This window comes from Brassica napus, chromosome C7 (assembly GCF_020379485.1).
Source record: "Brassica napus cultivar Da-Ae chromosome C7, Da-Ae, whole genome shotgun sequence".
Lineage (NCBI taxonomy): Eukaryota > Viridiplantae > Streptophyta > Magnoliopsida > Brassicales > Brassicaceae > Brassica > Brassica napus.
The window spans coordinates 49,017,505-49,077,939 of record NC_063450.1 but is presented as its reverse complement, the minus strand read 5'-3'; the positions used below and the strand labels follow the sequence as shown (position 1 = coordinate 49,077,939).

The following is a 60,435-nucleotide window of genomic DNA, read 5'->3' as shown; positions in this document are numbered from 1 at the left end:
AGAGATGGTTTGTTGAAGCATGTAGCTGAAGATGTCCTGAAACTCGCGAAGGTATGTTCATAATCATAAGCAACTCTCTTAGAAAACTTCAAGCCAGATACCTATCCGATCTAGTGCCTGGCTATAAAAAAAATTATTGTGTGCTTCTTACCTCAGGATGGTTTAGAGCGTAGAGGTTACAAGGAAGCAGGTTTCTTGAACGCTGTCGCTGAAGTGGTCAGAACAGGAGTCACACCTGCGGAGAATCTCTTGGAAATGTACAATGGAGAGTGGGGACAAAGCGTAGATCCTGTGTTCCAGGAACTGCTGTACTAAGGACTGGACTTCAAGGTGTGAGTTTATGCTATCTGAAGAACTCAAGTCTCAGGAATAAGTGTGTTTTATTTTTGTTGTAATCGGATTTGAAAACTGATTTTGTTTTTTAAGATTCGAAGCATCGAAAAAGTCGGAAGAAAATTATCTGGTATAATTCACAACTTCCAACACAATGATATGTGTTCTTTGGACTTAACTCGATGTCTCTTAATCTTAACATGAACGAGCAATGATCAATTGCTATAAATTTTTGAAGTTATATAATAGACTGACTTTCAGGGAAAACAAGTTTGGAGTACGAAACACAAAATACACACGATATATGCAGTGGTTCGTATTATATTAAAGTTATGTCCATTTTGAGACTGCAGAATTCAATCGAATTTGAGGTTCTTGAGGGATATTTTTTTTATATACTGTATGTGGGGTTTGATTGGTGATGGTGTACGAGAAAATATTATAATGCTATAGGAAAGGAGTAATACACGTGTCAGCTCGGAAGAAGGTCGTTAGAGTTGAATAAAGAGGGACACGTGCCAGAAGATTACGAGGCAGTTGGAGAAGTTTGTTACGCGGATGGAAACAGAGCGTTAAAAGGAAGCGGAAGACTAATTGTAGATTCATTCAGAAAAGTGTATTGTGATTTTCTCTTGAAACTATCTCTGAGTGTGTTCATCTTGTTGAGCTTTTGAGCTGTTTCTTCATTGTAAGCTCTTGGCCGATGAGAGTGATTCTTTGTATCTTATATTGAATTACTATTGAGATTACGTTTTATTGTATCAAAGGTATCAGACGTCATTCTATCCTCGGAATCTATGGCGGAAACGAGATCTCAGGCGTTGCTGAAGGAGGTCGTAGTTGAAGAAACGTTCGGCGGAAGGATTCAGGCATTAGAAGGAGCAATAACGGAGCAGCGAATGTTTGTTGAGACGAAGATCGCTGATATCTTCGAGGCGATTCGATTGATGCAAGTAAATACGAATTAGCAAAACGCATCGACGAGCGGCGATCGGAACAATGGTGATAGTCATCAGCGAGTTACTCAGACGACAGAGATCAACTACAACGACTATAATCGTCATCAGCGTCAACCAATTCATCCAGTTTATGCTGGTATGACGCGTTTGGCGAGAGTCGACTTTCCGTGATTTTCGGGGGAAAACGTGAAAGAATGATTGTTCAAAGTGGAGGAGTTCTTTGCGATCGATAACACACCGGTGGAGATACGAGTACGATTAGCATCGATTCACTTTGATCAGATGGCCGCCGCATGGCATCAATCGATTGTGCAATCAAAGGAGGATGCTTACGTAATTGAAGATTGGGAGCAGTATAAGGTGCTCTTGAAGGAAAGGTTCGAGGAATTTTTGGATGATCCGATAGCTGAGTTAAAAAAGCTGCAAGAAACTGAAGGAATTAGTCACTATCATGCCAAATTTGAGCTCATACGCAATAGAGTGAAGCTTTCGGAGAAATATTTGGTAAGTGCGTATCTTGCAGGATTGAACACTGATACTCAAATGCATGTGAGAATGTTTCAACCAAAATCTGTTCGGGAGTGCTTGATGTTGGGAAGATTATATGAGACAGCTCACCCTAGGAAGACTTCACAACAAAGTTGGTTTGGGGGAAAGACTAATAGCAACAATCAGAGAGGTTTATTGACTTATCAGAAACCATCGGAGATTAAGAAGCCTAATATGCTGGTGGATGAGAAACCAAAAGAAACGGTCCAACAACTGAAACCCTTTCTTTCGCAAGAGGAGATGAGTGCGAGAAGAGCAAAAGGATTGTGCTATCATTGTGATGAAAAGTACACTCCGGGGCACTATCTTAAACACAAGAAGACTCAATTGTATATGATGGAAGCTGAGGAGAAAGATGAGTTTTATGAAGCGACAGAAGAACAGTTAACAGAGGGAAATGAAGGAGATATAGCACAAATTTCGGTGAGTGCTGTTGCAGGTATAACTGAGAACTATAGAACAATGAAAGTAAGGGGTTTACATGGAAAGAAGACCCTCTACATTCTCATTGATTCTGGTTCCACACATAACTTCATGGATCCAATCATGGCTGAGAAGTTGGGATGTTCTGTTTTACCGCCAAGGATGACTAGAGTGGCAGTAGCAGATGGAGGAAAGCTTCAGGTCAGAGGAAGAATTGAGCAGTTTGAGTGGCGTTTTCAAAACACAACTTTCAAGCAAGATATGATGTTGATTCCATTGGGAAACTGTGACATGGTGTTAGGAGTGCAGTGGCTTGCTACATTGGGGCCCATTACTTGGGACTTCTTACAGTCGGAAATGCAATTCAAGGTTGAAAAGAAACGGGTGGTTCTACATGGTATTAAGGAAGGAAACATCAAAGAAGTAAAAACAACTAAGATGGATAAGTTGTGTGATGATCAAGCTCAGATTTCACTGATCTATATTCAACAGGCAGATATGAGGGACGAAGTGGAATTGTATGCAGTAGAGGGTGATGATCAGGAGAAATGTCCTGAACTATAGAAGATAATAGGGGATTATGAGGATATCTTTGCGGAGCCTACTAAGTTGCCTCCTCGCAGAGGTCAGCATGATCATAAGATTCCGTTGATGGAAGGATCTAACCCTGTTAATCAACGACCGTATAGATATGCTGTATACCAGAAGAACGAAATTGACAAAATGGTGCAGAGCTTACTGGATGCAGGAACTATACAGACGAGTTCAAGTTCTTACGCTTCCCCGGTTGTCTTGGTTAAGAAGAAAGATGGGACTTGGCGTCTTTGTGTAGACTATAGAAACCTCAATGGAATGACAATCAAAGACCGGTTTCCGATTCCTCTAATTGAAGATCTGATGGATGAGCTGGGAGGATCGAAGATATACTCCAATATAGACTTGCGAGCTGGTTATCATCAGGTGAGGATGGATCCTAATGATATTCACAAAACGGCTTTCAAAACTCACAGTGGTCACTATGAGTATATAGTGATGCCATTTGGATTAACCAATGCACCAGCAACATTTCAACAACTGATGAATTCAGTATTCAAGAAGTTTCTCATAAAGTTTGTTCTAGTCTTCTTTGATGACATACTTATCTACAGTAATTCTGTGGAAGAACACATTCAACATTTGGCTGCCGTGTTTGAGGTAATGAGGCAGAACAATCTGTATGCAAAAAGAAGCAAATGTGAATTTGCCACAGAAAGAGTGGAGTATTTGGGTCACTTTATTGAAGCAAAAGGGGTTTCTACTGATCCGAATAAAGTGAAAGCAGTAAAGGAATGGCCTAAACCACTTAATCTGAAGCAATAAAGGGGATTCCTTGGTTTGGCTGGTTACTATAGGCGATTTGTGATGCATTTTGGTGGTATAGCTCGACCCTTGACGGCTCTCACTAAGAAAGATTCTTTTATATGGTCTGAGGAAGCACAAGAAGCCTTTGGAGAACTTAAGAGAGCTTTGTGTGAAGCTCCAGTGTTGGCTTTACCCAATTTTGAGAAACAGTTTGTAGTGGAGACAGATGCGTGTGGGAATGGCATAGGGGCTGTGTTGATGCAGGATGGTCATCCTTTAGCTTATATCAGTCGCCACCTCAAAGGAAAGCAGTTACACCTCTCAATATATGAAAAAGAATTGTTGGCTGTGGTGTTTGCAGTGCAGAAGTGGAGACACTATTTACTCAACGCCCATTTCATAATCAGAACAGATCAAAGAAGCTTGAAGTACCTGTTGGAGCAGAGGTTAAATACTCCAATTCAGCAACAATGGTTGCCAAAGCTTATGGAGTTTGATTATGAAATCCAGTACAGGCAAGGCAAAGATAATTTGGCGGCAGATGCTTTATCTCGAGTTGAGGGTTCAGAAGTGTTGAGTATGGCCTTATCAGTAACAGATTGTGAGTTGTTGCAGAACATTCAAGAGGGTTATGATAAGGATCCGATAACTAAAAAGATAATTGAAGAGTTGGAAGTGAAGCCTGATTCTCACAAACATTTCTCATGGACACAGAAGACTCTACGGAGGAAGAGTAAACTAGTGGTACCAGCAGTAAGTGAGTTACGAAACAAGATCTTGGAATGGCTTCATGGTTCAGGAAGCAGTGGCCATTCAGGAAGAGATGCAACACACCAACGGGTTAAAAGCTTGTTTTACTGGAAAGGAATGAGTAAAGAGATACAAGCCTACATACGAAGATGTAATGTGTGTCAGCAATGTAAGCATGAGACAGTTGCTCCGCCGGGTTTGATTCAACCTCTACCAATACCGACTACAGTTTGGACTGATATTTCCATGGATTTTATCGATGAACTTCCTAACTCTTTTGGTAAATCAGTTATATTTGTAGTGGTGGATCGTCTCAGTAAAGCGGCTCATTTTATGGCGTTGAAACATCCTTACACTGCTGCATCAGTGGCTCAAGTCTTCTTGGATAATGTGTTTCGTTTACACGACTTCCCTCAGACTATAGTCAGTGACCGTGATTCTGTGTTTCTCAGTGACTTTTGGAATGAATTGTTTACTCTTCATGGCGTTTCTTTGAATTACTCTACAGCCTATCATCCTCAAAGCGATGGCCAGACAGAGGTAGTCAACAAGTGCCTCGAAACATACCTCAGATGCATGACAAGTGAGCGTCCTCAACTGTGGAGTAAGTGGTTACCACTAGCAGAGTATTGGTACAATACTACCTTTCATTCAGCAACAAGGATCACCCCCTTTGAAGCAGTTTATGGTCATGCTCCTCCGTTACATCTTCCTTACTTACCTGGGGAATCAAAGGTCGCTGTGGTAGCCAAATCTATGCAAGACAGAGAGGATATGATCTTGATGTTACAGTTTCATCTCTTGAGGCTCAGCACAGAATGCATCAAAATGCTGACTTGCATCGCACGGAACGTTCGTTTGACATTGGTGATTATGTGTATGTCAAGTTGCAACCGTACCGTCAACAATCTACAGTCATGAGATCAAACAACAAGCTCTCCCCAAAGTTCTTTGGTCCTTACAAGATCATTGATCGTTGTGGAGAAGTAGCCTATAAGCTAGAGTTACCGGCTTCATCTCTAATTCATCCAGTGTTCCATGTTTCTCAGCTAAAGGTGTTAGTGGGAAATGTGAATACTTCTACTCAGTTACCAGCGTTTCCTTCGGATGTTTTGGTCAAGCAACCGGAGAAGATACTTGCACGGAAGATGGTTAAAAGACAAGGGAAAGCTGCAACTCAGGTATTGGTGAAATGACTGAATCAGGGCGAGGAGGAAGCTACTTGGGAGTTCTTTTATGAGTTGCAGAAGAAGTACCCAAACTTTGAACCTTGTGGTCAAGGTTCTTCGAACAGGGAGGATTTGCTATAGGAAAGGAGTAATACACTTGTCAGCTCGGAAGAAGGTCGTTAGAGTTGAATAAAGAGGGACACGTGCCAGAAGATTACGAGGCAGTTGGAGAAGTTTGTTACACGGATGGAAACAGAGCGTTAAAAAGAAGCGGAAGACTAATTGTAGATTCATTCAAAAAAGTGTATTGTGATTTTCTCTTGAAACTATCTCTGAGTGTGTTCATCTTGTTGAGCTTTTGAGCTGTTTCTTCATTGTAAGCTCTTGGCCGATGAGAGTGATTCTTTGTATCTTATATTGAATTACTATTGAGATTACGTTTTATTGTATCATATAATGATAATTATGATGAGTAAGATAGTGATTAACCTTGATTGCTTTAAACTTTTAATAGCAGTGGTGTTAATATCATAAGTTCGTGCTCTATGTCCAAATCTTAAACATGTTTTAATGTCTCAGTTTCTTTGACGATTCCACGGTTATAGATTAAACAAGGCTACAAAATATGCATAAGAAAATCCTCCAAATTACTGGAAACACCAATTATATTTTCGTCAAACACTGAAGAGACACGAGATAATTATTTGACATATATCTAGTTTTAGCAAGGATTTGAAGAAGTCTGAAATTATGGAAAACAATATATATTTTATTCATGGTCAAAGTAACTCTTCTTACCGATAGTAAAAACCAAAAACATGTGAGTAAAATATTTAAGAGGAAAACAAATTAATCTGGTAGATGGTTACGATACGACGAGTTTTAGGTGGGAATATGCAATTCAGAAATTCAACTCAATTTGAAAGAATTGAAGTGTCCATAAAAAAACTATATTGTTCAATTATGTATTTCATCAATTCTTTTAAATTATTGGATTATGTGTTTGAAATTATTCAACTAAAGTACTTTAAATTTTAGTTTACTCAATACACTAATCTTTATATAGTATTAAAATGATTATGGTTTTATTATTTTTATCTGTGAATTTTTTGTTCCTTCTTAGTGCATTTTATATAAAGATTCAAAATAAAATTTAAAAGGATTGGTTTATATTTAATTGTATTCTTTAAAATCTAAAATGAAAGAATTAAACAAAAGCATTAAAATCTTTAAATACTTCAAATCTATTATTTATGTCGTCAATTGAATTCTTCCAAAATTAATTAAATGTTTAAATCCAATACCACCTCATATGTATCTATCTACCAAACTTTAAGTGCATGATGATTATTATGCCAAGATATTAGAATATGTAAGTAAATATTTGGTTTTTGAATTTCTGAAAATTTTGGCCAACGTTATTCCATTGGTTATTGGGTTATTTCCTAACAAATTCGTTATAATTGACGACCGAGTTTGTGAACAATGCTTTAATTTGATGTTTCAGCAACTTAAGATCCTCCTCAGTTTCCGTTCGTGATATACACTTGACCTTAAGTTTCGAGTATCTTCGCGGTCTGCAAGTAACGATTCTTGATTCTTCAAATTCTTGGGGAGAAAAGAAACAAAAGTAGAATAAGAAGACACTCCCCAATAATAGAGTGGTTCACAAAACAATCTTGATGATCATCAATTACCATATCACTCTTAAGAGTTTTGTGTCCGCAAGTTCCATGCCACCAAGTAACGGTTTTTCAGACTCCATATATAGACAACATTGCCATCCACTGGATGCATTGCCAAGGTGCATAATAACCTATATCAGACTATGAGATAAATGTAAGGTGGATTTCCCACAAAAAAGTTGCCAAAGTTCTTCATTGTTTTTCAACCTCCATACCTTCAAAACACCGCATATCTCTTGCCCTAATGTTCTGATGTACATAACAAACCTTCGGATGTAGAAAAGGCTCTTTTGTACTTTTGATCCTAATGATCTTGGAGAGGTATAACCAACAACTCATCAGAAAGCTCAAAATCTATTTGGGGTAAGGGATGTGACAAGGGCAACGTCGCTGCTTGGAAGTCCAAATCCCTGTCTCAGACGAATGGATATAAAAGTTCTAACAAGTCGGAGATTTTGGTGGTGATTGGTTAATGATGTAGAAGCTGCACACAACATTACTATACCTACATCACTGATTTGACAGCATTCAGACTCTGTTAACTTTTTTGTTTCTACATCACTGCTTTAAATTTACGGATGTACAACAGCTCTAGAGAGCAATATATCTACAGTCTAGGTTTATGGGCTTTCAAAGTATATTTACATTAGCTTTATTCCAATATTAATTTGTAAACATTAAAACCCTAGTTCTTCGTATCATTCATCTGTTTTTTTTTTCTTTTCTGCTTTTAAGTTTGATTTGGCAATTACTATCTTATTGTTATTCTTATGGTTATATATGTATTTGTGTATTATGTCAAATTTATTTTTATTAAAATTTTAAATTAGTCTATTTTATGGAAAATTTTAAATTATCATTTTATTAATTAATTAGAATTAGAAATTATATAAATCTTATGATGTATTTATTAATAAAAAATTTATACATGTATATAATATAATATACAGCTAAGTTATACCAATCATACTTTAAAAAATAAAATCTACAGTTACAGCAAAAAAATCTACAGCAATAATCCTACAATAAAAAAAGTAAAGCTACAGCTTCTACGAATCAACCCCTCTATGCCAATCCTTACTTTAAGGGTCCGATTGGTAATGACTGTAGCTTTAAAATCTTTGTTGTTGAAAAAAATCTGTAGACTTTTTGCTGTGGCTTTAGATTTTAGTCCTGTAGAATTTTATGGAAAGTACTAAAAAATTCCTTTAGATATTTGGCTCTGCAGAGCACTTGTACAGCTGTAGGTTATTTCAAGAGCTGTGGTTTCAAAAAAAAATTTAAAGCTTGATTGCTCTGAATTTGGTACTGTAGAAATAAATAGGACTGTGGACTGCACATACAGCAACTACCAATCACCCCCTGAAACTCAAAACGACTCTGTCCTCAGTCCAAGCCCGTCACCAGACCAAACCTAGAGGAATTTTCATAAGGACAAGAAGGGATTTCAACCCACTGTTGTAATAATAGATTTTACCAACAAAGGAGCCATAACCCGTTCCTCCCATCAAAACCAATCCGTTGGAAGAGGCCGAACTAGCGAACGCACCAATATTCCGTCAGGAATCATCTTGCTTCTCTCTATGGATTAGGGTTTCAGGGTTAACTTCTGGAGTCAGAGATTGAAGAAGACGCGATTAATGTTCGTTGGTTTGATATAAATAAATTTGTTTTTTTAAAGTATATTAACTAGATTTTGACTCGCGCTTTAAAGTTTATTTATTTATTTTTTTTCAATTGACAAATATTTAGTAAATGTCATATTTCATATATTTGTGCTTTATTTTATAAAAGACTTAAACTTTTTATCTTTCTTTATCGTGTTTCATTTTAAATGACTATTTATGTTTAAAAAATTAAACTTTATTTCTTTAATGAATTAAGTTGGTATAACTCTGATAAATTAATTTTATTATGTGGTTAATATTTTTGATAAAAAAATTAATATTTTTGATAAAAAAATTAATATTTCTAATAAAAAAATTAATATTTTTAATAAAAAAAATTATATACTTTTAATAAAGATTTATACTTTTTAATGAAAAAAATCAATTTTTTTAATGAATGCTTAAATTATATTAAGAAAAGAAAAAAATAATTTAGAATGGTTGAAAAAAAATTATTTGAACTTGGACTCAATGGTCCAAAGGAAAAAAAAATGTGAAAATTGGAACTGATTTCTTAATCGGCCCAAATGGCTCAAGAGAGATTTGATGTGGACAGTGAGCTGGATCCGAAAGAAATGACCCAATATAGATATGTTATTAATATTACTTGATTGCCTTTAATGAAACATACAATGTTAGTAAAGAAATAACAGGTTAAGGTAAAAAGGACAGTAAGATCCTGTTTTAATAGTATAGATTTTCCGATACGATCACCCACTGACAACTTTTATGCCCTATGTATGAATCCTTAAAGCCATAATGCCAATAATTCCATTAAAATATAGAGTATTTGCATTATATATATGACTTGAACACATACCCGAGCATCATTATTTTATGACCAAAAGACGTTTTGGTTCTCGTGTGTGTTCTCTCGATCGAATATCAAGGTACTGACAGTAAACCTGACCAACCAAGTCCCTTCAACGCCGGGAAGCAACTACTCGACAACGAATATACTCCCTACCCATGAATATACCCTCTTTCCTCGCTCGGCTTTCCTCAAGCTTTTTACTTACGTTAAACTTTAATAAAAAAATCAATACTAAAAAGTTAAAACAAATACTAAATGAATATATTTTATATTGAGCATCCCGATTGAAAATATCTCAATAAACATTTAATATATCTATCTATAGCTATTAATATATTTTGAATCCAAACCAATTTTAATTTTTAGAATCATAAAAAACACATTTTTAACAAATAATAACGAAATATACCAATACATTTTTAACAAATAATAAAAACAGCACATTTTTATAGTAATATATTTATATTTTAAAAATTAAAAATAGTTTGTTATGAATAGAAAAAAAAACTAGATAATATACAACATAGATATATTACATCATTTATTATGAATATATATATATATATTAGCTTGAAATGACTATGTAATGTCATTTATCATATTTTATAATTTATATACATGTGAATAATTATAGGAATACAAAAATATATTTACTATAAAAAAATCAAATATATTTAATAAAATTAGTGTAAAAATTATATTTTAAAAACTAATTAGTCTCATCATTTTGAAAATTCTAATTATTTATTCGAATTAGATAGTGTATTGGTCTTCAAATATAATAAAATAGTCATGATTTACGCAAATATGTAGTTTATTAATATTAAAGAATTAGTATTACGTTTTCATGCTACTATTCAATTTAAAAAAATAGTAATGAAATGGCTATTTTTTTTCAAATCGTTTGAATTAGCAAGTTTATTGATGAAAAACACTAAAATATTGAAAACTATGGTCGGTCCGTCCTACGGGCGGGATCAATATTCGAAATTAATTGAAATAGTTTGAGTAAATAACTATAATTATTTTTATTAATTAAAAAATAGTTGTTAAACTTTGTACTTGTTTTTCTTGTTTTTTTGAAGTCTTGCTATTTTGATAATTAGTTAGGTTTTCTTTTTTCCTTTTTCCTTGGGGTGACATTACATCCGTTTTTGCTGAGATTTTATGTTGTACTGTAAGTTATTATTACATAATAACCTATGGGGTGCATTTCATATTTATTGTAATTGATTGTTTTTATATAAGTGAGAATTTATTAATATTGTGTACGTTCTGGTTGAGATGTGAGAATAAATTGATGGACAATAGTTTTAGGGGTTGTTAACTTTTTTTTTTTATGTATTCGTTATGTCTTTTACTTAAAAAAATGTTTAGAAATTATAAGCTGCTAAACTCCCATTGAAATTTGTGATTGAAGTTTAATTAATTATAACAAAATAGTAATGATTACAGAAACATAATAAATATAGAAAAATATAATGAACGTAAATTTGGATTCAGTATGATTGTTCAGACTCTGTTGGCGTTCGGGTTAGATTTTTTGGATTTCGGTTCTCTTTTATAACACCTCATAGGTCTCATTCTAGTAAATTTTCAAGTACGGGTCGGGTTCGGATATAACACATCGGGTTCGGGTCAGTTTTGTATCACATCATAGAACCCATAAAGTAATCATATATCATTCGGATTCGGGTTATATCGGATCGGTTCGGATATACCCGAAATAAAATCTAAAATTTAAAAGTAAAACATAAGAAATATATATTTATTTATATATAATTAAGTATTTAAGGTAGTTATTTAAATTTTAAATACTTTTGTTAGATAACATATCAAAATAAATATGAAATTGAATATTTGAAGTATATATTCATGTTTCATATAATTATATTGTATATTATTTTGGACATTCGGATCGGTTTCTTCGGATATTTTTTTGGATTTTTCGGTTTTTTCGTTTTTTCGGGTTACCCGTTCGGGTTTGATTAATAACACTTCGGGTTCGGATATGTTCTGTACCACCTTAAAAGATCCAATCGGATATTTTTTACATTTCGGACCGGATATGGATCGGGTTTTTCGGTTCGGATTCGGTTCGGATTTCGGGTTACGGATATTATGCCCATGCCTAGTTCAGAGCATAATGATTTGATATATCTGAAATTCACAAACTAAAAAATAAAATTGAATGCTTTAAATTATTTGAGACAAACTCTTAATTACGGTGCTTAGGTTTAGAGGATATTTTTATAAGTTAATGAATGAAAGCTTTCACGATCCATAATGCCTTTCTGAATCAAAGAAATCACATAACATGTTTAATTTTAATATATTTTTCAATGACTTTTCTCTAATTAGTCGACAGTGGAAACCAATTAGAACTGGATTTCATACACTTGACCTAACATAACGGTTGCAGATCTTAGTACTAATCAGGGATCAATCAATCAGTCTTAATTTAGTGAAGTTGTATATGGGGTTGTTTTGAACAAATAACAGAGAACTTTTTTCAATATCAAGTTAGATGAACAATGTAACCTTTTCAACAGAGAATCAAATTATTTGTGTCCAACACTACAAACATATTATTAAGGTGATCCACAAAGAAAGATAGCAACCGAGAAGAAGCCTCGAGTTCATCTTGTCCCACTGTTTTGAGCATCTGCAATCAGACAAAAACTTTTTACTGTAAGAGATCTGATACAAACTACATTCTAGTACAGACGCAGAGGCGATGATTGATTGCATGTAACAAAACAAAACATTCTTGCGAACAAAACATTCTTGCATGTATTATTCACAGTGACCTCTCACCTTTCAAACCAAAAGGAAAACAATACGTGTTTTCGTAAATAATAAATAAATAACTTTATATTCTTTTCTTAAATCTAACAAAACTAATTAAGCTTTTCTAAATACATTGACCAAAAACAAAACTATACTTCTGAAATACAGGTGTATTACACCCGTCCAGATAGTAGAGACGCTACTCACCGAAGGGCTCCAGCACCATGCAAATTATTGCATCGCCCATACGCAAAAGCAGAGGTAGTGCGCTGCAACTTTTTACTGCATTTAGAGCATGCAGCATAACACCAACCCTTATCTGTGTCAAGGCAAACAACCCTCCCAATGCGTAGGAAGTCAATTTCCTGCATTATGGAAATAAGGTTCACATGCAACGTCACATCCTAAAATCCATCATTTTTATTTTTTTTAAACAACACTGCCAGACACGTTACCTGCGATGCAGCATTGACGACAGCAGCGTTGAGCTCAGCCATTGTCATTGTCTCAACCTTCGCATTTGATCTTAGCGGTGCACTACAAGAAAATATGAATTTACCGACTGCATGTTGCGACTGATCGTGCAGTTGTAAAATATTGCGACCGGATTGCGACTGTTTTGAGACTGATGTGTGACTAAAATACGTTAGTCGTAAATCAGTCGCTAATGTGCGACTAAACAAATCAGTCGCAAATCAGTCGTTAATTAGCGACTGTTTCGCGACCATTTAATGTTGTCGGTAACTGTCGTCGCAAAACAGTCGTAAAATAAGGACTGATTTGCGACTACATACTCCATATAGGGTATATAATACGTAGTCGCAAAACAGTCGTTAATTTTGCGATTGTTTTACGACTATAGATGTCGATCACAGTAGGTAGTCGCAAAACAGTCGCAAAAGTAGCGACTGTTTTGCGACTCCATACCTATACCCTAAACTCTTATCATAACATCTATACCCTAAACCCCAAATTTAAACCTGCATATAACATTATAAAATCTAATCTTTTCAATCATATCATTTAAATTAAATTTAAACTTTAAATACTTTTTAAATGATATAATCAAAATATAAACCTCGTATATGGTATATACATTAAATTTAAAATTAAACTCCAAATACTATAAATTAATCTTAGGCTTATTTTTTTGTTGTTGATAATTTACCTTATACTCAAATCTAAACCCAAACAACTCTATCTTAAAATTTGAACACCAAATCTTAAACATATATTTTACAAATGTTAAATTTGATATCTAATACTTTAAATTTAGAAAATTTCTAAACAAACTGTATATAAATGGAGAAGAAAATTTTATTAGTTTCAACTATACTATTCCAAACTTTAAATTTAACCCTCAAAACCCTGTATCATAACTTTTAATCAAAACTCCAAACATAAAATCACAAACTTAAAAAAAAATAACCGGTAAATTATTGGGTGGCGTGACAATCACTTTTCAGTCACCAATTAACGACTGAATACATCAGTCGCAAAATCAATCGAAAAACAGTCGGAAATGTTATCCTAAACCTAAATCTGATACCCTAAACCCTAAACATGCTTGATAGCCTATATTTTGAATATAAACTTTTAAACTTAAAACTTTTTACACTATAACTTTAAATGAACCTCAAACTTAAACTCAAATCTAAACTTTTTAATTTTAATCTATAACTTTTAAGATACAAACTTCAAACCCAAAATCATAAACCATATTTCCACAACTCAAAACATTGAACCCTAAACATTTTGAAAAATCATAAAATCTATACATAAAGTTTAAAACTCTAATCTTTTTATATTATAACCCCGAATCTTCAAACTAAAACCGAAATTTTATAATTTTAATCTTATTCTATAACTTTCAAACCTTAAATCCTCATTCAAACTCATTGGTAATCCTAAGACTTCAGAGATATAATATTATATAAAATTATAAATCCAATCTTTACTTTAAAATATAATATTATATAAAATTATAAATCCAATTTTAACTCTAAACCCTAATTTCATATTACAAACTCTATAAAATTTGTAGTTTAAATTAAAAATTTATAAACTTTTCAAATCTTAAACCTAACCGTCAAACCCTATATATTTTATCTTTAATCTAAATTCTAAACACTAAATCACAAAATTCATAACTTTTCAACTAAAATAATTATTATATACACGCAAAAAAATTAAGTTAACTAAGATCTAACCCAATAAAAACCTATTTTCTATTCAAAACCATTTACATATGACTTTAAATAAAATAATCTTTGAACACTACTTACAAGATCTAGCTAATAACTTTATTAACCTTATATCATTCATTGAAAATGTATATAAGTAAGTTAACTGTTTTATAAAATTAAACTAGAAGAATAAAAACCAAAGTATTTAAATTATACAAATCACAAATCACAATTTTACAGCTAAAAACAAATATTAAATGAAAAAAGGAAAAAGGAAAATTTATCATTGGCTAATCCTTGAAAACAAGGATAACAACTTCTAACCATTGATTGATGTTAATCCAATGGCCAAAACTGTTCTTTTTTTGGTTCTTCTCCTCTCTTGTCATTGGCTGATTTTCTAACACAAAGATTGATATTCTTAGCCATTGATTGATGTTAATCTAATGGCTAGAAATCATTCATTGAAAACATTCATTTGTTTTCTCCTCTCTTCCTTCTACGACAGATCTATCATCTCCATCTTCTCTTTTGTTTCCAAGTCTTCTTCTTCTTCACTCTCCTCTGTCCAATTCTCTCATCCCACTGCCTCCCTCCAGACGAAAATGGGTGCTTTCAAGGTAAAACTCCTCTTAATCCTTTCTCTGTCAAATGTCTCAATTGTTGCTGTATTAAGTTTGGTCTTAGTCAAATCTGACCTTAGCTTTTATCTTTCCTTCACAGTTTTTTTTTGAATCCGTACCAGGTTGTTAAAATAGCTATCCCAACAGAGAGGGATGTGCAGCCCAAAAGTCACCGGATAATGCTCTGGGCTACGAAAAAAGTTTCACCGGATTAGAAGAGCTGGTGCCTCCACAGACTCTTGAGTAGTTCGAGAAGATACGGAGAGAAGACATAACCGGAAATGGATTTCCATCTCTGCAAAGGAGGGAGGGGAAGAAGACGCAACGACGGCGAGATGGCGGAAGAAGATTGGAGGAGAGGAAGATCTGGTGGAGATGACAACAGCGAGCACGTCCAAGATGAGGAAGAAGACGCGACGGCGGCTGAGGAAGAAGACGCGACGGCGGCTGAGGAAGAAGACGCGACGGTGGCTGAGGAAGAAGACGCGGCGGAGCAGCGGCAGTGACAAGGCGGAAGACAGATGAGCTATGAGTTTTTGTGTTAAACGGTTAACCACTAACCATTCCCGGTTTGGGACAAAAAATAATAATAATAATAACATTTTTAATAAGTTAATAATAATATTATTTTAATTTTTTTTTTCTTTTTTTTATACGCAGTCGTAAAATTAGTCAGTATAAAACAGTCCCTAAGTAGTAGCAAAACCAGTCACTAATTAGTAGTTATTCGTCGCTACAATAGTCGTATATCGGTCGCTAAATTTAACGACTAAATAGCGACTACGGTACGACCAAATATATCAGTCGTAAATCAGTAGTTAATTACCGACTGATTTACGACTAATATATTTAGCGACTAGCACTATTACGACAACACAAATTAGTCGCTAATTAGTCGTAAACATGGATTTAGCGACTGATTTCCTACTAATTTTGCAGTAGGAAAACACATGTTTTCTTGTAGTGGTGGGGCGGCTGATGGTAGACCAGTGCCCCTGGCGACCAACCTACGCACCATAGAATGGTTAGGCAGCCTAATAGTGTCAATGCACATATACACATTTAATAAACGAATAACATACTGGTAGAATCGGACTTCCCCTGCATACGTCTTCTTATCAAAATACACATGCGACGTTGCATTGAGGAACAAACGGCCTGCATAATGCACGAAATTTATAAAAATTTGAATGTTATGTCATTAAATACTACCATATGATCTGGAACATTTCGGTACCTCCAACCAACTTTGGGTTTATGCTAGTAGCAGCAATGACCTTCGGATCAACACACATGGCTTCAAGCTCTTTGTGAAAAGAAACAACCTGGGAGTCAAATAACCTTAATAATGATTAAAAAATAAAAACCGGGCACTACATACGTATGTATATATAGACAATCAAGATTAATGACAATTACCTATCCAGTTTTATAGTCACCATTCTTTTCTTCCGGAGGATCACTAACTGTACTTTGCACACCAATGATTTCTCCTGTGATGTCTACGGAAAGTTTGAGAGTGGTATCAGTATGTTATATAGATAACCATATCATAATCTTTAATAAATGAAGCCCAACTAATTAAGAAGATTGTTTCGATTAGCTCAGAATACCTGGTAGATGAGTGTTTGTGTTAGCTAAATCAAACATTACGGAACCGGAAACCTTATTCAGGCGAGAGATCGGCTCGGTTAGATCTTCAAAAGAGGTCGACTCGAGCAACCCTTATGGTCGATTTACAGAAGTTCACCCGAATATAAATATTAGAGCAAATTAACAGAAAATCAAAATCAATGATGATTATCAAGATGAGTTTCACAGGAAACCACTATCAATGCTAATAATAAATAAGGTTCACCGGAAAATAATAAGTCAGGATCTGGAAAGAATACTTACATTAACGTCCACCATCAGCATATCAAGCCACATGAGCGCTTGACATTCCTGGCTTTCCAGAATCGCAGCAGAACACTTGACTTCAGACCGGAAAAAAACTCGAGTTAGCCATTAAGCAGTGAATCTTTTCACTTTGGTATAATATAAGAGAGTCGAGTAGAAGAGTGAGGAAGAGATTGTGATTTCCAAAAGAAAAAAACTGACCTATTCATACCCGACCTCACAGATCCAGCCAATGCAAACAACGCATTGAAGAACTCGTAGTGGGAGTCTCAATCGATGGGATTAATCAGAGATCCGTTTCATGGACGTTGAGGAAGTTCCACAGTCATCGTCGCCGAATAAGGGAGAGAAGGGATGAATCGATTTTTTGACAAAAAATATTAGGGTTAACGTAGACTATAGTTGATTGGGCCGTACACATAAAGGAGAAACAGCCCAAACGACAAAAGAAGAAGGGCTGCGTTCTGTCTGTGGATACAAGGGTCGTCTCCGCAGCGAACGATTTAATGACATGTCATCCGACGTGTCCTCACCTGGAAAGAAATAACTATACTTTATATATAAAAGATATTTATTGATGCATTTTTTATTACAACAAGAAATCACATAAACCAATAACAAATACAAACAAACAAAATCATAAAACCATATAAGAATCTAAGAAATACTAATATTTTTGTTGAAAATTCTAAAATGAGTGTTATAAATAGAAGTGTTTTTACAACATTAAAATAATGGTGGTGTAGAACTTACCACATGTTTTTTAATGTTGATTAGTGTACTAGTTGATCTTATTTAATCAGAATCTGACCCACAAATCTATTCAGTTCAAATATTTAAAATTGCTTAAGCGTTTGCGTTTTGGTTATAATGAGATATCAGATTGCCAAAGAGTGAATAGATTGACTTTCTCAAGCAACATTACTTACCAACGTGTTTTTTCTTAGCTCCATTTACGTTCTATAATTTCTTCTACTTATTTTTTTTCCACGCCTGTTGTACTATTTCTCATCGTTTGATTTCCCTCTTGAAGGAACATCATCTTCCTGAACTAAAAACATTAGCAGTTAAAAGGAAAATGAAAAAGGTCAACTTGCTTTTTTTCCCCTTTCGTCTTATTCAAAAAGTGATAAATCACGTTGCCATACTACTTAAAACGAAACGAATATATTCGTTTTGATTCACGTGGCCTCGGAGAAACCATCATGAAACTTGGCAACACTGACTGGTCATGTAAACATAGTTGTGATAAAATGATAATTAAATCTGGTTAGTAGTTTAGTACCACATGTGTGTAAGGTAATTACACCACTACCACTAAATGTGTGCGTTATTTAACTTAATCATACATCCAATGAGAAATAATCTGTTATATATATTTTTATAACGTAAGTACACAACTACTACTAGCTGTGTGCGTTATTTAACTACTTAATCATAATTCCAATGAGAAATCATCTGTTATATATATATGCAACTAGCTCCCCTTCTAACAACTACCTTTACTTCTAGTAACCCAACCTTTCTTGCTCTAGCTCCCCTTCTTTGTCAAAGGTTAATTTTCTTTCGTCTTTTTAGCTGCTCTTCATTTATGTTTCAAAGTAGTTCAATTTAGGGATCCGTTGCTAATTTCTTACATAGAAAAAAAAACACTTAGCCAATATGACACATGGATTTGTTTACTTAGCTACAGTTGAAAGATTTATCTCCACTTTATCTCAGTATCTTGCAAACTCTTTGAGAAAATATAGTCATTAAATGTTTTCCTCAAAAATGGTAACTTCTTGTAGTGATTTTATTCACTAACGTATGGGTTAATAAACTTAAAATAGTTGCTGCAGGAACTATATTCCATGGCGCTAGTATTCTCTTCTTGTGGGCTAGGTGCTGTAATGAACCTCAGTGCTTTGAAAACCAATGTGAGCTCCTCACGCAAGAAATTTCTTACTTGTAAAAGAAGCAAGATAGTTGCAAGCAACCAAGGGACAAATACAACCGCAAGCTATTCTGCTCTCGCGACCGAGCCACTGACTAAAGAAGATCTCATTGCCTATTTTTCTTCTGGATGCAAAACAAAGGAAATGTGGAGGTACCACAACGGTTATCCTCTTCTATTTTACTCTTTATCGGTAATTAGTTGTCCCAGCTCACATTTTGTATTGTTTATGTGTCTCTTGGGTTGGGTGGTTAGAATAGGTACAGAACACGAGAAAATCGGTTTCGATGTCAAGACTTTGCGCCCTATTAAGTATGAACAAATAACTGCACTGCTTAATGGTATTTCTGAGAGATTTGATTGGGATAAGGTGATGGAGACTGGGACAATCATTGGTCTGAAACAGGTGATGTACTCTTTTTTTTTTCAACAATTAACATAATGTCATATCAGTTTGTTGAGAAAATTTTAGTATATCTCAGGGAATGCAAAACATATCATTAGAACGAGGATGCCAACTAGAGCTAAGTGGAGCACCTCTAGAGACTTTGCACCAAACTTATGATGAGCTCAATTCACACCTTTACCAGGTGAAAACTGTTGCTGAGGATTTGGGAATTGGTTTCCTAGGAATTGGTTATGAACCGAAATCTAATCTTGAGGATGCAACCATTGTGCGCAAGGTTCCTAATTCCTCCACAAACATATTAGTTCTGATGCAGTGAACGTGTCTTACTCTATCTCATTGTGTAACGGGTCAAAGTATATTCTATGTGCAGAGAAGGTATGACATTATACAAGGCTATTTAGACAGAAGTGGCTCAGGACCTGACTTGGGTCTCAGAACGTGTACTGTTCAGGTCAATCTAGACTATAGTTCAGAAACCGATATGATCAGGAAATTTCGCGCTAGTCTAGCTTTGCAACCTGTAAGAAACTTCAGGTCTAAAATTTTGTTTCTTTGGACTCAAAAACAATTTTTTGTCTCACTCTTTTGTTATATCCTTATCAAACAGATTGCGACAGCTCTATTCGCAAACTCACCTTTTAGTAATGGAAAACCAAATGGGTTTCTAAGTATTAGAAGGTTGGTTTATACATTACTCTTTGATGTAGGCGCTCATTATTCTTTTTTAGTATTAGTTCTTTTAATCTTTTGATATGTTTTGACAGCCATTTATGGATAGATACCGATAAGAACCGAACAGGAATGATACCTTTTGTGTTCCATGACTCATTCGGGTGAGTATCAGAATGTTTTAACTAATTCTTTGATCTTAGTTCAGAACAGTATGGTTAATCTTCAGCTTCTTGTTATAGGTTTGAGCGGTATGTCGAATATGCACTTGATATTCCAATGTGCTTCTTACACAGAAACAAAAGCTATCTCAATTGTAGAGGAATGACATTTCGGGTCATCTTCTTTTCAGAATGAATTTTAAACCTTTACATTTTTATTTTGAGCCGGCTTATAATCCAAACAAATTTCTTGAATTTGTAGGATTTCTTGTCTGGGAAAACTTCTCATCTATCTCATGAACAGCCCACCATTAACGACTGGGAAAACCATATAGGAACAATATGGCCAGAGGTTGATTACTCTGTTTCAAGAACACCGTATCATATTGAACTCCCCGGTTTCTTGATTTAGTTTAGAGTAATTTTTAATATGATTATGTTCTGTAACTACGCTATTAGGTTCGGTTAAAGAGATACTTGGAGATGAGAGGAGCTGATGGAGGTTCCAGGGAGATATTGTGTGCCCTACCAGCTTTTTGGGTAATTACAAACCATCTCTTGAAAATAACCAAATACTTAATTTGCGGATTTATCTGATTTTGTAATTAAATCTCAGGTGGGTTTGCTATACGATGACGAGTCTCTCCAAACTGTTCTTGATATGATAGCTGATTGGACTACTGAAGAAAGAGAGATGCTTAGGACACAAGTAAACTAAAAAGAGAGATAAATAAAATCTTGTACTGTGCAATCTAATGAAATATTACCCTTTCAACCAATTCTTATTTGGTTTCAACAGGTCCCAGTCACTGGCCTTAAGACAATGTTTAGAGATGGTCCCTTAAAACATGTCGCAGAAGATGTCTTAAAGCAGGCAAAGGTGAAGTGTGTAATGTGTAATGTGTTTACTATATCATTATCCTTGTAATTACATATATTTATATAGAGATTATTTGATATTTCTCAGGATGGTTTGGAGCGTAGAAACTACAAAGAAACCGGTTTCTTGGATGTTGTCACCGAGGTAGCTATAACAGGTACTGTTTTATTTTTGTTATCAGCGGAAAGTATTCGTAGGATCAGTGTATATGAAGGTCCTATTTTTTTGGCAAAACCAGGTGTGACGCCTGCAGAGAAGCTCTTGAAGTTGTACAATGGAGATTGGGGACAAAGCGTAGATCCTCTGTTTCATGAAATGCAATACTAAGAAGACAAAATATCTTGGACATGAGATATAGAGATAAAACTCCTCTTATTTCTAATAACTTTATAAGCTGTCGTTTGGTGTGTGGAGAAAATGGTGACTCTCGGTCTCGGAATAAGAATTTTGTAGGTAACTTGTAAAAGAGTTTGATTAAGTGGCACAGTTCATGTGTGTTGAATCATCCTTGTCTAGATGCAGTATTTCTATTAAATCTACAAATATTTAAATTTTATTATTACTAGATAAGGAACCATATCGCACGGAAACTCATTTTCTAAAATTAAATATGTCATATTTTATAAAATATTTTTTAGATAAAAATGATTACAATTGCTTTTGATGAAATATATGTATTGCATTAGTATCTTATATACAACTTTATTTATTTATTAATAATACTAAAATTTATATTTAATTTACATGTTTTGTTGTAATGAAATTATAAATATATTTTATTATCCGTTTAGCTAAGTTATTTAAAATCTCAAAACAACTGAATATTTGAAACTAATAAAAAGAAAACACATTCCAATCTAATCATTTACTAAATTATTAATAAAATATGTTTTATTACCCATTTAGCTAAGTTATTACTTAAACGAGTTATATTTCTTTTTTTAATGCTGATTTATTATGATATTACAATTATGAGAAATATTATATAGACGATCTGACAACCGACAATACTACCTGTCTTATAAGGATCTACGTCTAACTGCATCACCTGAGCCGTCCTACGAAGATCACGCCTGACCGAGTTTACTTGCACCATGTTGAAGATCCCTTGTAAGTCTTTCTTCCATAGCCTGCATAATTGTTTAATAAATCGCTGTCTCCGGGAATTGAAACCTGGATCTACTGGTGTAGAAGAATTAATAAACTCTTAGTCAAACCATTGAACTAACGGGGCTTCCACAATTCCAGTTATATTTCTATCATAACAATTATTGCATGAATTTTTTACTCCCTAAAACACTTTATGACTTTAGATTTACAATACAAGAACTTGAGAGGCACATTAGTGTTGTTTGTCCATCATACCCTTCTTTCAACTCAAAAATTATTTTGTCTCTTGTCTCTCTAAGCCTGGATGCATCTGTCGTTATCAATAAATAAATTGGATATACAAATTACTGAATCAAGAATGCTATCCCTAATTGGCATCAACCTAAACAAACCTTCTTCTTTCCTCTCTTCATCATGTCTTCATCATTCTCAAGCTTCTCTCCAAAACATTTCTTTTCTATTTTATTGAGATTTGAAAAGTAAATAATTCTGACAAATACAAATCTTTTTGTAATGAAGATTTAAAGAAGGAAATATTGAAAAACTGAGAGATTAATGGTGGAGGATTGGCGAAATGGATTTCGAGAGGCGACGAATTTGAAACCTATGTTCGTGACGATCTACGCGACGTAATCATCGGCGCTCTCATCTCCTCTTTTTATGTATTATCTGTCATTTACTCTTCCACGAATGGCTCCACCTCATGGTTCTCTTCTCCTCGTTTTTCCAGTAACCTCTCTTTCTCTTTCTCCGTCTATACATTTTCTCTATTAAAAAAGTTAGGATCTTTTTGTTGTTATGAGTTTGATTTCAAAATTCTTTTAATCAATTCTCGTTTTTGTTTTGTTAGATTTTTAGTGTTGTTGTGGATTTCAAAATCCAGATCTGCAAAGTCTTATTTCAAAATCCAGCTCTGCAAAAGATGTGTACGGGTAGCGTGTGGATGGGGTTGCGTGGATAGGTGGTGTGTGGATAGCTGGAGCATGGATGGGTTACGTATGGATGGTTGAATAGATCTCTGGTGACTAGTGGATGACTTCTAGTGATGTCTTGCTTGGTGAAGTGGTTGCAGGTGAGCCGTCCACAACCAATGTCTTGTTGTTGATTTGATACTCGTATTCCACCTTTATTGATTCAGTTAAGAGGTGATGTAAAATATGTTTATTTTTTGTTGTGCTTCTTGTTTCATTGGTTCTTATTGTACAAATATAATGAATGATCGTCTCAAATTGTTGCTTTATTATTGTACTTTGTTTTAGCTAATCCACAAAAAATAGTTTTATCAGTCTATTGATAGTGGATCTATGATATCCACGATTAATCCATCCACAATTTGTATATCTACAATTCATTGATTCAAACAATATCACTCATACTATTTAATCAATATTATTTATACAAAATATAGATATAAAAGATATGTACGTTAAAATTGTTTGTCCATAACTTGCTCTCTCCACAAACAAAAACATTTATATATCTATGTCCACAAATATTTATATATCATTCATCCATGTCCACAAACATCTCTTCTATCTCATTAAAGGGTAAAATTGTCAAAAAATCGGATAGTTCTCACCAGAAAGTGTGTCAAATGTGAGAAGTGTCTCTCATTGTAAAAGAAAGACAAAAAGTGTCTTTTACTGTAACCAACTCTTATTGCATACAAGTGCATCTCTATCTTTTCAAGTTTCTTCTTACAATTGTCACATAATATTTAGTTCCAACCATTTCTTGAACAAATTTCAGTTACTTTTGCATGACATTTTATCAACTTCGACAATATTAGAATTACCAGTTTGTACTTTTTTTAAACAGTTACTAGTTATATCTCGATAATTAAAACAATTACTATTTCATATATTTATTTACTTGTTTTTAAGAAAGAATATAAAAAAATGGATTGTATGCATGTTGACTCATATTGATATGACCCTTCTCATTTATAGTATTGCCTTAAATTTTTGGAACTAATACAAATAAAATTAACTGAATTGATAAACCATAGATTTACCTTTTTTTTAAATCATCAATGGTTTTTATTATATTTTAAGCATTTTGAAGTTGAGGTGGTATTGAGATATAAATACTTTGGAATGTTATCAGTTTCTCAATAAAAAAATTCTAAGCTTAGATTAAGATACAAGAATGACAAAAATAGTTCTTCATATTTATTGTATTCTTCAAAGATCTTTGATAATTTTTTAACAATTTTTCTAGTTGTGATTATTGTGATTTTCTAAATAAATAGCACTTATTTCAAATTGGTGCAACATGAAATGTTTTAACCAATGCAATTATCAAATTGGTGCAACATAAAATGTTTAAACCAATGCAATTATTAGGTTAATTTTGAAAATTTCTTTTAAATTGATGCAATCGTAGGATGAATAAACACATTGTTAGGAAGAAAATACACATTCTTAGACATGCAATTCTTCCAATAAGAAGACACGTTGAAGGATGATAGGATTTGTGCATATATAAAACACAACTAAACATTATGCCACCGCTTTAATACCAAACAATTTTTATAAAAGATATACACATACTTAGACGAGAAACCAGTCCTGAAAAACCTACACAACTAGATTTTGTCCAAATTCAAAAAATAAATAAGCATTTGCGAAATAAATGATAGGCGCATCCATAGTGAATGTGAATAAAGATGTCAATTGGGGATAAAGTTCAAACTGGATCTTGAAAACGGTGTATTTGGATCTCAAAAAGATAGTTTTGAAAATAATCGAATCTTTCTAGTTGAACATATTTGGGCTTAAATTCTTTGGGTTTAGTATAATAAACTCATAATAACATCTTTAAAAAATTATTTATATTTAAAATATTTAAATGGCTCTTTATATATTTTCATTTAAATCTAATAATGTTTTACTCCTATTTTCTATTTATAATTTTGAAGTGTTTGCAGAGGCATGCCTGAACCCATGGAAATGAAACGACTTATTTCTACACCCAAACTATCATATAGCAGCAGTTCCACACGATCTTTCACCCTCATCTCAGTTGCTCATATTTTAATTTTACCAACCTATTTCTCCCCAATTCAAAAGTTCGAAACCCGAACCCACATATCTTCGGTTATTCATCGATTTAGTGGTTTGTAAGAGGTTAACTGAACCGAAAGACATAAAATAACCCGACCAGAGATACGATATGTTAACCCGGTTCGAATTCAGTTTTTAAAAACTCCCAATTATATGAACCTAACAAACGACAAACCCCATAAGCTCTCTCCTTCATCTGGTGAAAATCAAAGATGAGCAAGAATGCCGAAGTCTGAAGCTTGTCTATTCATCTCCTTCTTCGTCATTGTATGTCTCCTGATACACATTCTGTCGAATTGGAGGCTCATCTACAAATTCACCAACATCTTTCTCAATGTTGAAGTCATTACGCTCACATCGATCTTCAACATCAGAGTCATAACCAGTATCTCTTCGGCACACAACCACAAAATATTTACATCATTCAACGTTTCCTGTGACATTCTACAACAAAAGGAACCAAGATAACCAGATTATAAACTTTGGAATTAAACACAGAGTAAGCAAAAGTGATTCAAACTGTCCATAAAGAATCTCCCACTGTCGACGAAATCAGTTTGAAGATTCAGTCTTCAGTTGCCTCTGTCTGTCGTGAGTCGAGAGAAAAACAAAGAAATGGGGTTTTTTTTTCCTTAATTAAAATCGGTTAGCATGTTGGGTTAGTTAAATGATGGTTTACCATCACAAATCTGGTCATAAAGGGATTATCTTAGGTTTAATTAGGTTTTCTATTGGTTAGACTTAAACTCAAAAACCAGTAAACCAATTTTAATCGGCTTGGTGTAGCTTTTAGTTCACACATAAAATTACATGTAGATTCGGGTTTCGAACTTTCAAATTGGAGGGAAATAGGTCCGTAAAGTTACAATATGGGCATTGAGACGAAAGTGAAAGATCGTGTGGAACAGTGGCTATATGATAGTTTGGGTGTGGAAATATGTCATTTTCCCTTCTTTTTTTTGCCGGTGAAATTGACTTACCGCAGTAAAAAGAGCTTACACCTACATACATTATTATACTCTTACATATTGGACAATTGACCAAGCTAATTTTCTTCTTTATTTTTGGTGAACAATAAAGTTGAATTTGCTTCAATTGTTCACTCTATAATAGAGTTACTCTATAATATAGTAAAATATAGAGTAATGTTAATTTTTACTAAAAAATAATATTACTCTATTCTATCATTTACAATTGAAGATACTCTTATACTTCTGATTAAACTACCACGTGGAACTCTTACTTCGTTACTTTATATACAAAAATTGTATGAAGTCAGTTCCATCACATATGGTTAAAATAACATGGCACGCATTTGTCATTACGATTTTTATATCATAGATATATACTAAAGTTTGATCTTAAGAGTTTAAGTTATTTTATTTTAACTTTTATAGTAGCATGTTTTAAGAGTTTATTGTATGTCCTAAAAAAAATCTTTTTGTTAAACAGTGTGTTTTCCCCGATTTTTATTCATAAGAAGGTGTTCGAAACAAAATCCCGAAAATAAAAGTATCTTTGTAAGAAAAAGAGATAAACATGAATTTCATAATTTAGGTTAATGATTCCAAATACTTTATTAGCTGTTTGAAAATAAAAGATTTTAATTACTTGGTCATAAATCTATATATATTTTAAAAAACTAGATCCCACTAAATTATAAGATTTCGTAATTAGATAATTAAGGGGAATATATAAGAATAGATGACGATCCTATCAGAGACTATATATATAGGATGGGCTTATCATATTTTGCATAATTAATCAATTTCAATGGGATATCCACCTAAACGATCTCTGGAATGGATCGACATACGATTGATATTTGTTTTTTCGATGATGATCTTCTTCCTTATACTTATTTTTCTCTCCCTTTGTGTTTTCCTCTTCTTACTCCAACATGCAAAGACCTACAACAAAAACGACGACGACTTATTAGCGACATATCATCGAAGATCAGAGATAGAATCTCCAACGAGCTAGAAGGAGAGCAGTTTTTTTTCACTTGTAAACTTGTTGGTGTTTAAATTAAACGGTGTTTGCTTCTTTTCTTTTTTTTTTCTACTCAAAACGTTGCCCTATAGCCTCTTGTCTCGGGCTTTGCGTATGTAGTTTATTCAGTTTCTTATTTTTCTCTTGATTTAACGAGCATGTTGTGCACATGGCTTACAAATTCTAAATCATTTTTTCGCCTCAAATTATATTAAATTTTGAACCAAAAAATATTTTTAAAATATATCCCCGCACTTTTAAAATTTACCTAAAAGTTTATTGGCAAGAAATGTGACGTGGTGACGTGGCTTCACGAGAAGCTTTTATTTAGTAAAACGCTTAGGTGTCACGCATAGAACGTTTCTCACCAAAACTGTGAATTTAATGCGTTCACACTAACATTCTTCTAAAAAAACTTCATATCATCTATATTTTTCTCGACAAACATTTTTACGTGATAAACCTCCAGCTTCAAGTTCGATTACTTGATTTATCAATCCTCTCAATATAATCATAGCATCAATAAAGATTCATTATTCCTCTATATGTTTCTGTTAAAAATAGTAACATATCTGATCTATCGCCATTAAGTCGATAGATCCATAGAGACGACAAAGCGATGAAACTTTAGTACATGCCAAGTGTTAATGAAAGAACTTTTATCTCCATACATGTTTTCATGCATTTAGTAGAGCACTCACGTTCTTGAGAACCGCCTCTCATTGCTGAAAGAGGACGTTGAAAATCTATTTCTAGATAAATATGCCGTACTCGATTTTGTTACTGCTCGATAAGGTGATCTCTGTTTCGAAGAGACTGAATCACTGTAAATCGTCTCGGCTTAGTGTATTAGTCTTCTCGAGCAAGCAATATAAGCGTGTGAGTGTCACCACCTTCGCGATATGAGAGATCTGCATTAGACGACCTTGAAGATGAGAAGAAACTTTTAGGAACGAACCACCAGCAAGTCTCACGTGCTGGTCGCATCTAGAACAACCTTTACAATTTAGAGGGTCAAATAACTTTTAATTTCTTTTATTATGCAACTATGTTTTCTGAATCTAAAGGAGACATAGTTTTTTTATTTCACACAGTTATTGTTTTGCTTATAATATGTTATTGATCCACATTTTTTCGATTTTATTTGTTAAACCTCTAAGTCCATAACTACTACAACGTGATAAGCGAAATATAAAAAAAATTATTTTCTAAAACTTCTTCTTAAAGTTGCAAAAATCATATATTGAATTTTAATATTAATTAGTGAACTAATTATAAAAAGTATTTGGTTTCGTCCTGAGAACAATCGTACTTTTAGTTCTATCTAACTATCGCTTAAACTATACCTTATGTTAAACATAGTCATAATATATAATTTTAATATTAATATAGAAATCTTATTTCACGCAAAGCGCGGTTTACTATCTAGTATCCTTACTAAATTAAAAGGAACACAAAACGACGATGAAGTTTCTCTATGATTTTGAGTTCCAACTATTAAAGTTGGTCATTCAATGGTAAGTAGTTTGTAAAAAGAAGATCGCAACTATTAACTTTTTATTCAATCAAAAAAAAATTATTAACTTTTGAACATCAATCACACGAACACTTTTGAACATTAATCACACGAACACTTACGGGGTAAACTTGTAACGCATGATAAATAAATATAATTAATAAATTCCATTGAAAGTGTTTATATCACTCGTAGAATAAAACAGAAGCAGAAAACAAAATATTGAGAAGTTCATTCCACTTATAAAGACGATGACAAGAATAGTATTGTAAATGCTTTTTCTACAAAAAAAAAACTAATAACAAATTGAACTAGTCCCATGATTAAAGAACAAACCATTAAGTCTTCAAACCCGATTGAGGATATCAGATCCCTGGACCCTGGTCCACGTCGTGGTCGCTGGTCCCCTCATCAGTTCTCAGATTAGTATATGAGGGTTTATCAAGAGATAGCCACTGACGAACATGAAAAAATACTATAAGGCTCAAAAAGATAAGCCAAAGGAATATGCCTCCGACTGCCGCATACATTAACATTAACGTTTCTTCCAAGGAGAGTTCACCATCATCATCCATGGTAGAGCAATCGGCAATGTGTTCAACTGAAACAAGTTTTTGTGCTAAACAAAGTTTTCAGTTTTTCCCTTAATAACGGAAACATACATATATATGGTACTAACTCCTAATCAGATTTGACTTGAGGGATATGACTTTGATTAATTGTTGATAAGTATTAATTAATCGAATATTACTTTCTGAAGATAATGATCTAGAAAAGATTACGCAACAAACGTAACCACAAGATCTTTGTTGTATAAACAAAACCAACACACACAAATCTTTGTTGTACATATGATACGTCTTCAAATAAAAGGCTAATTAATGAAGTAAATCCTGTAAGAAATAATTTTAAGAAAAAATAAATAATTAAGAGCAATAAAAACGATAAATACTGAAGTTTTTAACCATTAATCCATATAAAATATTACCACCACAACAAAATTTATAAAATACTAGTATTCGATGACATTCCCTAAATATTAGACATGAATACCAGTTAATTTGTTATCTATGGTAAAAGGTTAATAAATCCTATATATATAAACTTGTTATTCCTAACTCCTAATCAGATTTGAGTGATATGACTTTGATAAATATTAATTAATCGAATATTACTTTCTGAAGATAATGATAGAAAAGATTACACAACAAGATCTTTTTGTCGTATATCAACAAAACTAATGCACACCAATCTTTGTTGTACATATGATACGTCTTTAAATAAAAGGCTAACTAATTAAGTAAATCCCATAAGAAATAATTTTAAGAAAAAAGAAAGAAAGTAACAGCACTAAAACGATAAATACTGAAGTGGTTAACCATGAATCCATATATTACCACAACAAAATTTATTAGATACTAGTATTCGATGGCATCTCTATAGTATTATTTGAGAAGTTAGTTTTCTATGTGTCGCTCTCACATTAACTCTCACGATAGTCGATTACACTGATATCCTTAATGAATTAATTTACATTTAAAATATTATTATTTTTATTTATTTTAGTTTCCTTTTAAAAAAAATCCGAAAGATTTACACATACAATAAAAAAGTAAATTTTTTATAAAGTTAAAAAAGAATTGAAAAAAGAAAATATATGTATATATAATATGATTTCATAAAAAAAGAAAGTTCATAAAATAGTAATATTACATTTAAAAAATATTTTTAAATAACATAAAATACAATTTTGAAGTAATAAAATACTTTCTTTATATCTATATTTTCTTAGATGAAAATTATAAATTTCTACATAATGTGATTTCATTAAAAACAATTTACACAGATAATCTTGATATTAGAAAAAGAAATATTATTTCTTTTAAAACTAAAACATAATTTTAAACAATACAAAAAAATTCAAAGTAATAAAAATATTTCATATATCTATATATTTTATTAGATGATTACATAAAATAATTAAGTAACATAAACTGATATATGTTTAATTGTCTAAAAATAATTTATAATTAGTAATACTCAAATGTTTTATTTATTTTTCATATATTTAGTTTACTATAATGTCTTTCAAATACATCAAAAAAATATCAATAAATTATTTTTTACTTATATAATATTATTTTTAAATACAATCACATTTTTTTTACTGCTTATTTTTAAGAGATATTAAAAAAACTAAAAATAATTTTCAAAATAAACATCGTTTGATCAAATAGTTACAAAATAGTTTAATGAGGTAGATATATAATATTTTATCATTATTAAAGTTATTTTTTCTTATTATTAAATTTTCTTTTAAATTTTATGTTTTTATGTTAGTAACTTAATAGAACCATAATCAAAATACCAAAGCAAATCTGAATTCTCATTTTTAAGATTATTTAAAATAAATTTTAGTCTTCATTCAATAAATCAAAGGTATAAAGTTATTTAGAATTTATAAAATATTTTAATTATTGTAAATATTGATATGTACTCATGAGATTTCAAAAATGTATTAGTTACTTACGCATGTAACTTCCTATTGATCATCGTTTTATATTTTAATATATTTTTTTACAAACATCAACATATAATTTGATAAATATTATGAAAATACATGCACATTTGACTTAATTATAATAAAAAATAATTATACTTCATTTTGAATTTGAAAGAATATATGTAACTCAATATACTCACAACATGAGTGATTCGACTAATCCAACTTATATCTAAAATCATATATTTAACTACGATAAGAATATATAATTTTATAAGAATAGTAATTTATTTTATAAATATAAATCATAGGACAACTCAAAGCATATTAAAAATGAAAATAGAATATTAACCACCTTTTACAATTTAGATCTTTTGTAAAATTTATATATATGCATGAGACTTCAGAATATTGTCGTTTCGTTATATTAATTTATGTAATTTGGAATCAGACACTTTAATTTATTTATTTTATTTCATTCTAAGCACAATATATCTTAAGTTATACATAATCTTCATAAAATGTATTCACATATCTAAGATAACAACTACCTAAATGTAAATAAGAAATTAACCAAAATTTTAATATATAGAACAAAAACATTACAGTTGAATTCGTAGATCCAATCCAATTTACCTAAATGATAACTAAATCAATTGAAAAACAACAAAATCGATTAGATATAACATATATAAAATCATATGTATAATTAAAGTAACATAATATTATTAATATAAATGATGCATATAAATTATAAATTAATTTAAAATTAAAAGTAAGTGACAATCAATTATTATAATATATTTACTTTAAAAATATTTATACTCGTGCATGAGCACGGGAAAATCACCTAGTTCCTTATTAGTAGACATGAATACAGGTAGGTCGATGTCAAAAAAGAAAGAAAGAATACTGGTAGGTCTATGTAACATCCAGTTAATTTGTTATATATGGTAAAGGGGTTAAAAGAATTGTTTTGATTATTTTTGTCATTAAATTGCATTTATATTTTTGGTTCGAAAAAAACTCTAAAGTTAAACGTTGTTGAATTTGAACTGGAGTAGTGAAAATATAGATTGGTTTGTAATATTGTGCAAGTAAAGTCACAAAAGAAAACTCATGTGGTTGTTTTAAATAATAAAACAATTCTTTCAAGTTTTTCAAAAATTAAGGCACTAAGAGCATAATTATTGGGGGTTCTTAGAGTGAGATTTTTATCGGAATATAAGAATCCGTCTCTTAACTTTTAACTACAAAAGCTAAGAACCGACTCTTAAAACTCTTATTTAAAAACTGGTTCTTAGCTTTTTTAGTTAAAAGTTAAGAGACAATTTCTTAACTTCTGCTAAAAACCTCACTCTAAAAACCCCGGGTTAATCATGGTCTAATAAATGTTGACATCTACGTGCCGAGTAAAAAGGTGTGGGAGACCCATTAGCCATTGGGCGCTGGTAGTTGGAGCGTTACAGTTTCAATATTCATATTTTGTGTGAATGTTTTTAAAAAGGTTGTGTGAAAGTTTGAAGAAGATTATTCACTTTGAATCAAACATCATCCCATCTAAACCTCAAATACGAACTAGTTCCTCTCTCTAACGATGGCATCGAAATAATTATATCTGGATTGACTGAAAACATCGGTATGTTAGGCGGTTTGTCTTGATCGACCAAAATTGATTCGAGATCTCGGTACGTCTTCTACCATCAATATAACTATCATACGGCTTGTACCTACATGGCTACGTCTTTATATCGTTTCGCCTAATTCATGATTATAAACTAACGATAGAGTGTGTTCAAAAAAAAAACTAACGAGAGAGTCAATCTAAAGATAATAACAATGGTTTCTATAATAAGTCAATGATAAGAACGCTTATATGTATAGAATGCCATGTAATAATAACAATCTGAAAGATTATAATTGGATACAAATTCCATAAGAATCATGAGATCAGTAATTGAATACAAATTCCATATGAATCATTGTAATAAAACAAGTTTCGAAAAAAGAGAGCAAGGTTTAAAGCCCCTAAAGAAAAACTACTAATCTTTTATGAGATCAGTGACTGTCTCTAGATATCAGTCGTCGTCTGAAATCTCCTGGATGGTCTCCCCGGCCGGCAAACTCCCGAGTTCGATGTCACGTAAGCGTCTGTCTTCCCTATTAACATCATTATTAGTCACCCACTCCAAAAATACCAGCCACATGACAAAATAGAATCCGACAAAGTATATGATGAAGATGATACACTTGCTCCCAAGATCTATTATATGATCACGCCTTACGTCCAACGTTGCATTAGAAAAAAACGGAGGAGGTGCCGCAGATTCCATTCTTAATACTAAGCTGAGCGATGAATATATATATATATATATATATATATATATATATATATATATTGGGATAACTAAAACAATTGTGATACGCCTTCTAATAGTATATTATTTCTGCGAGCTCTAATTCAACCTACATTAATTACGAATTCTATGAAAGAAAATATGGAACTTTTATCGACTCTAGATTTTATTTTATTTTATTTAGTTAATGGAATTTTTTTATGGTAAGGTTATTTTGTTAATGGATATGCTCTTAAATATCATCAAAAATATATGCTCTTAAATATCATCAAAAATATATGCTCTACAGATAACTTCGCCAAGTTCCAGTAGCCAACCAATACACAAAATATAATCTATAACATAAACAATAGTTCTTTTATAAGTATATAAACAAGAGTTTAAGAAAATAGGAATTCTTACATAGAGTTTTCAACTTATTATAAGCGTAAATATATATAAATATTAATATTTACTTATATTTTAAACAGAGTAAAACAATTCGATATGTTTTTCATCATTATCCAATAAAACAAAGTATAATAACTTTATTTTATTACCTTTAAGAATGCTCTAAACGATTTATGTGATTGGTAAAATCGAGGAGGGGGTTTGACTTTACTATTTGTTACTAATTATTTAGATACAGTAAAATAAATCTCCTGATCTATATATACGTCGTTGGTATCTCTATAAAAACTTTCACTAACTGCATTCTCAGGATTTAGCAAAACAACAAGGTTTATAGTCTTCTGGAATCCTTTCGCTAACACCATGGATACATCACGCTATGAGGAAACTGTAGTAGTGTTGCTTTGGATAATGGTGGTGATGTCCGTCATTGTTTTTCTTTTCGGTTCTTGTATTTGTGTTAAATGTTCCTTGCGGGCATGTAAAGAGAACGATGAAGAAATTGTGCATCTGAATATCAAAGCATGAATCTAAACCCAAGAGCATGAAAGATGGACAACGATCAAGGCAAAGCATAACCTTTGCAAATCAAGATATTTTTAGTGATTAGGAATTAGGGAAAAGCTTTAAGACTTTTACTCTTAATAGGGTTTATCGTTCGAAGTTCTTTTTATTTTCTGGTTATACGTGGGTTTTAAATATTTGCTTGATTTTTATTACGTTCTTTATGTTTTCTTATGGAATTTGCTTCATCAGTCTCTCTTTTCTCTCTGTTAAAATACATGAAATTTACATCAATAATCTTGTGGTTATCTATTTACCTTTCCTGGCAATTACTGTTAAACAATATTTCTTATTATCATAAATATTAATTCGAAAGGGAATATGGATAAAATTTTAAAGTTGGTACGATTAGTTACTATCATATCCCTGATAATATTTTAAACAGAATAATAAAGAATAAAGATAGGAAAAATACATAATTTTCAAACGTATGGATTATTTTCTAATACTTAAGATATTGATTGGAGAATAAGGAGAGAATACAAAAGAAAATATCATTTTATAAACGAAATATAATTCGATTCAAGGTAAAAGAATGGAATAAAGTGATGAAACTTTTTCTCTGTGAATGGTACGAAGAGAGAAAACAGAGAAAAGTTTTTGAGAAGAAATTTTAAGTGATTTAAATAATTTAAATATTCTTGTCGATTAGTTATAACTTATAACATCGGTGTAATATTTAGCCACTCAGTTTCGAAAAACAAATATATTTAGCCACTCCCCCATACATTACGTAAGACTAAACCAGAATGGTTTTGAACCAACATGCTCAAATCTCATCTTCCACCTATACTAAACACGTGGAGGATGCGAGAGACAATAAGCATTCTCACTCCACGTGAATAGGTTTATTCCCAGACAAGTGAAACAAAAATTCTCACATAAGAGCATTGATTGTTGCCAAAAGAAAGTTAACACTTCAAAGTTCAAAGTATTGATTTGCAACTAAAAACAAGATAACAATTTTTTCAGAACGGTTTTAACAAACAAAACATGAAAGATAAGAAAGGCCAATGAGGAGGAGCTTCACTTGGTTCCACCGGATAACTTCGAGTCTCAACCACACTCCATTCATTAACTACTGCATAATTTTACCCCAAATAATAAACAAATTGATTACATAGCTTTTACAAATATAAATTCGGATTTCCGTTATATAATTCAGGTTTCTTACCGAACTCTCTTGATTTCACTTCTTTCCTATCATGTCAATGACTAAGGGAAGACCTGCTGCAAGGAATATGCCAATCACTCCAAGTCCAACAATCGATGCAGCTGTTCCAAATTTGATTCCATATGAAGCTTTCCATCCTCCCACTGATGTTACCTGCACAGCTAGTGTTGCAGCAGAAGTAACAGCACATCTTGTTCCCCAATCCTTTATGAATCCACCCACTAGCAGTGGAACCACAGCTCCAGCCAACACCCATGGAACTTGACTGAATGACTTATTTAGTTCTGGCAGGCCTTTTGCATCAGGATCCTGCAAGTTAATCAAAAAAAAAAACATAGAATTTATCAATAAATTCTACTTATAACAAATTTTGCTGAAACTATACTTAACATAGATATCTTAGTCACGATGTTGTTAAACACGCTGCCGACAACAGTGCCACACAAGGTCATAAATCCAAGTGGAAACATGATCTTGGTTTCTTTGTTGGCAAAAGTCACCATCAGCGCTGTGGTGGAGATCAGATTGGCCGTAAGGACTCCAAGCTCGTCTCCACTTATATATCCTTTAGGAGCAACAGCTGTAGTCATCCAAGTGGGGAGCAGACCTTGAAATCTCTCCAGTGGAGATCCAGTGAGCAGGTTATCCTGAAAGCACAATTGTTTATCACAAAACTCCATAACAAGCTAATTTGAAAGAGGGTTTAATTACCTTGTTGTAAAGCTGCTGGTATACAATACAGCAAGCTGTTCCACATTGGTGTTGTTTTCTTGGAGAAGTTTCTCAAACTGTTCATGAAGCTTGCTTTCCTCCTTCTTCCAGCTTTCCTCCTTCTGGTTTTGCTCATTGAGCTGCTTCTCCAACTTTTCTTCAAGAAGTTTTAGTTCCCTCTTCCAGCTTTCCTCCTTCAGCTCCATGCTCATCTTGTGGCCATGCAGTTGCTCCTCAAACTGTTCTTTAAGGTCTCTTCTCTCCACCACCCAGCTTTCCTCCTGCAGCTCCATACTCTTCCTTAGGTCACTGAGTTGCTTCACAAAGTTGATTCTTTCCATCTTCCAGCTTTCTTCCTTCAGCTCCAAACACTTTTTTTGGTCACTGAGTTTCACCTCGTGGTCACTCATCACAACGACCATCACCTGTTCTCGCTGAGTCAGCTTCTCTCTCAGATTCTTAGTTTCCTCCTCGAGATGATTGACCATCTTCTCAAGCTCTTCAAAGTCTGGTATGAAAGAAAAATGATCCAATAAGCCATTTGTCTATTAACAGTCGTAAATAAAATGAGAACAGAAACCAAGTGTTCTTCAACCATCCGCCTCTAACAATATTTTATCACTAATCTCTTAAAACCAACAGGTAAAAGCTCAAAATCCCACCAATATTCAAAATAAACATTTCTCTAAAGCTCTCTAAACATCAATCTCATGAAACCAACAAGTAAAAGCTCAAACTCTCACCAATATTCAAAATAAACATTTCTCTAAAGCTCTCTAAACATCAATCAATCTCATAAAACCAACATTTAAAGCTGTAAAGCCATCAGACATTCAAAATAAACATTTTTCTAAAGCTCTATGAAAATCAATCTCATAAAAGCTCTAAACCCCCACCAATATTCAAGATAAACATTTCTCTAAAGCTCTATAAACATCAATCTCATAAACCCAACTTGTAAGAGCTCAAAACCCCACCAATATTCAAAATAAACATTTCCCTAAAGTTCTATAAACATCAATCGTAAAACCAACATTTTAAAGCAGTAAAAACAACAAACATTCAGATTAAAATTTCATTCAGATACCAACATCAATATGCTTCAACGTTTTGGAACTTTCTACTACATAAACAAAAACGAAAAAGAAGGAAAGATCTAACCTCCTTGAGATCCCTCAGAGTAGAGCTCATCTGTTTTCATCATGCTTGCTTCCATCTCTTACAACAACGACAAAGAAGGAAGATCTCAGAGACTTTCTACTACACATTCAAAAACGTCAAAAGAAGGAAAGATCTTACCTCCTTGAGATCCCTCAGAGCCGAGCTGCTTCTGTGCATCAGTTCTCTTCCTGCTTGCTTCCATCTCTTCAGCTCTGTAGCTACTAAGAAAATGTATTTCCTTTATTTGCGAAAATGTGAAGAGAAATCTCTTTAACCCAGAGAGAGAGATAGAGAGAGAGAAGCAACGTATGCGACTAACCTCTGGTTTCTCTCGTCATCACCTGGTCTCCGTACACTATAACTGTACGCGTTGTATGTCGCCACGTGCCCCTAGACGTTAGCGGAACTTCTTAAGTAAGAATAAGGACAAAGCTGAGAATACTAAACAAATATATATGATTTTCGAGAAGTTGATTTTACAGTGCGTTAGAGAGAGAAAAGGCATCATCGTTTACGTGTGGAAGTAAATTATTACAGTGTAGAAGAAATTAAATGATTTTCGTGGAATCTTTACTGGTTATTTTACAATGCATTAGAGAAAAGACATCATCAATGCAATATCCCTCAGCATCATGCATGAAGATAGTTCGTGTATCTGATAGACGTTTGGATATTAATTCAATCCATCCCGTTGGGTCCCACCTTGCGATTTATGTCCATTTTATATTTTTATTATGATTGTATTTATACACAGTACACCTATGTAAAAATTATATGACATGGTTGATGTTGGCATATATGAACAATGTATTTGATACTTATTTCATCCGACTACAACTTTATTAAGACATGGTCATGGTTTATATTTCTTTTTAAACTTTATGGTGATGTTTCTTCCGTTCTTGTTTTATCCTTGTTCTTCTTTTCTTTGAAGCTATCTCTGTTACACATTTGGCAAATATACTATTCAAAAGGTTAAATAACAATGTACATGTATAACCCATTTAGTATAAAAAAGCGGACCCATTTAGCATAAAGCTGAATCGATAGATTAACGACAAAATAAGTAAAATAACAATATGTGTTGTTCAAAACAACGTACATGTACATGTATACTACCTTTTTGTTGCTCGGAAAAAAAAAATTCACGACGAAACAAGTAAGGTAACGTAACATATTAAAATTCATAAAACAAAATGAGTAAAAGAATGAGCTTTCTCTCTCATTCTCTCCTAGAGAGAGATTTCTCTCTCAGTTCCTCTTCCTCTTATGAGGTTTGAGATAGTTTTGAGAGTGGGAGGGATCGCGTTTGTAGAGGTCCAGAGACTCCGGGATGATGAGGCTTTCATAGATCGTCATCGTCGGTGTTTGACTCCGGGGAGTGGAGGTTTATTCAACCTCGCGCCGCCGGCTTTGGTGGTTCGCCCCTTTTCTCTGTTGGGTGTGACACAACGGGTGGTGAAAAAAGGAAGTGAAGATGAGGAAGGCAATCGCTGGAAGAGGCGATGGTGTTGAAGGGGTATGCGTTTTATACGCATGATCTGGACGTGATCCGGTGTGTGTCGGAGAGATGAAGCTGATGAAACCCGATACCTTTAATACAGTTGTTAGAGGTGGGTTTCATCGGAAAATGGTGGAGAATAGAGTTTCTCTGATTTGGCTCTGGAATTGACGCTTGAATGATTCGATAATCGCCGATATTTTCTTTGCTGGTGGTCATCTTTGGCGTTGAAGGCTTGTAGTCGTCTGGTGTGTTTTCCGGCGATACGAGGTCTCTGGCCGTGTCTCCGGCGATGAATTGAAGCGGTGCCGTTCAGGCGGCGAGGAAAGAAGTGGTGCCGTTCAGGCGGCGAGGAAAGAAGTGGTGGATGGGTGGCGCGTGTCCCTGCGTTTGGGCTTTCTTCAGCACGTGGCGTTCATGCTTCATGAGGTGTCCGGACGCGTGTGTCGCGTTGACTGTGATTCTCAACGCGTGGATGGTCACGTATGTTTGGTTGACGCGCGTTTACGTTTGTGGGTCGATTGGGCTTTAGGCCCATTTGTTTCTGTTTTGTTATGTCCATCTTGTGGGCTTTTAGTGTTTTTTCTGTGTTTTTGGACTTCGGCCCAGCACTTTAATAAAAGATGGAAAAAAAAAAATTCATAAAACAAAATTCAAAAGAATCATAAAAAGTCAATAAAATTCACAAAAAATCACAAAAAATATTTTAAATTATTTTATTAATAAAATAAATATAAAAATAATTATAAAATTTTGCAAAAATAAAAGATTCACAAAAATATTTATATTATTTTATTAATAAAATAAATATAAAATATAGAAAATCTAAAAAATCATAAAAATCAAAACAAATCATAAAAATTCACAAAAATCAAGAATAAAATTATATATGGTTTTATAAAAGCGACTAAGGAATAGCGTGCATTGAGTGCTATGAACTGGCTACCCTCAAGTTATCATTAGTATATATTATTCCCTTCTGAGCGGGCCTTGTGGTCTAGTGGTAGTGGATGGGCCTTGGATGCAAATACATTTCGGGTTCGATCCTCCTGCTGCAGAAACTAAGTCACATTGTTCTGCTCACCACGGCTGCGGATACGTCCGTATGAAAATCTGGGAGAGGGCCTGTTGTGGACTGCACCTCCCACTCGGGGGTTAAGTCTGCGTCTTTAATAGACCCGGGTTTAACCCTTTATTTCTTCAATATATTCTTCCCTTTAACAATTCTGAACTTTCTCAAATCCAACCAACACACACAGAACATAGCAGATTAAAAAAATCCAAAACATCAGTTAGTCATTGGGTTATGATTACTCTAATTCAGATTAGAAAAAAATCATTATCTTCAAAAGATTCTTGTGAATGATTTGTTTTGAATTTTTTTATGAAGTTTTATATTTTTATATTTTCTGTATTTTTATATTTATTTTATTAATAAAATATTTTTAAAAAAAATTGTGAATTTTTTGATTTTTGTGACTTTTATTGACTTTTCTTATTTGTTTTGAATTTTTTTATGAATTTTTATAGTTTTGGTGTTTTTATATTTATTTATATTTTTTGGCGAATAATTTATTTTTTGTGAATTTTTAGTGATTTTTATGATTAGGTTTGAATTTTTTTTTATGAATTTTTATTTTCTTTATTTTTATATTTATTTTACTATTAAAATATTTTTTTAAAAAATAAAAAAATTGACACGTCATCGATTTTGAACAGTACCGGTTACCGTTTTGACTTGATGTACAAGTAAGCCAGGTTAGATATTTCTTTTGATAAAAGTGTCACTTTGAAGGTTTAAAGTGTTGGTGAAATACTCTTAGGCAGGGCCGGATTAGATAGGGGGCAAGCGGTGCGACCGCCCGGGCCCAATTCGTTATCCCCATATTTCTTAATAGATAAGATCCAATTTTTTAAAAAAATACATGTATTTTTATATTAAAAATAAAAAAGAGGCCCAAATTTTTTAATATGAAATTACTTTTTTATTTTTGTAGATTTATTTTTAAAAATACTTCTGATATTTTGAAAAAAATATATATCTATCAGATTATTTTTTTATATAATAGTTTGGAAATTAATTTTTTTTTGCCCAGGGTCCATGACATCATTAAGGCGGTCCTGCTCTTATGGTTTAAAGTCTAAGTGGCTGTCAACTTAGGGGTTTTTTATGCGATTTTCTCAATTATTAACTGCGACCAAAAAATTATCAACTACGACAGTTCGTCAATTTTTTTAGTTAATATACTGTTTTGATTGTTGACAAAAAAAATATACTGCTTTGATTTTTTTTTGGTTTTGGTTGGACCGGTTAATTTAGGTTTTGAAATTTACTGTGAAATATGATAGAAACTAGAAAGGAATAAATTGTATCATTGTGTTTTTTTTTTTTGATAATCCAGTATCCGACCACTTTGCGTGATCGACTAGCCCACCGGGCCGAAGCCCAAGCCATTACAGGATTTTTAAGCGTCCACTTAAAGGCTCCTGGTTACGCGAAGTGGTCTGGAGGGCGAGAGGCAGCCCATGTAAATACCCCTCGTGGCCGGGGCTCGAAGTCGGGTGGCGGGCACCTCAGCCGAAGTTCCTTTACCACCAGACTACGAGGCCCGGTTATTGTGTTCAGATGATAAATATTGTATATGGCAAGTAATAAGGAAAACAGTTACAAAAAAAAAAAAAAAAAAAAAAAAGTAATAAGGAAATGTATCCATGTATTTGTAATATGGTATATAAGTTGGAAAAAAAAAACCGTTTGATTTAATTTTCTGCCGTTCAGTTTGACTTACCGCAGTAAAAAGAAGCTTATAGTATACCTGTATACGTACATAAATTATGGACCCTATAAATTATACTCCTACATATCGGATATTTGATCACCAAGCCAATTTTCTTCTTTATTTTTGGTTAACGAAGTAGGAAGCAATAGATTTTAAAATACTCCAACATATCAGACATAGTTGATTCCGCTGGTGGTATCCATTGATTTTGCCGTTAATAGGGAAGCTTCGAAACTGTCTTAGCTTCCTATACCTTCTACACAGATTTGGTTTATGTCTACAACGATGTTTAATTGGGTTACTAAACCGGATTTTGGTTTAGTTATACCAAATATGCAGGTTTGTTTCTACTATTCAGATGTGATAACTTAAACAGATAGACTTGGATACCCCGCTTAATCCCGATGGACATGACATTTCTTTCTTTTTGGTGTTGGATTAATTACTATTTATTATGTATAATAATCCATCCATTTCGTATTAAATGTCGTTATAGAAAATTTTTTTCGTTATAAAATAAGTGTTGTTTTCGACTTTCAATGCAAAATTTGTTAATTTTATGCAGTAATTTATTTTTCTATTAGTTGAAATATGGGTAGATGTGTTGGAACTATTTTTTATAAGCCAAATGAACTGAGTAAAAAAATTGAATTAATGTGAGTATAATTTGTATAAGCATAATGAACTGTGTAAAAATCTATTTATTATGAAGTAATATGGGTATTTGAATTATGGAAAAGGATAAATCTTAAAAAATTACTCTCAAATAATTATGGTAGGTTTCCAATATTATTTAAGAGTAATGCAAAGATTGTGTTCAAATAGTTGTAGAATATTTCCTATAATGTGTTTGGATAAATGTAAAGTTGCGTCCAAATAATAATGGAATACTTCTCAATTAATTCTGTTATGTTTCTATAATAATTATGGAATACTTCTATTCAAGAATATTCTTTTACTTTTCGCAAGATTATTTTTTGGTGATCAATTAACTCATACCCATATAAATAGACACCTAGTCTCTTCATTCTGAACGCACAGCACCTAGTCTCTTCATTCTGAACGCACAGAAAAAGTAAAACACCAAAGCTTCCAGCGAATAATCTCTCTTAGTTTTTTATAGTTTTTAAAGTAAGTGTCTCGAGAGTATTCGTAGTAGTTACAGTTCGTTAGATTCTATTTCGGGTGTTGCGAAACAGTCTCGTCACGGTTGTATCATGGGATTCATAGATCGCATTCAAACCGTCGCACAATACGGACGATTTATTGTGTTAAAGAAAGAGATCAAATCTCGACTCCGTGAATTTGTCTATTTCCTTAACGATTTCTTAAACGTTTTCTATCTTCATCTTATCGTTTATATCGATTTCTGTTTCGTGATTTTCAATTAGGATTTTCGCGGTCAGACAAAGTGTATAGGAAATAGTATTTTTATATAGAAAATATACAAAATTAATTGTTTATTTAATCATGTTCCAAAATCTAAAACGACACTTAAAATGAAATGGAGGGAGTAGTGCTTAAAGATGTCAGCTCAACATTGCAACTAAGCAGCTCTGCTTGCATTTTAGATTTAATCCACTTACGCGAACTACAATCAGGAAAATTAACAGCAAAGCTCAATCGACTGATAAACAAAACCGGAACTAACCGGTTTATCACAACCCCAACCAAATAAAACAAACCTGTCCAACATCATTTCTCTCAGTACATATACCCAGTTGGCATCCCAAGCCGGTCCAACCGACTTGAACCGGGATAAAGCCTTGTTCATAAAACTAATGGGCAGAGCAGAAAATTTGTGCGGACCAGACCTCGTATCACCACAGTATGGCACATCAACAAATCCAAACCGTTACGATGAAGACTGCTCGTAATACAACTAAGGTCGCAACGTTGGGGCACTAGCGGAGCGGGCCTTAGCCCTAGATGACTATGTACAAGACATGGATCTTTGGATGGTCCGCATAGCAGAAGCTTTTGGTGCAATCACTCGGTGCAATAGAACTAGCCGTGAAAGCACTGCCATTGCTTATAGAAGTAGCTGAGTGTAGCTGAGGACTGTTCTCTGCAGTGCAAAACTGGTTTACAGTCTCTTCATGTGAGGAGGACGGGCTAAAAGGGAAGATGTAAATTGGTCCAAACTGGTCCAAGATGTAAACGGGTTAAAAGGGAAGATGAAAATCTAAATATCAATTCTTAAAAATTTCTTGAGCTCAAGCTCTCATAATGGATATGACCATTACATGTACATCATTTACATGTACTGTCATCTTCTCTACAGTAATAAGAAACATGAATCGACTATTAGGGAAACAATGCGACTTTTTATGTCAATAAGTACACATTTGGGTCTGAATTGTCTTGACACACTTTTATCCTAATCTTTCCAACAAAAAAAAGAAGAAAAAGTCACCCATAAAAAGATTCGCCATTAACTAAAGTTCAATAGGCCTGCATCGGAAATTTACATACATGATATATCGAACACGTCTAGCCTATGTTGAACTGAAATATAATCTAACTATAGCAAGCCACCATCACCATGTAATTATGAAGTGGTTTAGTGAAAAACATTCACAAACCAAAAGAACAAAATTACAATTACTACGTATTGGTTGATGTTAACTGTTCGATTGGCTTATTTATATAGATAGATTTCATCTAATGGTGTAACTAATGATCTTGGATAAAAAAAATTATAAAACAGATTATTTCCTCCCATTTTTAAAAAAAAGCATTTGTTGATGGTATGTTAACCGAAAGAATGGATACGTTTCTAACATATAATGGCATACTCGACTACGTTCCATTTTTTATTCTAAAATAGAGTAAAAGTAAATATAGAGTAAGAAATGTTCTAACCCAACTTTATATCTCATTCTATAATGAAGTTTACTCCATAAATGGAAAAATATATTTTTTTTGTTTGTTCATCACTCTATTATGGAGTAATAAATGAAATAGAATTGAAGCATTTTTACTTCATATTTATTTTTACTCTATTTTTTAAAAAAATATAGAGTTTTACTTTGGAGATGCTCTAAAGTCTACTTAACTCTACATTTGATCGAACCGAAATCAATTTGAGTTACTGTTTCATCTCAAAAAAGGATGAGTTTTTTAATTTCTTCGCTTCTACTAATATTTCCACTAATTTCCACTTACTGTTTCTCTTTCGTAATCAGTCACATCACTCTGTAACCAAATCTATAATGTAAGATTTTATTCAGTTATGTTAGATTAATATTTTTGTGAATCTGGGAAATAAATATAAGATGACTTCAAAGAACAGAGAGAAGACAAAAAGCGTTTCCAGAAAGATGGACCATACTATGATCCGCTACGAACCCATAAAACGGATGAAGCCACTTTTAATGGGACCCGTCTGGCTGTTGAGTTTTCTTCTTTTTTCACTTTATGATCACGTTTTTGTGGTCCCTACTCCGTTTGTTTCGTCTCCTAACGGAATCGCGCCGTCCGCTGCATCGTCGTGTTGCTGGTTCGTCATTTTTCAGGATTGGTCCTTTAGCTTTTTACTACATTCATTACGACCCCAAACTTTCTGATTAGCATACATAGCCATTTGAATTAACCCCAAAACTTTCCATCGTGTTTTCCAGACCCCTAATAATTGCACAACGGTCCGTCTTCTTTTGATTTTTTTTGTATTCCAAACCCAAAGTCTATTTGTATTCCAAACCCAAAGTTTAAATAGACATATTGAACCTTGATTATCGCCCCAAAATTCTCAATTGTGAGATACAACTCCTAATACACACAAATACACATATATGCAATATAAACACCTAAATGTAGTCTAAAATTATTTAAATGAACTAAAGGAAAATACTTAAAACCTATAAATGCTATAGATATCATGTTCCAACTTAATCAAACTAAACTCCAATTTTGAATGGAAGAACCAAACAAATTCTTAAAAATCAAGCAAAAACTATATGAATTTATTACTTACAAGTGAGCATTGTTTCTGACAGGAGGAAATAATATTATTAAAAGCTTCCCAAAGTGACTTGGAATGAAAAGCTACTGAAAAAGCTTTACAATCCAATCAATTAAGCTGGGAACACCAGCTAATATCGCAATTCCTGACACACATGTGAGTATTGTACCTAATGCACGAGCCACGGGAATGTTGTACATGAAAGTCCATACGATGGCAAACACAATCTTTAATGCTGGAGTAGCAGCTCTAATGACAATAGCTCTTGTCGATCGTGGGTGGATAAAACCGCCAATAACAAGTGCTAGAAGACCTCCAACAATCACCCACGGCCAAAATGCTACATCTTGTATCTGTATGTTTTTTAATTGTTATTATAAAGCAAAACTAATCATATTCAACTCTACAATAACATTTTCTTAAAATAAACTATAATACTACCAAAGTTACAGTGGAAATGTGTGTCATATATTTCAACATTGTTGCGATAATCAGACCGAGAAAATTCAAAAGACCTCCAAGAAAAGTAATCTTCAGTTTACTGTTTGAATGTGTCACTATGTACGACGTTATAAACACCAAGCTGTCCATGATCATTCCAAGTTCAGAACCTGCACCACAAGGAGCTATTAAAACTCTGGTCCACCCGGGATTGGTGAATCAGCAAGGTGTTCAGCTAAACCAACCACAAGCAATGTCTGAAACAAGATAAGATCGCATATCATGATAAAGCATATTACATGTCTATCCAGTGTTATCTTTTGATCATTAATGGTCTTATCTTTTGATTGGACTTCATCTTATAGGTTCTTAAACTCCTTTTCACTATTCACCAAATGTGTTTCGGTTTCCTGCAAGGTTAAAAACCATTTAAAACATCAGATCATTAGACAGGAAATATCTAGACAACGATAAAAATAATTACCTCATAATCCTTCTATATCTTATCGTAAGCAGTCTTTTGATCAATTATGAAGTTATGATCTCTTCTTTAAGTCTACTTTGTCTTCCAGCTTATGGGGTTCATTTAGCATATTCAACAAATAAATTTCAAGTAAACCCATTTTGATAGCTAAAGGCAAAGAGTTTTAAAGCATATTCACCAAATCAATTTTGACTAGCCAATTTTAAACTTTTAATGTCTAACCGAAGAAAAAGTTATCTTAACATATTTGAAACTTAGCTATGTGCATAAATAAACATGTTAGTTATTCTTAGTAGAACGCGAAAAGGTAAGATCCATAATCTAAACTCATTTTGATAGCTAAAGGCAAATAATTTTTCAACTCTATATTGGACCTATATTGTACATTTTGAGACATTAGCTTCTCAAATTTTTCTTCAAGGTTTCTTCACTCTATCTTCCATTTTTTTTTTTCAACTTCATATTCATCGGTCACTGAGTTGCTCCTCGTGACTCTTCATGACAACAACCATCACCGGTTTTTGCTGATTGAAAATATGCATCAGATTTTCTTATTGTTCTTTAAAATCTACTATAAAATAAAACATTCAATGAGTCATTTTGCCGGTACCCTTCAAACTTTAAATGCCACAAACATTCTGATTATAAGTTAGTTTATATGATAGATACCAACATTATATGCTTTAATATTATTTTCTTATGTCAACATTGTTTTAAGACTGAGGCAAATGAATATAATTTTTTTAAGAATGTTTTTATTATTGATTTTAGATTTCTAATATCTCAACCAAAAAATATCTTTTTTGATGGACCGTCTATCTATTGATAGAAATTTAAAACTGATGAAAAGAATATTGATTTTTGAGAACCTTTAATAATGCTTTATGGTGCCTTAATAAAAACAATTCTTATGAACTATAGTTATTTAATAAATTTTTCAGTTAGCCATGTCAATGTCATCAGTTTTAGTTGTAGAAGTAAATTTTGGTTAATGGCTAAGAAACCAATATCACCGTTATGTGAAAAATTGCAATAGCTATCAACATCATAATTAAGAGAGTCGTGTATTCAATACATGGATTCTTTATTTTGTAATAATGCTTAAAGATTGCAACTCAACATTATGATTAAGCAAGTCTACTTATTTTCTTTTAAAAAAAGCAAGTTCTACTTGCATCTAGTTTCAAAAAAAAAAAAAGTTCTATTTGCATTTTAAATTTAATCCATTTACTACAAACTACAACCAGGGAAATTAACACAAAGCTTAGTCAACTGATCTAACCAGTTCTCCTTTTCAACATTTGACTACTATCAGGTTATCACAACCCCAACCAAATAGAACAACCCGGTCCAACAGCATTTCTCAGTACCTATACCCAGTTGGCATCCCAAGCCGATCCAACCGACCCGAACCGGGATAAGCCTTGTTCATAAAACTAGTGTGCACATCGACAAATCCAAACCGTTTCGACGAAGACTGCTCGTAATACAACTGAGGACGTGACTTTGGGGCACTAGCGGACCGGGCCTTAGCCCTAGATGACTCTGTACAAGCCATGAATCTTGGATGGTCCGCATAGCAGCAACTTTTGGTGCAATCACTAGGTGCAACAGAACTAGCCGTGAAAGCACTTCCCTTGCTTATAGAAGTGGCTGAGTGTACCTGAGGACTGTTCTCTGCAGTGCAAAACTGGTTTACAGTCTCTTCATGTGAGGAGAACGGGCTTAACTGGAAGGTGTAAACTGGTCCAGACCGGCCTGAGTTGTCTAGGATGAGGTGGGATGAGTAGAACATGTCTGGTCTGTTGCGTCTGGTGTAAGATTTGTTGTGTCTCCTGTCCATTTCAAGGATTTTTTCTTCTTCGTTCATGGCTGAGAGCGGTCTGTTGTTGTTGTTTGCCATAGAACCGTTCCTCTGAAAAATTTTAATCCAATATCTTAGTTTAAGTAGTAATAGGACTCACAAATAATGAGAAATGTAAAATATATTAAGCCTAACTAACATGGATGCAATAACGAGAAACATACAAACCTATAATGATGTAATACCTTGAAAATATGAGAGTGACCGAGCTTGGAGCTGCATAAAGAGATCGAATGCTCTTGTTTTTCCGGCGTTGGTGGATCCTAATGGATGAGAACAAAGTTGTTAAGGAGGAACCTTTAAATAAAAGATTAGTTTCAGATTAAATAAGAACAATCTAAAACAGGCTTACGGTGTTTTGGAAGTGAGAAGATTTGGTGTTGTTGGACTGAGAAGAGGATGATTCAGGTGTGACGATAACACGAGTGGCACGAACACGAGCCTGAGCTCGAACCAAAGCGTGCATCCTGCGCAGATGGATCGACATTCGCTTTCGTTCGATATGGCCTCTAACTATAGCTTGAAGCTTGACCAATCCCTTGAGTGCCCTTAACGCTCTCCTTGCCTTCAAAAACATTAATCAATCAATACAAAAAAATTGGTTAATATTTAAGATTAAAAAACAAAGCTACCCAAAGAAGATCTAAATATCAAATCTTACAAAAGTCTTGTGCTCAAACTCTCGTTAAGACATTATGGATAGGACCACAAAAGCATATTGAATTTTAAATGAGCATAACTTTTGATAGAAGTTAGCGCCAAAAGGAATGAATTAATAAAGACATTTACATAATGTATATTGTCAACCTCCCTACAATCGTAGAAAACTTGAATCGACTATTAATAAAACAATGCGACTTGTATGTCAATATATGTATGAAGTGGTCCTGCGAAAACCATTCACAAACCAAAGGGTAGTTAACTCTACATTTTTTTTTTGATCAACAACTCTACATTTCCTCCAATTTAAATAAAAGCATATGTTGAAGGTCGGTCAACTCTACATATAAACGCTGCTTAACTCTACATTTGATCGAACCGAAATCAATCTAGAAAACCGGTTAAACTGAAAACCATGCCTGACCGGTGAATATAAAAATAAGAAGAAAAAAAAGCAACATCAAACTTTTGGGTTTCCACAAACAGATTACTTTAAAGTTTAAACAGAGCATATTCAATTGCTCCAATAATTAAAAATGGGAATATAGATGGTTAGTGCCTAATCACTCTTCTAGGGAAGAGGAAGCAGCAGAAGGTTCACGACATCGAAAATGTAACGTAGACGATAATCCCCGTGACTTTTTTAAGAAATCTAACCATTTTATTTTAAACTCTTCCTAAAGCAAAAAAAAAAATGGAATATATTTAAAAAGAAATTATGCATCTTCTCTGAAAAAATGATTTTATTTCTAAACTGAATGCAGAAATACAGACTAAAAGAAATATTAGCATAACAAATGTCAAATACTGTAATAAAAAAAGAAGGGAAAGTACCAAATAACCGCGAAATATAGATTGTATTTTAATCACCGCAAGATCATCACGACTGTCCCGTCGGTGTCCGTCGAAGCTGCTATGATGAGCTACAACGTCACTGTATCCATCGCTAAAATGAGTTGCGATGGGACTATGCGTCAACCTCCCGCTTTTGCTTCTGAGTCTAACGACCGCAGCAGCCGCTTTAGCGGCGGTGACGGCTGCTTCGGAAACCAAAGCAGTCGCGGTGGCCATAGCAATCGCATGCTTGTCGGAATCCTCGTCTCTCTCATCCTCCCATACCAGCTTCTGTTTCCACCGCCGACCGTTAGATGACGGAGATGATCTGTGGTACGACGACGCCGGTGGAGGGGTTGAGTTCGGCAGCGACGGAGGAGTATGAGGATAGTGACTCTGAGGTGCGGTCCCGTTTTCGCGTTTGGATTTGACGAACCTCCATCGGCGTTTTGGGTAAGAACGAGAAGGCGTCTCGAATGATGGATCCGGATAACCCGGGTCGGGTTTTTTAAACCCCAGTAGATTCCAGAACCACCGTGAAGCTTTTCCCATTACGGAATCTCTCTTAACGGATGAAACGACGAGTTTTTGTTTCGCCTGCGTCTTGCTCGTTTTGAGAGAGAAAGAACTTGAAAGACTTAAGTAGTCGAAGCAGTAAGAACACAGTGTTGTGATTAGTACCACGCTCCCCACTCGCGCGTCTCTTCTCGGAAAATTATTATTTATCTCCATATTATTTTATTTTCGTCTATATTTACAAGAATGCGTTGGCAATTTTTTTAAAAAAACTACAAGTTTTGCTTTTTTTCATCCAATCCATAAGAAATCCATCAAATGAAACACATTTTAGAATATTTTTTTCTGGAAAAGAAGATAATACAATTACTCTAGAATTCACTAGCTTATCACCAATCAAAAGAATAACCAATGCTATTGTTAAACTAGAAATAGAGCGAAAAAAGTTGTGAGTGAATGTTTCATAAGATTTTACTTTTCTTCACTTCTACGGACATCTCTAATCCCGTTCCATTTCTTCTTCCAAAATAGAATAAAATTGAAAATAGAGTAAGGATTGCTCCAACCCAACTCTAAATCTCATTCCATAATAAAATTTACTCCATAAATGAAGTAATCTATTTTTTATTTATTCATCACTCTATTATATAATGAGAAATATAACATTTTTACTTCATTTTAATTTTTACTTCATTTTGGAATAATAAATAGAGTATTACACTGGAAAACAAATTGAGTATTACGATGAAAGATGCTCAAATATTTTCACTAATTTTGATACTTGTTTTTCTCTTTGTTCATAAATAGTCACATCCCTCTGTAACCAAATCTATAATGTGAGATTTTATTCAATTACTGGTTAGATTATATTTTGTGAACCTAGGAAAATATTATATGATGACTTCCAAGAACATAGAGATGACAAAAAGCGTTTCCAGAAACATGGACCATACTATGATCCGCTACGAACCCATAAACGGATGAAGCCACTTTTAATGGGACCCGTCTGGCTGTTGATTTTTCTCTTTTTCCACTCTTATGATCACGTTTTTGTGGTCCCTACTCCGTTTGTTTCGTCTCCTAACGGGATCGCGCCGTTCGCTGCTTCGTCGTTTTGCCCTTATATAAGGCTACGAAGTCGGAATACAATTCTTATATTTTTTTGTTTGTTTTCTTTCTCTTTTGTCCTTTACGCATTTAAAATGATGTTATATTTTCGGACTGTATATAGACTAGCCGAGTAGGGAATATGACAAATATCATGTTTTGTGACTGGTAGGAACCGCTACATGTGTAATAGTAATAGTGTTGTACGAATGAAAACTACGTAGTTCTCTCAGTATAATATATTGACGTGATCGATTAAATATAAATTTATATAACTAGGATATCTGTCATAAATACATAAAACTACAATAGATATTAGAAAATTTTAACAAGAGACTAGAGATGGAACTAAAGTAGTTTGTTAATATTAATAATCATTTAAACATTGATTTCCAAGAACAAATATCATGACAGTTTAAGCAAAAAAGAAAGAAATATCATGACAGTCAAAACTAAATACAAAGCTAACTAGCCAAAATGAACTTATTTACGAACTTGGGATACCAAGGTGAGCTGTTAATCTTCAATATATTCCAAATCTATAACCATTATTAACATATAAACACTGTTAACAAAGATATGGCTAGCTTTAAGTAGTAATCAGAATGAGAACAATGGTTCACGTGTACCACTTTGGAGAATATATATAACTCGTAGTCGTAAAGAGCAAAGGAAACTGGACCGACAAATTAATCCACTGGAATCTACGGTATGTCTCTCATGCGAAGAAGAAGACATCGCAAGAGACGGAAGAGGCATCAGACTAAAACTCCAAAGGCCGTTGTAATTTTGCCACGTCTCTGACAAGCATAGAAGGTGGAGCCTACATGAATGTTTAGGTTAGTCGTATATAGTAGACTTAAACTGGACGATGGTTGTTGACTTCGTTCAACGCTTCTTCGTGCATGAACTCGGTCGTACGTGTCTTTTGCATGTGATGGTCAAAAATTGGCAGCGGAACTATTGTATGTTTCCCAAAAAACATTTGTTTGGAAGAGAGATTTTGGTTTTATCGTAAGTTTTTTAACGGACTTTAATAAATGTCAATATTTTATATAATAATGAATATTATATGATACTTAAGTAAATAATACAACCTGATTTGATTAATCATGTAGTTGACGCATGAAATCTGGATAGTAATCATCGATAATTATAGTTTATTAACAAGATTAGGTGCACCTAATAACAAATCTTATTACTAATACGAAGCATACAAATTAACTTGTTTTAGTCGGTTTCCCTTTGTGGAAAGAGATTGCAAAGAAAAAAAAAACCAAACTCGTCTACAAGAAATATAATTAAGCTGGAAAGGAAAACACAGAATTTTGTTTTTGTTTTATATTTTTATGGTCTGAAGAAGAATTCAACATTTTGTTTTTGTTTTATGGTCTAAAGATCTGATAAATAATTTTCAGTGATAGATGCTTGAAAGCAAGTATATGTAATTTACTTTGTACCTTCCTTCGTTAATAGTGACTTCTACCATCACTTTTTGTTTTAAATTACATGTGCAATCACTGTATTCCCGTGATATAGTTAGTACTCCCCGAAAGACACCGCTTGGGAAATCGACTCGTTTATCAATCAGTCACACATCATACAAATGTTAAAGTAACTACAATTTCAAATTGAAATGCTACGAATTACATACAAGGCAGGAGCTAGAAGTCTAGCAGTTTGTTTTCCATAGGTCACAAGCATGTGTTACGTGTTGTCAGCGAAATATTAGCACTATGCAGCTCGATGTGATTTGTTCCGACTTACCCAGACAGGTAGACAAATCTCTTCATCCCCAAAACAATTTTTTCTTCCTTTCAATACTTTTTTCTACACGCACATGCATGCACTTATACAATGCTACACCAGTCTATGTACTCCCTTGCTTTCATATATGATTATGTGTGTATGAAACGCATCTATTTCAAGATGCTGAACTGAGGAATCACAAATGAAGATTAAAACAAAGTAGTGTTTTAGGGTCCTGGCTCTTCGCATATTATTAGGTACTGAGAAGCTACAGACGAGGCAGTGATGGGAAGCTGTAAGGGAGAATATAAAAGCAAAAGAGGCAAAGCTACGCATCGTCACTGCTCACTACCTCACCTCCTTTTCTGTTCTTCTCTCTCCCCCAGAAATCAACTACATTCCAAATCACAAAAAGCCACCAATCTCTTGTTTTTCGTAATTCTCTATTTTACCCCTTATAGTATTTAATTTGCATCTGGGTCCCAAAGCAAAACTATTCTTTTCTAAGCAAACCAATTTTAAGACTTGACACATTCATAAATCGAACCGAAATAATACGATTTTCCTGTAATTGTAAACCCATGTGTAACATGTTTTTGTACTGTATAACAAAACCGAAACCAAATTTGATCGCAAACTGAACCAGAATTTTATCAAACTTAACCGAATATTTTGTTTTATTATACATTTTCCAAAACTGTAAAAGACAAACCAAACTGAATGCCTTAGTGAACCCTTTTTTTCTTTGATGGGACCCTCTTTTAATTCAGCTATTCAACATTTTGCATGATTTGGTGAAGATATATAATTAGTGATGCACATAATACAACGAGACACGTCTCCTGTATATTAATGGAGAAACACTTGAAAAATTAAAACTTTAATTTTGTATTAATTAAAAAAAATTCAAATCCTAGGTGACACTCTAATTGTCTTCTAAATTTCATTTTAAAGAATTCTAGAACATCTAATTTAAAGTATAATTTAATCTAATGGTGTCACATTATTCCATAATTATATAACACTAGAAAACATTATATTAACCTAAAATATAGAAAGTGTGTATTATTTCCTTAAATAAAAGCTACAGAATTACCTAATATGATTTACATATATATGACAATTAATGATTATGAATAATAAAGATTTGATAACAATTTTTGCATCCTTCTTCATTTTTGTTTAAATTTATATTATTAAAAAAAAATTAAACAATCATATTAACCATATAATAAAATAATTAGATTTTTTCTTATATCTTATATTTTGAATTTTTTAAAATGATTTTAAATTACAAAAATAAGAAAACCCTATATGTTATTTTTTTAAACGACTTTAAAATACAAAAATGATGACACCTTATATGTTATATTTTTTTATATGTTAAAATTTTCTTATATGTTATATTTTGATTTTTTTTTAAACGACTTTAAATTACAAAAATGTAAGTTTTCCTTAAGTATACGACTAAAAACATTAAAATGACATGTATTGATTTGAAAGCTTTCAAAACCATATGGAAGCTAAAAGACAAAATAATTTAACTGTGGAAACAATACTGTTCATTTTTTTCAAAAATGTGTTCTATGGAAAAATAAGGTTTTTATGTCATAATTTGTTTAATGTCCACTAGAGAACATTGTATTAACCTAAAATATAAGAAATGTGTATTCTTTCCTTAAATAAAAGCTACATAATTACCTAATATGATTTACTTATAAATGACAATTAATGATTATTAATAATAAAGATTTGATAACAATTTTTGCATCCTTCTTCATTTTTGTTTAAGGTTATATTATTAAAAAAATAAACAATCACGTTAACTATATAATAAAAAAATTAGATTTTTTCTTATATGTTATATTTTGAATTTTTTAAAATGACTTTAAATTATAAAAATGAGAAAACCTTATATGTTATATATTTTTTTTAAAACGACTTTAAAATACAAAATGAGGACATCTTATATGTTATATTTTTCTTATATGTTATATTTTGAATTTTTTAAAACGATTTTAAATTACAAAAATGTAAATTTTCCTTAAATATACGATTAAAAACATTAAAATGACATGTATCAATTCGATGATTGATTTAAAAGCTTTCAAAACCATAAAGAAAATAAAAGTCAAAATAATTCAACTGTGAAAACAATACTGTTCACTTTTTTCAAGAATGTGTTCGATAGAAAAAATAAAATTTTTATGTCAATCTATGATGTATTAATTATAGTTTTGTTCCATCATTTTTAATAAAAATTGATCGATTCATCGAAAAAAATTATATAATAACAACAAAAAATGTTGTATATATATAAATAAAATGATCAAATATATAAAAGAAATTATCGATAATATATACAAATAAACTTGTTATCGTAGTTGTACATTATACAAACTAATCAGAAGTATACTTCTCCTTTGCTTTGTGTGAACCATCTCCTCTGACCATGAACCATTTTGACCTTCTCAATCCTCGTCTTCTGGTGCACTCGACCCCGCTTTGCGGAACATGCCCATCATACTACTAATTATTTCCTCGAACGACGGTCGCTTTGCTGGATCACTGTTCCAAGAATTTAATAAATAAAGATTACAAAAACCACCCTCTTCCAAACTTTTGAGGGATATCAGATGAAACAAATTATAGATGAATATAGTGTCTTACGTCTGCCAACAATCTTGTATTATGGATGCGATCCTCGGATTTAATCCTTCAGGCAAGTCCAACCGTCGGTCCATGAATCCCACAACTCCAACAACCTATTCTAAACTTGATTAGAATCTTTATGATTGTGCTAGTCTCACACAACAACAGAAGTTGATAAGGTACCTGGATAGAGTTTAGACGGTCCCATGGTATTAAAGTAGTCATTAGCTCCCACAAGATGACTCCAAAGCTGAACACATCACACCTGTTACAACAAAAGTATTTAGTTTTTATCCCACAATTCTAAATTACTGAACAATCTATCACAAGGGAGACAATAATCCAGGGTTAATATTATATCAACGTACTTCTCATTCGAAGGTTCACTTCTGAGAACTTCAGGGGCCATCCACTGTGGCTGCACATAGAAAAATATGAATGATGGTTAGTTACAGAGACCCAGGAATGTTTTGTTGGATTTAAAAGGATCAGAGATGGCTTACTGTTCCTTTCCCGGATCTAGTGCTTAAGAATGTTGCGTTCTTCCACTTTGACAGCCCAAAGTCTCCAACCTAAGAAGAAAAAACTTGTAAGTTTGTAAGTAGAGAGAATAAACTCGTTTATAAAGGTCTTCATGAGTGCCCCACTTGTGGAGGAAAATGAAAGGCCTTACCTTAACATTCCAGTTTCTGTCGACCAGAAGATTGGAAGATTTCAAGTCTCTATGTACTATTGGCGGATTCCTGCGGTGCAAGTAATTCATTCCCCTAGCCTGCAACGACAATGGAGAACCCGTATTCACTCAGCCTTTCACAGGGTTTCATTTATTAAACTGCGAGGGGGGTCTCAGGAAAATGAGAGTCTTACAACATCAAGTGCCATCCTTAAACGACGTTTCTTGTCCAATGGCTGATTCGAGCTATGAAGTATTTTGAAGAGACTCCCTCTAATCATCACAACCGGAAAGAAACAAATTAACACAGGGTGCCGAATAATCTATAACACATTCAATAAGGGGCAACACTACTTCCAGATCAAGATTTCAATAGTCTCACCTTGGCAGATACTCCATGACTATGGCTGATTTTTCTTCGGAACATACCGCTCCCATAAATAACAGCACATTCGGATGTCTTAGTTTCTTCATAATGTTGATCTGAAGATATTGATCCCAACTGATTTAATTACTTTTGTCTAGGGCGGATTGTTTTGCAAAACATTTACATGCCAGAGAGAACCAAATATGCATACCTCCTTTTTGCACTCCGTCCAAGTCATCGCGTTGTGATCACCCTCAAAGTAAACCTTAATAGCAACATCCTGACCCAATTAAACTGGACTAGTTAGCTATTCCAATCACTTGGTAAAAAAAACCATATTTGAATTATCTTTAAATTACATCCTTACCGATCCGTTCCAAACTCCTCGATGAACAGCAGCAAATGAACCTGTGCACAAACATAATTCATCAGAATACACAGAATTAGACTCAACATTTAAACGAGTATGAGACTCTGGTAAACGAAATGCACCTCGTCCAACTTCTTCCCCAAGTTGAAGATCTTCCCACCGTATCTCACACGACGAGTCGGTTGCAAATCCATTATTCATTTGGCTCGATGGACTTTGTTGCCTACCGAGGCTGACTTCAAGGCCTGGAAAGGGGTCAGCACTAGGCCGAGCCGTCCAAGCATCTTCTATCTCACCATTTAAGTCCGACATTCTTGTTCCCCTGCCGGAAACCAAACCACACTCAGGTCCTTTGGGTGGTTTCTTTTGACTCAGATTCCCAATAAACTGAAATCGGTCTTTAGTAGGTGGTACTATATGTCTCTCTTCACTCAAACCTCGAGCTCCACTCCCATAAACATCCGAGAATCTAGTTTCAGACCTTTTCAGCTTCCCGTTGCCATTGTCTCTGAAAGTCGTGCAGCTAACTGCATAGGAAGCCTTAGAAACAGATCCACTAGCACCGGTCATCTTATTTATTCCACTTCCTAAAATATTCTCGTTATCTTCTTTTCCTTGGTTGCCAGTAATCTTCCTTTGCAGCTTCCCCAAAAACTTATCCGCCTACAACAGCATATGTGCAGATTAAGTATATAACACAAGACATCAATTGTTCTACATTATATCAATAAGAAGACCGAAGTTTTGTTTTGACAAGAAAGACTGACCATTGAACCATACTTTTCGAAAGTTGTGGAAGGAACAACCGGAACATTTTCATCTCTGCTCCTAGAACTCTGATTTGCATTAAACGAATCATCTCCATTTCTCTGTGGCAGAAGCTTCGACGCCTTATAAGTTCATGCAGACCACAACCAAACAAACAAACAATCATTCATCCTGCACAAGAATCAAACAACAAAAAAAAAAAAAAAAAAAAAATCAGAATCTGAGATTACCAGGTTCGAAACAGCTGATGTAATCTGCGGGACAGCTGGAAGAGCCTGTGGCACTTCAGCTATCTGAGGCCTCGGGAGGTGCCACTGCTGCTTTCTCAAGTTAGATTCAGGTCTAGTCCCGAACGCTTGTTGATGATGCTCACTACTCAACGGATGCATCCTATTGAAGAGCGTCGCGTCGCTCGAGACAGTAACAACACCAACAAGCTCCCCGTCTTCATAAATCGGGCTTTTAGTCACAAGCGCCATGAAGAGCTCTCCTGTTTTCTTCTGAAACGGAAACTGACCAGTCCAAGTCTCCCCACGGCACACCCTGCTCCTGATACTAGTAAGGCAGTTACGATACTCCTCCGTTACAAGCACATCGATCGTTCTGTATCCAACAACTTCCTCCGCATACCAGTGGTAGAGATTCTCAGCTGAACGACTCCTGATTCAAGAAACCACCGATCACAAGAGATTCCACACTCTAATTCAAATTAACATTTGAACGCATCGCTCCTGATTCTACCAGCAACCTAGATGAACACATAACGTTACGCAAATCGGTTATCAGGTTTTACCAGAATGTAATCTCTCCAGAGCCAGCGGACGTCACGTGAATCGCGTGACCCATCGAATCCATCAGAGTCCGGTACGCGCTATCGGCGAAGTAAAACCCCGACACGGCTCTCTCCCAAGTCGCCGACGGACTATCCCAAGCCTCCTCCGCCTCATCATCAGCCTCCGCCGCCCCCTCGATGCCGATTCGCCTCTCCTCCTGGCTCAACAGATCGTCCACATCCTCCCTCAGCCTCGCTTGACTCGTCTCCATCCTCTGGCACCACTCCACCAGCACCTGGTAGAGACTCGGATCCGCGTTGGTCCCGGCCATCGTAGCTCGCCGGAGAATCTGTTGAGCAGACGCATCTGGGTGAACAAGTTTCCGCAATTATTTAAATTAAAATAAAATCAGAAGATCGAAACTGAGGCATTCATTCTTCTTTTGTTTATTAGTTTTTTCCATCTTTAGAAATTACTCGTGACGCACCATATACTTAAACCAGCTGTGGATTAAACACTGTGACGCGTCACGCTCGCGACACGTGGTAAGTGGGATAATTAGGTGATGCCACGTGTGGAAACGCCGATGTAAGTTGAAGGATTCCGGAACTAAAGATTTTGTCAGGATTAAGTTTATTATTACGGTTTTGCCCTGCTTGTTGCCGCCATTGCCGTGAAAATGTCAAAGGGACCTGAATGTGTTGAAGGCCTCTCTAACGGCAATCGCATATTCTATAATTTATTGCTGACGTGGTAATTTGGTTGATTATTTCTTGTATACAAATGCTAAAAATTGTAATATAAATCGGTGTTTTGAATTTTTCTTATTGGTGATAGATGTAAATCTGTGAAATATTATTGATAGAAGATTATATATAGCAATAAATTTATGGAAATCATGATTTTTAGTATAGTATATAATAAATATTCCAATTGATTTTACATATTGTTTATGGTATTAATTTGACTAAATTGGTGAAAATATTGGTTGAATGGACTCAAAAGTTTGAATACACATTAGTATGTTTTAGCATCTAAAAACTTTTAGTTAAATTCTCTATTTTTGTTAAAAATATCAAATCCATGAATCTAATTAGTTTTTTTCTATAAAATTCCTAATTAGTAGTAGAAGAAAATAATGTTTTG

At 33.5% G+C, this 60,435-nt stretch overlaps 5 protein-coding genes and 2 long non-coding RNA genes across 15 annotated transcripts in view; 3 read left to right on the top strand and 4 right to left on the bottom strand.

Moving 5' to 3' along the window:
* The window catches only part of LOC106440458 (glutamate--cysteine ligase, chloroplastic), a 3,480-nt gene extending 2,969 nt beyond the window's left edge, over window positions 1-511 (top strand). For both annotated transcript variants that reach the window (XM_048763050.1, XM_013882130.3), the window contains exons 14-15: window positions 1-51; window positions 157-511. The exon at window positions 1-51 is cut by the window's left edge and continues 30 nt beyond it. In XM_048763050.1, the coding sequence (XP_048619007.1) occupies window positions 1-51; window positions 157-315 (210 nt within the window). In that variant the 3' untranslated portion in view covers window positions 316-511. The remainder of the gene's footprint in view (window positions 52-156) is intronic.
* Window positions 512-12,186: 11,675 nt separating this feature from the next.
* Window positions 12,187-17,630, bottom strand: LOC106440460. 8 transcript variants are annotated; one of them, XM_048763048.1, is made up of 10 exons: window positions 17,390-17,627; window positions 17,186-17,265; window positions 16,903-17,013; window positions 16,709-16,791; window positions 16,527-16,630; window positions 16,372-16,447; window positions 16,259-16,296; window positions 12,936-13,015; window positions 12,688-12,845; window positions 12,187-12,355 (listed from the first exon to the last, which is right to left on the bottom strand). In XM_048763048.1, exons 4-10 carry the CDS (start codon window positions 16,729-16,731, stop codon window positions 12,268-12,270), a joined length of 567 nt encoding a protein of 188 aa, XP_048619005.1. In that variant the 5' UTR covers window positions 16,732-16,791; window positions 16,903-17,013; window positions 17,186-17,265; window positions 17,390-17,627; the 3' UTR covers window positions 12,187-12,267. The 8 variants fall into 8 exon arrangements, with proteins under 8 accessions (XP_048619005.1, XP_048619001.1, XP_048619000.1 ...); XM_048763044.1 differs by having other exon boundaries at window positions 16,259-16,447; window positions 17,182-17,265; window positions 17,390-17,630; XM_048763043.1 differs by having other exon boundaries at window positions 16,259-16,447; window positions 17,390-17,629.
* A 1,411-nt stretch (window positions 17,631-19,041) lies between these two features.
* LOC106440459 (glutamate--cysteine ligase, chloroplastic) lies at window positions 19,042-30,519 on the top strand. Its single transcript, XM_048764337.1, has 13 exons — window positions 19,042-19,277; window positions 19,380-19,530; window positions 19,607-19,807; window positions 19,904-20,053; window positions 20,141-20,211; window positions 20,298-20,366; window positions 20,416-20,518; window positions 20,626-20,715; window positions 20,823-20,903; window positions 20,980-21,072; window positions 21,163-21,243; window positions 21,331-21,400; window positions 21,482-30,519. The coding sequence occupies exons 1-13, from the start codon at window positions 19,042-19,044 to the stop codon at window positions 21,568-21,570; spliced, it is 1,485 nt and encodes a 494-aa protein (XP_048620294.1). The 3' UTR covers window positions 21,571-30,519.
* A 715-nt stretch (window positions 30,520-31,234) lies between these two features.
* On the top strand, window positions 31,235-34,996 carry LOC125590077. The gene is made up of 2 exons (XR_007326284.1): window positions 31,235-33,117; window positions 34,487-34,996. It is a non-coding gene; the product is annotated as an uncharacterized LOC125590077 (long non-coding RNA).
* LOC125590078 lies at window positions 34,606-40,748 on the bottom strand. The gene is made up of 2 exons (XR_007326285.1): window positions 35,915-40,748; window positions 34,606-35,821 (listed from the first exon to the last, which is right to left on the bottom strand). It is a non-coding gene; the product is annotated as an uncharacterized LOC125590078 (long non-coding RNA).
* A 7,393-nt stretch (window positions 40,749-48,141) lies between these two features.
* On the bottom strand, window positions 48,142-50,938 carry LOC106440462 (protein IQ-DOMAIN 22). Its single transcript, XM_013882135.3, has 4 exons — window positions 50,315-50,938; window positions 49,173-49,385; window positions 49,006-49,083; window positions 48,142-48,871 (listed from the first exon to the last, which is right to left on the bottom strand). The coding sequence occupies exons 1-4, from the start codon at window positions 50,864-50,866 to the stop codon at window positions 48,320-48,322; spliced, it is 1,395 nt and encodes a 464-aa protein (XP_013737589.2). The 5' UTR covers window positions 50,867-50,938; the 3' UTR covers window positions 48,142-48,319.
* A 5,061-nt stretch (window positions 50,939-55,999) lies between these two features.
* LOC106440463 (proline-rich receptor-like protein kinase PERK5) lies at window positions 56,000-59,763 on the bottom strand. The gene is made up of 14 exons (XM_013882137.3): window positions 59,310-59,763; window positions 58,747-59,176; window positions 58,516-58,638; window positions 57,871-58,411; window positions 57,746-57,786; window positions 57,590-57,658; window positions 57,394-57,494; window positions 57,206-57,284; window positions 57,012-57,110; window positions 56,842-56,910; window positions 56,707-56,756; window positions 56,522-56,603; window positions 56,357-56,451; window positions 56,000-56,254 (listed from the first exon to the last, which is right to left on the bottom strand). The coding sequence occupies exons 1-14, from the start codon at window positions 59,618-59,620 to the stop codon at window positions 56,158-56,160; spliced, it is 2,187 nt and encodes a 728-aa protein (XP_013737591.1). The 5' UTR covers window positions 59,621-59,763; the 3' UTR covers window positions 56,000-56,157.
* Between the last annotated feature and the right edge of the window lie 672 nt (window positions 59,764-60,435).

Excerpts from the sequence above, each read along its gene's own strand:
- LOC106440460 (XM_048763044.1), bottom strand. The coding sequence starts at position 16,731 with ATGGTGACTATAAAACTGGATAG. Across the intron at positions 16,631-16,708 it reads GTGACTATAAAACTGGATAG|GTTATTTGACTCCCAGGTTG; the intron begins GTAATTGTCATT and ends ATCATTATTAAG. Across the intron at positions 12,846-12,935 it reads TCGTCAATGCTGCATCGCAG|GAAATTGACTTCCTACGCAT; the intron begins GTAACGTGTCTG and ends TCCATAATGCAG.
- LOC106440459 (XM_048764337.1), top strand. The coding sequence starts at position 19,042 with ATGGCGCTAGTATTCTCTTCTTGTGGGCTAGGTGCTGTAATGAACCTC. Across the intron at positions 20,519-20,625 it reads AAACAAAAGCTATCTCAATT|GATTTCTTGTCTGGGAAAAC; the intron begins GTAGAGGAATGA and ends TTGAATTTGTAG. Across the intron at positions 21,401-21,481 it reads CACCGAGGTAGCTATAACAG|GTGTGACGCCTGCAGAGAAG; the intron begins GTACTGTTTTAT and ends TGGCAAAACCAG.
- LOC106440462 (XM_013882135.3), bottom strand. The coding sequence starts at position 50,866 with ATGGGAAAAGCTTCACGGTGGTTCTGGAATCTACTGGGGTTTAAAAAA. Across the intron at positions 49,386-50,314 it reads CTATATTTCGCGGTTATTTG|GCAAGGAGAGCGTTAAGGGC; the intron begins GTACTTTCCCTT and ends ATGTTTTTGAAG. Across the intron at positions 49,084-49,172 it reads CTTCTCACTTCCAAAACACC|GATCCACCAACGCCGGAAAA; the intron begins GTAAGCCTGTTT and ends CTCATCCATTAG.
- LOC106440463 (XM_013882137.3), bottom strand. The coding sequence starts at position 59,620 with ATGGCCGGGACCAACGCGGATCCGAGTCTCTACCAGGTGCTGGTGGAG. Across the intron at positions 57,659-57,745 it reads GAGGAGTTTGGAACGGATCG|GATGTTGCTATTAAGGTTTA; the intron begins GTAAGGATGTAA and ends TAATTGGGTCAG. Across the intron at positions 56,604-56,706 it reads AGTGAACCTTCGAATGAGAA|GTGTGATGTGTTCAGCTTTG; the intron begins GTACGTTGATAT and ends TTGTTGTAACAG.